The sequence below is a fragment of the Malania oleifera genome, chromosome 8 (assembly GCF_029873635.1).
Source record: "Malania oleifera isolate guangnan ecotype guangnan chromosome 8, ASM2987363v1, whole genome shotgun sequence".
NCBI lineage: Eukaryota > Viridiplantae > Streptophyta > Magnoliopsida > Santalales > Ximeniaceae > Malania > Malania oleifera.
The window spans coordinates 9362095-9434183 of NC_080424.1; the positions used below are offsets into that span (position 1 = coordinate 9362095).

Here is a 72089-nt window from a genome sequence, read left to right on the forward strand (position 1 = left end):
CTTTTTATCGTGGTTAAGGATGGTTAAACAGGTTGGTATCTTCATAAACGTTTGTAAAAAACAATTTTAATAATGCCTAAATTATCCCCAATGGTTATAAAATTGTGCAAGTCCTATAAATATGGTCATTTGCTCTGATTAGGAGGGATTAGCACATTGTTGCAAAAAACACTCTGAAATTTCCTTAAACCCTATTTTCTCATTCAAACCCTATACCTCATACATTAACCATGTCTTTTGAGAAATCAAGCTTTGTGAGTGTTATTCATTGTGTGCTATTGCTTGAAAACCTTCATATGTTCATGTACTAGTTGATTTTTGGATTGAGGGTTTGAGCTTAGGTTTTTCCCCTCAAATTATTCGATAAATCTTTTCTTTCTGTGGGAAAACTTAGAACTGTGTGTGTCTTAACATCAAATTGCAAGACACCTTAGCTCATTTTTTTATGTGTGCAAAATTCTTTTTATAAACCACATTTTATATCTCATTGTGGCTTGATATTGAGAACAATATTTTTTGCAATATTTCAACTACTCTTTGGGAAAATCTTTGAAACCCTAACCTGTGATTGATATTTTTATTTATACATAGTTTCAAAGATTACCCCCTTATTAATAACACTCTTGTGTTAAATTGAGATAGTCATTACTGCTTTGAGTGTTGATTGCACACATTACACGCATTGAGCTTGTAGTTTCTATACTGTGTGCTTGATCAGTTCTGGTTGCAAATATTTGATTAAAAAAAAGCATAATATTGTACAACAACTATCTTTGATTATCTGTTGTAGTCTCCTAGCACAGACCTCTAATAAGGAACTTGCCTTGTAAAAAGTCCTAGATCGGTTTTTGATCTGATTAGGAAAGATTAATTGCCTCATCCTGTAAGGTGTTGATTAGGTGCCCACTCCACCCAGTTAATTGAGCTTTATTTGAATCCTTTTCTTGTGATCGTTGAGGCGGGGATGTAGGCAGTATTGGCCCGAACCCCGATACCATATCGTGCGTGTACTTTCATTTCCACCATTTACTTTCTTCAACTTTTCTCTTTCATCACAAGCACAATGTATGGTTGTATACCTGATTCATTATATACCTTCAACATGTGTTTTTGATTGGTTTTTACGAGTATTGAGACGACCTAGGTTGTGGTTATACTGCTTGTGGGAATTTTAGTTTTGACCTAAGATAAATTAATTAAATACCAATTTCCACTCCCCCTCTTGGGAATTACACCTTCCAACAATTGGTATCATCAAAGCCTTGTGACATTGGATTAAACTTTTTGTTAAAGATTGAGCGGACTCACTTTTGTGGTGTCCCCTCTCGGAGAGGGACAGTCGCCTCTAGGCCTACTGTATTTTTTTGCTTCGATTACAAACCACTTGTAAAAATAGATGAGCGTATTATAAAATCAATAATGGGTGTCCTAGAAGGTAATGTGTTAATGGGAATTTGTATGCCCCGGATGAAAATGACATTAAGTTTAATTTTAATGCCTCCCATCATATGCATTGACTGTTAATCTTAGTCATTAGATTCTCATATTTTTGTAGTTTTGTGACATGGTCTAGTGCAAGGAATCTGGATGAAACTCTCAAGAAAGAGGAGATACCCAGAAGAATGAGTGGCCAACCCAATAAAAATGGATTTTGAATAATTAAGAGGGGAGAGAATAGAAACAAAAATAGAAGTAGGCCGTATACTTTGTTGACGACCTTGCATTTGGGGGATCAAAAATTTTAAAGAGATTCCTGGCTCGTGATGATACAGGGGTCCAACGAGTGTAAAAAAATTCATCAACAAACACGGGGATTCGTCGACGAGAAAATATCCGGAAGTATTCTGGGGCAAAGCCGACTTTGGGTTCGAGCCATACAGGGAGGCCATCGATTTATTGTAGGGATTCATCGACGAAGTGGACGTGTCTCGTCAACGAATCTGGTAGTATAATAGGGGAAATCGGGATATTTTGTATTTCATGCCTCTCTCCTCCCTTCCTCTCCTCGCCGTCTCCCTCCTCCTCCCCTTCTCTCTCTCTCTCGTCTCCCTCTTTAGCAACTCGCCCACCTAGTCCCATCTCTCTCTCGTCCTCTCCTCATCGACTTAGTCGAATCAAAAATCTCCATCTCTCGGTTCTCTCCCTTAGAGCTAAAGCAATCTTCTCAATCTCCCTTACGTTCGACTCTCTCCTTCACTTCTCGCTTCGATCTGGCCTCTCCAGTCGCAGTCGAAGATTTGAGGTTACACACACGGCGCCAGCCTGCTGGGGCTAAGTTCTCTACGAGTTTTTCCTTCCGGCAGGATCGTTGGGGAAACAAAGTTTGGATTCATCCTGAGTTGAGGTAGCGCTTTCTAAACCAAATTTTGGTCTTTGCGATAGTTATAGAAATGATTACGGCATGAAAATACTGAAGTTTTTATGGGCGTCTCTCATTAGCAGGTAAAGGGAATAAACTAAAGGCATTTATTTTCCATGCCAATTATTATTAATTATGAGTAATTTTTCCGCAGAAAATCAGATAGTTATATTTTTTTATTATGAATGAAATGTAACATTGGGAAACTGGTAGAGATTAAATGTATATGTATGATATATAGATGCCAAAAAATCATGATTTTAGAATATGAGGTATGACTTTTAACAGCACATATGTGGCATGAATATTATTTTATGTGAAATGTATTATGATATGAAAGATTTTACGAGCAAAGCATGTTTTCAGGTATTATGAAAAGATGAGTTATGTTGTGATGAATTTGATGAATATATGATAAATGATTTATTTTCAGAATGTATATACCTGAAACAATTCTGGCGCAAGGCCGTATTTATGTTATCGGCATGAGGCCGTATTTATGATAACGGCACGAGGCCGTATCTATGTATGATTTTGGCACGAGGCCGTACTTATGAAATTATGAAAGATGCTATATTACCATGTACTATATGTTATCAGAATCCGGATGTTAGTTTAGTTCAGTTCAGGAACTTGGTACCGTAGCTATATATAGATCAGATATCTACGTTCAGATTAGTGCTAATCATCCCACGAGGGGATGAGAGATGGATAGTCGATGTGGCTTTCAGTAGAGTGTGGACGTCCACCTAGCAGTTTGGACCAGGGTGTGGCGGGCTCATCGTACTTACAGACATATTTGACTCGGCAGTGGTCAGCCAGCCATTGTCGGGTCCAGCCTTCGGGCTGCACAACCCTTCATGGGGGGTAATACATGACACCAGCTAGTTATTCATCCTGGGTATATTTTCAGTATTACAGTTTTAATAGATGTTTTATGTATGTTATGATTTATTAACAAATATGAAATTATATGATTATCCAGTATGATATGATGAATGTTTACAGAGTTATGAAATGTACTGTATACGTATAAGTGCCTTAAATATTCATATTGCCACACAACTGCATTTAGTTTATTTTCCCTTACTGAGAAGTGTCCACCCCCGAATATTAAATGATTTTCAGGAAACCCAGAGGGACCGGCGGGTCAGGGCTGCCGTTAAGTGGGTTTAGCTTCTCTACTAGAAGGGTAAGCATTGAACTAGGATCAGGAAATTTTTATTGTACGATCCTAGTGTTATTTTGACTTTTGGAAAATTGTCAATAAATACAGTATTTTAGGAATGTAAATAACTCTGGTATTATGTTTCATGGTTGAATGATTGAGATTTTATTTTACTCCTGCTTAGTTTTACGCTGTGATTGACAGGTTCGGGTTGACTTTTCCATTTATTATGTTATATTTCTTATTTAGAAAATTGAGGTCGCTACGAAGAGACCACCACTCCTGAAGTATCAAGTTTTGATGTTCTGGATGTGGTGAATGGTAGGGTAATTGCATTAACAGAAAAGGAGGTATATGATTCTCACTTTAGCACAATTGATGATTCTTATGTCAAATGATGTATTGTATCTTATGCTAAATCATCTATCGAATATTGTGATAGTTCTGTTCATGATGCACTTGATGATTCTCATGTTGAATAGTTCTGTTCTGGATGCACTTGATGATTCTCATGTTGAATACTGGAATATATCATGCAATGAATCATTCGATTGCTCTAGTGACAAATGTGCTTTTAGCTCATGCAATAATTCATGTGATGCATGTGGTGATGACTCTTGTGCTAAATCCTGTGATATATTGTATGATAAGTCATCTATTGGTTCTGATGATAATACTGCATGCATTGATTCATATGAGTGTTATAGTGATAAATTTTGTGATGAATCATGTATTGAATCTTACAATAAAAACATGCCCTCACATACAACACTAGAAAATGAATCATTTAAGATGCATAAGATTCTAGCTAGGATGTCTAAGAAGAAAACCTTTTGAAAAATGAAAGTAATAGGTTGGTAAAGCAATTAAAAAAATTAAAAGAATATCATGCCATCCTTGAAAAAAAAAAAGGTTAAGAAGATATTGAAAATTATTTGCCTAAAGGAAGAAATAGAAGATGATAAACCCTTAGGAGTTAAAAGAAATAAATCTTTTAAAAATGGTTCATACTATAGGTCTCACTGTCATTGTCTTGCCTCATCAAGTAAAAAGAGTTTAAATAAGCATGATTCTTTGCATATATACAAAACGAGCTTACTTTGTAAAAGGAACCGACACATCCAATCCAAATGTAAAGCTAGAAGTGCCAGAGGCTTAGATAAAGAAATGGAGTGGGTTATCATGAAAGCAAACCCCTTAGGACCTAAGGAAAAATGGATTAAATTAATATTACCAAATTAGTTAATTCTTCCTTAGACCTTAAGACTAGATTTAAGGGTTGGTAAAGACCGATGACTTGGAAAGTGGTTAAGCTTAGAAATCCTACAAATAGACTCCACCCTAATTGTAAAGTCATTTGTTATTCCCTTAAAGCCAGAATTAGGTCAAAATCAGGTAAAAATTGAAGTGTTGATTGAGTTCGGTCGACCATCCTTAAATGACCTAAAACATTCGGTCGACCGTGTGGTTGACTTTGACCCTTCGGTCGACCAACCACTTTTGAACTAATGAACTTCGGTCGAACGAATACCCTTTGGACTACCACTTGGTCAACTGAACTCGAAACCAAATGCTCTTCGGTCGATCAACCATTTTAGAACAAAATCCTTTTAGTCGACCAATCCTCGGAAATCGAAATGTCACTTTGGGTTTTGGTCGACCACCATTTGCTCCAGTCGATCGAACATACATGGATTGTGAAGAATTTGAAGCGTTGGTCGACCGAAGTTGCCCCTGGTCGACCGAACCTCACGGGTCTATATATTAGCCACGTGAAAAAGCTCATTTTCACCTCAAAGTTGAGCTTTTCCTTTGTTTCCTCAGTCCTTCCCTTAGATCCTCACTCTAGCAACAAAAATCCTTCCACCATCCTCCATGGCTAGGCCATATGAGCGTGTTGATGCCCAGGAGGTAGCCTATGCTCAAGATAGTTGGTTTATTTTGGAGTAGGCTAGGATCAGATACATGAGGGAGTTTCACCCCAAAGAAGTCATACTTGGTAAGGTCCTCGATCTTCTATTTATGCAACACAATTTCAGCAATATCATGGATATGTTTAAATTTCAGCGGTGGGAGTCATTCATTTCATATCAGCCCAGTGGGCACTACCCCACTTTTGTTAGATTATTTTATGCCAATCTAGGAAATGATGAGGACAAATATTATTCCCGAGTTTTGGAGATCGACATCAGATTTGATGCTAAGTATTTGTCTAATGTTCTTGACATTGGACAGGGAGACTTTGAGTGCCTTGATTTTGGTGACCTCTTGGGTAAATGAACAAGAGTTTTCTATTGGGACGTTTGCTAATTTAGTTATGACTGACCCACTTGCAAACCCCAATCACCCCCAAACTATAGGTCCTTCACTTTAGAGGCCAAGGTTTTCCACCATCTGATAACGTACAATATTCTGCCTAAGGCAGGATATCGGGTGCATGTTTCCTTTTTAGACTACTTTATCATGTGTTGTCTATTCGCTAGAAAGAAATTTGACCTGCCCAGTTTGATGATAAGATGGATGATGGCCAAGACTATTGGGTGCAGGATCATCATGCCCTATGGGGGGATCTTGAATAGGCTATTCCTGAGGATGGAAGTAACCCGATCGAATCTTGCAATGCTAAAGAGAAGGAAAAGCGTAAACATGTTCTCATCAGTTACATTGAGGTTGATGGGGTATGAGTTGGCTACATGTGGTTGCCCTTAGGTGCTAGGAGACCGGGAGATCAGGAGGAGATCCCACAGGAGATGCCACCACAGCCTGCTCAGCCATCAAATGTTGAATTGATAGCAGCCATCACAAGATTTACTGACTCCTTTAGTCAGTTTAGAGATTCTTAGTTTCATATTACTCAGTCCATATAGGCAGATATTAGGGGGCTGAGGGATATGGCCTCGTCATTTCACGCACAGTACGCTGCTCTTCGTGATGAGTTCAGAGAGTTCTCGATCTCCTCATAGCACAAGTACAGAGAGATGGAGAGGGTCATGGCGGTAAATTTCAATGAGCTGAATGGCCACATCGATGAGCTACATGTTGATAGAGATGGGGAGCAAATGGATTTTGCCCCAGATGGAGGAGACGACTTTGATGGTGGAGATGGCGCATAGATACTGAGAAAGCTTCTTACAAAAACTGAGATTATTATTGTTATTATTATTATCTAGTCTGTATCTATAAACAACTTACATTGTTCTTGCTTTTCTTTCACTAACTACACTACAGTCTCACCCACTATCCATTTTGTTTTCTGCTAATGGTTGGGTTATTTGCAGTTATTTACATTTATCGGTAGTTATTACCTGAGGGGGAGCATTAGTTCTTCATGCCTGGTGTATAAAATGCCCCCATGATCATGTTATACATACATATATATATATATATATATATATATTTGGTTGCTATTCTCTGATCTTTTCATATATATTCATTGATGAATGGAATATTTATATGGATTATTGACTGCTACCTTGTGGCATGCTTAGTTTATATAGTAAAGCCTACAGAGTATATAACAAAAGAACATTGAATGTCGTTGTAACGACTTGCTTAACTTATCACATAAAAAACATAAACAATAATAACATTAACCCGAACCCATGGGTAGCGGGGACAGCCTAACATAAATAGCGGAAACCTAAGCAGCAGTAAAAATAAATTACATCCATCAAACCATTAATTACATAATACCAGAGTCTACTACATCACCAAAATATTGTATTTATATACAACCTCCAAAACATCAAAATAACCCTAGGATCATACAAAAAAATAATCCTGATCCTAGTACAAAATCTTACCCTCCTAGTGGGGTAGCTCAATAAGCTCAACGACGGCCACGACCTGCCAGTCTCTCAAGGTCTCCTGAAAAATTAATTAGGTTCGGGCGTGAGACACTTCTCAGTAAGACAAAATAAACTAAATACAGCTGTGTGACAACATGAATATTTATTGCAGTTATACATACTCAGCACATTTCATATATCTAAAAATATACATCATAACATGGTGGAATAATCATATACTTTCATATTTTCTAATAATTCATACTGATCATGAAATGTCTATTATAACTAATAATACTGAAAACATACCTAGGATGAATAGTTAGCTGATGTCATGTATTAGCCCCCATGACGGGTTGTGCAACCCGAAGGCGGGACCCGACAATGGCTGGCCGACCATTGTCGAGTCAAAAATGTCTGTAAGTACGATGGGCCCGCCACACCCTGGTCCAGACTACCAGGTGGACGTCCACACCATAATGAAAGCCACATCGACTATCCATCTCCCACCCCCTCGTGGGGTGGTTAGCACCAATCTGATCATAAATATCTGATCTATAAGTTACGGTATCGTGCTCCTGAACTGAACTAAACTAGCATCTGGGTTTTGATAACATATAATACATGATAATATAGCATCTTTCATCATTTCATAAAAACGACCTCACGCCGAACATTTCATAAATAGGGTCTCGTGCCGATCGTTTCATAAATACGGTCTCGCACCAAAATCATACATAAATACGGCCTCGCGCCAAAATCATTCATAAATACGACCTCGCGCCAAAATCATACATTGAAATCATACATAAAGACGGCCTCGCGCCGAAATCATACATATATATATATATATATATCATTCTGAAAATAATAAATTTATCATGTATTTTCAACATCATTTGTACTGTAACGTTTCATAATTTCTCAAAACATATTTCGTTCATATCATTGTCATATCATGATATTTCTCCACGTAAAATAATATTCATGCCACACATTTGCTGTATAGAACCATACATTGTATTCTAAAAATCATAATTTCTGGAATCTCATACATATATATACATTTCAACATAATAGCAGTATTTTCTCAAATGTGCATTTCCTTCGTAATATACAGATATAATACATGCTTTCCTGAAAATAACTTTTCTCATAAATAATAATAATTTGCATGAAAATAACAGTTTTAGTTCATTCCCTTACCTGACAACTAAAAAGCCCCTATGTATTCCTAGACTCACACCCGTAGGATTTCCTAATCAATACCCTGAAAATGAAAACTCTCAGTACTAAACTTCAACATTTTCACTTGTATATCATTTCCTATAACTACCGTAAGACCAAATTTGGCTTAAAAAGCCTTACCTCAATTCCGGGGTGATTTTCAACGGAATTCCACCAACAATCCGCTCTGGCAGATATGCAGAGAACTTTCCCAGGAGCGTCATGGTAGCTTCAGATCGTCGATTCGGCGAGCGACGGAGTCGGAATCGAAGAGAAAAGGGAGAGAAATCGAATGGAGAGAGAGAGAGAGAGAGAGAGAGAGAGAGAGAGAGAGAGAGAGAGAGAGAGAGAGAGAGAGAGAGTGAGTGAGTTTTCTTTTTTGAAAATTTTGACATTTAAATCCGAATTTTTGATATTTATAGGACTGGAGCCACGTCATCTCGTTGACGAGTCCTTCAATAATTTTGTTGACGAAACCCACTCCTTATTGACGAAATTCATACTGCTCAAAACTTCTCTCGGTATTTCCTCGCCGACGAATCCTGTCTTCGTCGATGAGGTCCTCTTATACCGTCGTCAATGATCCCCTGTGTTCGTCAACGAGGCCCTGATAATTTCCCCTTCCTCTTTATTTAAATTACATTATTATTATTCGAGTCGTCACATTCTCCCCTCATAAAATTTCGTCCTCAAAATTTACTATTCATATAATTCATCATCTCTTGGTAGGCAAAATGGTCTACTTATTTTATTACTTACCCTCACTTATGGCGGAGGAATACCGTGGTTACATTTCAAATCCTGGGAGATTACATATACCAAAATAAAATTTCTAGCAAAACTAAAATACCTCTTACTACTAGAATATTACATGTACCTGCAAAAGAAGCATTACATATTTACTCACATTCCTTAATCACATATGGACTTTTTGGAATAATTGCAGGTATTTCTGTCTGATCTTTTCCTCGAGCTCCCAAGAAGCCTCTTCTACTGCGTGATTCCTCCATAGAACCTTTACGAGAGGAATTTTCTTATCACATAGTTCCTGTTCCTTTCTGTCCAGAATCTGCATTGGTACCTCCTCATAGACTAGTGAATCACTAAGCTCTAACTTGCCATGGCTGATAATATGAGAAGGATTTGGGTCGTATTTCCTTAACATAGATACATGGAATACGCCATGTATCCTTGATAGTGTAGGTGGCAAGGCTAGCCTGTAGGCCACCGGATCCACTTTCTCTAAAATCTCAAAAGGACCGATCAACCTAGAGCCAAGTTTACCCTTCTTTTCGAATCTCATAACTCCTTTCAATGGAGCTATCTTCAGAAACACATGATCACCAGAGTCGAATTCCAAATTCCTGCGGCGATTATCGACATAACTTTTCTGTCAGCTCTAAGCTGCACTAATTCTTTCCCTGATAAGCCGAACCTTGTCATATGCCTATTGCACCATCTCTAGACTCACAACTCGCCGCTCACCCATCTCGTCCCAATACAAAGGAGATCGGCATCTTCTGCCATATAAAGCCTTAAACGGCACCATGCCAATACTGGTCTAATAACTGTTATTATACGCGAACTCCACTAGTGGCATGAACTAAGTCCAACTACCCCTAAAATCTAATAAACATGCACGAAGCATATCTTCTAGTATCCGTATCGTCCTCTCAGTCTGCCCGTCTGACTGAGGATGGAATGTCGTGCTGAAAGATAGTTGAGACCCTAAAGCTTCTTGTAAGCTTCTCTAGAACCGTGACGTGAAACGCGGGTCTCGATCTGACACTATAGATATTGGCACCCCATGAAAACGAACTATCTCTTGGACGTAAATCTCTACTAAATGACTGAGGGGATAGTTGATCTTGATAGGGAGAAAATGGGTAGACTTAGTCAACCGGTCTACTATTACCCAAATCACATTCTAGCCATGGGATGTCGACGGTAGCCCTGAGACCAAATCCATGGATATATGATCCCACTTCCATTATGGGATAAATAGCGGCTGCAATTGGCCCGCTGGCCTCTGGTGCTTAGCTTTTACCTGCTAGCATGTCAAACACTGGACTACATACTCGACAATCTCTCTCTTCATACCACTCCACCAATAAAATTCTCGTAGATCCCTATACATTTTCGTACTGCCGGGGTGAACCGTATACAAGGATCTTTGAGCCTCCTCTAAAATAGTCCTCCTAATGTCAGCATCAGTAGGAACACACAGTTTGGAACGGAACCGCAAAGCTCCATCATTTGAAATGCAGAATTCCTCTCCTTGACCACTCTGCACTCTGTCCATTACCTCTACCAATTCTGGATCTTTTTTCTTGGCGGCTTTAATTCTTTCTTGTAGCGTAGGCTGCACCACTAAACTGATGATACATACTGGAGTATTACTCTCAATCAATTCAATATCGAGTCTCTCTAGATCCATCACGATCGGATGCTGGATCTCCATAGTTGCCAACACTGGTTCACTAGATTTCCTGCTTAGTGCATCAACTATCACGTTTTCTTTCCCTGATTGGTAATTGATAGTACAGTCAAAATCCTTAATCAACTCTAACCACCTTTTTTAGCTCATATTCAATTCCTTCTAGGTGAAGAAATACTTTAAGCTCTTATAGTTGGAGAAAATCTCGCACTGCTCGCCGTACTGGTAATGCCTCCAAATTTTCAATGCGTGTATCACTGCAGCCAATTCAAGATTATGGGTAGGGTAGTTCTTGTCATATTCTTTCAACTGTCTGTACGCATAAGCCACCACCCTACCATGCCGCATCAGCACACAACCAAATCCCTTTAAGGACGCATCACTGTAAATAATATAGCCCTCACCCCCTGACGGGATGACTAATACTGGCACTGTGACTAGCCTCTGCTTCAATTCCTTAAAACTTTGCTCACAGCTGTCATCCCATTCAAAGCTGTCATTCTTCCTAGTCAGTCGTGTTAGAGGTCCTGATAAAGTTGAGAACCTCTCAATGAAACGACGGTAATAACCAACTAACCCCAAGAAACTCCTAATGTCCTGGACGTTCCTTGGTCTAGCCCAATTCACTACAACCTCAATCTTATTGGGATCTACAGAAATTCCGTCTCCTAAAATAACATGCCCTAAAAACAAAACTTTCTCGAGCCAGAAGTCACATTTGTTGAACTTGGCATACATCTTCTTTTCCCTGAACATTAACAAAACCTGCCTCAAATGTATCTCGTGCTCCTCATGGCTCTTCGAATAGACCAGTACATCATCAATAAAAACAACCACAAATTGATCTAAATATGGATGAAAAATCCTATTCATCAAATCCATAAATATCGCAAGAGCATTCGTCAGACCAAATGACATAACAAGAAACTCATAATGCCCATATCCGGTCCTGAAAATTCGTCTTTGATACATCTTCTGCTCTCACCTTTACCTAATGGTAGCCTGACCTGAGATCGATCTTGGAATACACGCGTGTACCTTGGAGTTGGTCAAACAAATCATCGATACAGGGTAGAGGATACTTGTTCTTGATTGTCACTTTATTAATCTCTCTGTAATCTATGCACATCCTCATAGACGACCTATCCTTCTTCTTCACAAATAGTACTGAAGCTCCCACGGAGATACACTAGGTCATATGAAGCCCTTATCAAGCAAATCTTGCAACTGATCTTTTAGTTCTTCCAACTCTGCTGGCACCATTCGGTACGGTGCTTTAGAGATCGGCGCTGTACCTGGAAGTAGATCAATAGGAAAATCTACCTCACGATCAGGTGGTAGACCTGGTAATTCATCTGGGAACACATCCGTAAATTCTTTCACCACAGGCGTATTGATAAGCTTCAATTCATTTTCTGACATTTCCTTCACAAAAGCCACGAATCCCAGATAGCCACTCTGGAGTAGTCTCCTCGCCTGAACAGTTGAGACCATCTGAGGTAAGGATTGCACTCGTGACCTTGTAAATCTGAATTCTGGTTTCCCTAGAGGTCTGAATATCACTTCCCTTGCACGACAGTCTATAATAGCAGAATTAGTTGCTAGCCAATCCATGCCGAAGATGATATCAAACCCGTGCATATCCAGCACCACCAACTCAGCAGATAGAATCTTCCCCTGAACATCAACTGGGCAACCACGGAGTACCCTACTACATCTCACCGCTGACCCGGTCGGTGTAGCCACTAATAACCTAATGTCTAGTGATTGTGTTTCAATCCCACACAATTTAACACATCCCGAGGACACAAATGAATGTGTGGCACCAGAATAAAAAAGTGCAATAACTTTAAATGAAAACATATTAACCGTACCTGCTCGATGAACCTCGTCGCGTACTGCTGCACTCACTGCTGTCCCTACTTCAGATTCAGGAACTCCTCAATCTTAACTTCCCTAGACGAGGCTGGAAAATACCTGTCGAAGAATATCTCTTTAAATTGCTTCGACGTCATCTCCATAGGTATAGTCCTCTACTGTTCTAATAATCTCACCGCCGACCACCATCTCTCGGCCTCTCTAGTCAGTTTATATATGGCAAATAGTACCCTTTGCTCCTCCAAACATTGCAGTACTGCAAACACTTTCTCTATCTCTTGCACCCAGTTTTTAGAGACTGCAGGATCTGTCCCTCCTGAGAAAGCCGAAGGATTCATCTTTATGAACTTCTCTATCGAACTACCGTGGCCTACTGATGGACCACCCTGTTCCTTTGAACTCCTGACAATTTCTGTCATAACCTGCTGTGCCATGCTGCGTAAGACGACATCTGAATCACTACCCGTAGCGCCTGAGGGTCCAGCACCCTCACTCCCACTAGCGTGGGCACTACTGCCACCAGGGTCCATCCTGAAAAACAAGTAACTTAAATCAGAACCCCCTTCCCTATACATATTATCCAACTCATATAATATTTTTTCATAATTAATTCATCTCTCCTGATCTTAATTCAAGGCTCAATCCTGCAACCTAGATACCCAACCCGACGATAGTTTACCATGACTTTCCTGGAATCGTCACCCCAGAAAAATCACACAAACCACCATGGAAGTCCTGCATCTAGACTGTAAAACCAGACCTCAAAATCCCTTATCCTATACTCTAGTATTATTACCGCTGCACTCTAGAGTCAACAGAACCTAGTATCTTAGGCTCTGATACAAAAATGTAACGACCTGCTTAACTTATCGCATAATAAACATAAACAATAATAACATCAACCCGAACTTGTGGGTAGCGGGGATAGCCTAACATAGACAGTGGAAACCTAAGCAGCAATAAAAATAAATTACATCCATCAAACCATTAATTACATAATACCAGAGTCCACTACATCACCAAAATATTGTATTTATATACAACCTCCAAAACATCAAAATAACCCTAGGATCATACAACAAAATAATCCTGATCCTATTACAAAATCTTACCCTCCTAGTGGGGTAAATCAATAAACTCAACGGCGGCCACGACCTGCAGGTCTCTCAGGGTCTCCTGAAAAATTAATTAGGTTCGGGGGTGAGACACTTCTCAATAAGGGAAAATAAACTAAATACAGCTGTGTGGCAACATGAATATTTATTGCAGTTATACATACTTAGTACATTTCATATATCTAAAAATATACATGATAACATGGTGGAATAATCATATACTTTCATATTTTCTAATAATTCATTCTGATCATGAAATGTCTGTTATAGCTAATAATACTGAAAACATACCTAGGATGAATAGTTAGCTGATGTCATGTATTAGCCCCCATGATGGGTTGTGCAGCTCGAAGGCGGGACCCGACAATGGTTGGCCGATCACTGCCGAGTCAAAAATGTTTGTAAGTACGATGGGCCCGCCACACCCTGGTTCAGACTTCCAGGTGGACGTCCACACTCTACTAAAAGCCACATCGACTATCCATCTCTCACCCCCTCGTGGGGTGGTTAGCACCAATCTGATCACAAATATCTGATATATAAGCTATGGTACCGTGCTTCTGAACTGAACTAAACTAGCATTTGGGTTCTGATAACATATAATACATGATAATATAGCATCTTTCATCATTTCATAAATACGGCCTCGTACCGATCGTTTCATAAATACGGCCACGCACCAAAATCATACATAAATACGGCCTCGTGCCGAAATCATTCATAAATACGGCCTCGCGCCGAAATCATACATAAATACGACCTCACACCGAAATCATACATATATGTATATCATTCTGAAAATAATCAATTTATCACATGTTTTCAACATCATTTGTATTGTAACGTTTCATAATTTCTCAAAACATATTTCATTCATATCATTGTCATATCATGATAATTCTCCACGTAAAATAATATTCATGCCACACATTTTCTGTATAGAACCATACATTGTATTCTAAAAATCATAATTTCTGGTATCTCATACATATATATACATTTCAACGTAATAGCAGTATTTTTCCAAACGTGCATTTCCTTCGTAATATATAGATATAATATATGCTTTCCTGAAAATAACTTTTCTCATAAATAATAATAATTTACATGAAAATAACTGCTTTAGTTTATTCCCTTACACGACAATTAAAATGCCCCTATGTATTCCTGGACTCACACCCGTAGGATTTCCTGATCAATACCCTGAAAATGAAAACTTCCAGTACTAAACTTCAATATTTTCACGTGTATATCATTTCCTATAACTACCGTAAGACCAAATTTAGCTTAAAAAGTCTTACCTCAATTTAGGGATGATTTTCAATGGAATTCCACCAACGATCCGCTCCGATAGATATGCAGAGAACTTTCCCAGGAGCGTCGTGGTGGCTTCAGATCATTGATCCGGCCAGCGACAAAGCCGGAATAGAAGAGAGAAGAGAGAGAAACCGAATGGAGAGAGAGAGAGAGAGTGAGTTTTTTTTTTTTTTTTTTTTAAATTTTGACATTTAAATCCGGGTTTTTGATATTTATAGGACTGGATTCGTCGACGAGCTACTTCATCTCGTCGACGAGTCCTTCAATAATTTCATCGACGAAACCCACTCCTCGTCGAGGAAATTTAGGCTACTCAAAACCTCTCTCGGTATTTCCTCATCGATGAATCCTATCTTCGTCGACAAGGTCCTCTTATACCCTTGTTAACGAATCCCTTGTATTCGTCGACGAGGCCCTGATAATTTCCCCTTCCTCTTTATTTAAATTAAATTATTATTATTCGAGTCGTCACAGTTGTAGAATCCATTCATGTAGTATTCGATGAGTCTAATGATGAAGATGATTTGGAGATAAGTAAGGGACTAGAAAAACTATCTATTGAAAATAATCCAGATAAGAACACAGAAGTTAAGGAAATACTTTTTGAAGAAAATGAAGTTGAAAGAAAGGAACTTGAACTACCTAGAGAATGGAAGTACATAAGGAATCACCCCATAGATCAGATTATAGGTGAACCATCACGTGGAGTAGTTACATGATCATCCCTTAAAAACATGATTAGCCACTTTGCATTCTTATCACATGAGGAATCTATGAATGTGAGTGACGCAATTAAGGATGAGCCTTGAATGATGTCTATGCAAGAAGAGTTAAACCAATTTAAGAGAAATAAAGTCTGGAATCTAGTTCCTAGACTTGATGATCACACTATTATTGGAACCAAATGGGTCTTTAGGAACAAGAAATATGAGAAAGGAATAGTGGTTTGAAACAAAGTCAGACTAGTAGCTCAAGGATATAACCAAAAGGAAGGTATAGATTTTGAGGAAACCTTCACACCTGTAGCTATATTGGAAGCCATTCGAATGCTATTAGAATATGCTGCTTTTAAGGACTTCAAACTATATGAAATGGATGTTAAAAGCGCATTCTTAAATGGCTACATAAGTGAAGAAGTATATGTAGAACAACCCCTAGGGTTCGAAAACCATAAATATCCAAATCATGTCTATAGACTAACTAAAGCCTTGTATGGTTTAAAGAAAGCTCCTAGAGCTTGGTATGAAAGGTTATGCGGTTTTCTACTGGATAATAGATTTATTAGAGGGAAGATAGACACAACACTTATCATTACTCAACAAGTATGTTAAGTTTCACTTGTTTGTTAGTATCAAAACAAGACGTTAAGCCTTCTAAGGCCAACAGTAAGTATAAGGGGTTTTTTAAGTCTTAACGGGGCCTTTAACAAGGTGAGCTACTATCTCCATATTTATTTATTTTGATAGAAGAAATTCTTTCTGCTAGATAATTAAAAAAAATTTGAGGAAGGTAGGATTGGAAATTTTAATCTTCCGAGGGGAGCTCCTTCAATCTCTTATTTATTATATGCGGATGAATTTCTTGTTTTGGCTAACAGTGAAAGGAGATCCTTGAAGATGCTTTTGAAGACATTGGATTTGTATGAAAGTTAGTCTAGCTAACTAATCAACAAGGAGAAATCAGTTCTTAACAAGATCAACATTTCTAGAAGAAGGGGGCTATTACGATTTATGGGTTTTGCGAAAGGAAAGTTTCCAACAGGTTACCTTGGGGCACCTTTGATTTCTAGTCGCCTTGCTACTAGAATGCTTGAACCGTTGGTCTCAAAAATTCGAAATAAGGTGATGAGTTAAAAGATTAGGTTGCTGTCTCAGGGAGGTCATCTCATCTTTATTCGGCATGTTTTGTCATGCATGAAGACACATACGCTAGCTATTCTCTCAGTTCCTTTGGTAGTGATTAGAAATATTAATTCCATTCTCTCTTCTTTTCTTTGGGGGGAAAGTAATGGTAGGGCGAAACTGAAATGGTGTGCTTGGTCAAAAGTTTGTAAACCCTTAGATGAAGGGGGTGTTGGCATAAGAGACCTTAATGACGTTCAAAGATCTTTTTACATGAAGTTTTCTTGGAGACTGATGATGTTAGATAATCTTTGGACCCATTTTTTAAGGCTAAATACGTTAATTCAGGTCACATGACTTCAACCAATTATACTCCTGCGAGCTCTCAGTTTTGGAAGACAATCTTAACGGTCTTCCTAGAGGTTCATAAGAATGTTTATGTGAAGGTTAAATAAGGAAAATCTTCGTTTTGGTTTGATAAGTGGTTGAGTAGTGGTCCCTTTGCTAAGTGTTCTTATACGGTCTAGCATCTTGAGTTTAAGATTCAAGACTGTTGGGAGTCTGAGAATTGGGATACTGATATGCTAAAAGAATTGGTAGGGGTCCCCAAAACAGATGAGATTTTGTTTTCGTCCATGTAGCAAAGCATTCCATAAATGGAAAATTTTCAACCGCCTCGGCTTAGAAGGTGATAAAAATTAATGGGGAGCAGTACCCATGAATAGAGTGGGTTTGGCATAAACTACTCCCTAAGAAAGTATCGATGTGCATGTGGAAAGCCATGTTCCAATGTCTTCTTGTAGATGAGCGAGTGCGGAAACTGAAAGTTGTTATGGTCTCATGTTGTAATTGTTGTGTGGATCAAAAAAAAAAAGGAGTCTCTCAATCATGTTCTGAGTACGAGATCCATCGTAAGTATGGTATGGAAGAGAGTAGTGTCTATCTTGGGAATTCTAAATTTTGATGATGAACCATGGAGGGCGAAAATTTGTAGATGGTTCATAAGTGCCAAAAAATCAACCCAAAAAGGTAAGATCATTGATTTATTACCTGCTATAATTTTTTGGAGACTATGGCTCAGATTGTAAAGCCCGCATAGAAGATAAGTTTGAGTCGAGGAATGGAGTTTTGATATCTATGAGGTTTTGGCTTGCAAAAATTGCAGAAGACGTGAAGGGTTCTTTGCCTTTTATAGATAAGAATTTATTGGAAGAGTTCTAAGTGAAAATGATAACATCAAAGGTTGTACTCCTCGAAAAGTAGTCTGAGAAAAGCCTTATGTAGGTTGGTTGAAGGTAAATATAGATGACTCTTATAGAGGAAATTCAGGTTCTTGTGGTGGTGGTGATATCATCTGCGACTCATCGGGTAATATTAAGACTACTTTCTCTGAAAAATTTGAGTCAGGTACTAATAATGGAGCGGAGTTGTAGGCTCTTACTAGTGGTGTTTGGGTTTGTAAAGAGTTGTGATATCAGAATATTTGTATTGAAAGCGACTCGAAATTGGTGGTGGGATGACTCACATATGGACTTGCTCCTCTTGGTACTAATGAGACTTTTGGGAATTGTTAGAGGAGAAGTTACAAGGTCTTCAGTTCTCTATAAAACACCAATTTAGAGAAGGTAATCAGGTGACAGATTACTTGACTTGTCAAGGTAAGAGAAGTAACACGAGAAGATATTTTGTAGGTGGTGTGCTGCTGAGTAAAATGAGAGGTCTTATTCGTATAGATAAGATGAGTATTCCAAACATTCGTCTTTAATTGTCATTATTTGGTTCTCCTCTGTTTTCCTCTCGCTTTTGTTTGCATGCAAGTGCCATCAGTTTGCAAGTAATTTGTATATGTTTGTGTTAGTTTGTTTTGATTACATATTGACATTTTTAGATTGTTTTAGGTGGATTATGGTACAAGTTTTGATAGGCTTGTATTGGTTTTGATGCTTGAGATAGTTTTGATAGTTTAGTAGTAAATCCCATGTAATATGTTTGTAACCACAGTATTATTCCGTCATAAATGAGAGTTATCAATAAATTTGAGATTTTCATAAATAAAAAAAATCATTTTCCCAATACGCTATAATTACTGTTGGTCCTCATGAATGTAAAGTTAAGTGTCATTCAAAACTGAAGAATAAGATAAAATTAATATCTCCTCTTTAAATGTATAGGAAAAATAAAGAAAGTTGGAAGAAAATGACATGTGGGTGGCTAGTAAGGATTGCGATGCAAAGGAAGCCACCTAGGTGGGCTCGCTCCAGGGGCGGCTCTGCCTTTAGGCAATTGAGGCACCCGCCTAGGGCCCCCAAATTTTTGGGGCTCCTTAATTTTTTCTTAATATAATAATATAATTTTTGAGTCCCAAATTTTTTTTTAATTAAATAATATTAATATTATTTATTATGCTCTATTCCCATAATTGACTTCCCAACTAACAAATAAATTAAATTATATTTTAAAATATAAAATAAATAAAATTTAATTCTTTTTTTTTCAAGTCTTATACTTCCCAACTAACACCTTTATTATATTTCAAATTATCTATTACTCCCATCTCTCCCTCTTAGTCTCTCTAAATTTTTTTTTTCATCTCTCACACTCTCTCACTCTCATCTCTTGGTCTTTCTATGATTTTTACTCAAACTATTGTGTTCATCATCTTCGGGCCCCCGATTCTCTGTAATTTTCATTAACTCTAATTTTGATTTCAATGTTTGTATATTATTTTTCTATTATTTTCACTCTGAATTTTTTTTTTTTCTATTTTTTCTTAGATTTTGGAAGCTTTGAGGTTAAAGCATTGTATCCAACAAGAATCTGATATCTCTAAAGTCTTGCTCGCCAATCGATTTGCAATAAAAATAATAATCAGGTTATATTGTTTCAATCTACTATTTCTATAGATTTATTAAATTTATTTTCATTTGTTTACCTAATTTGTCAATTTATAGTATTAATTTTGAAATTTAATCATGTCAACGAGAAAATATGAATCCGGATATGAAAAACGAATAAAGAAAAAAAAAAAAAGAATTAGGGTCATCTCAAAAGGGAGCTCTTTATAAATTTTTTTTTAATTCTAAGCAAAATATTAAGGGTCATCGATTAAATCATTCGCCTAAGGCCCCATATTGTGAAGAGCCGCCTGGCTCGCTCACGCCGCTACTCTCTATAAATAGAAAATGAAGATCCAACCTGCAGCGGTACTCACTACTGTACATGCTTCCTCATCTTGAGAGAGAAAGAGAGAGAGAGATGGGAAGCTGGCAGCAGCAGCAGCAAGTATATGATGATGATGATGATCATCATGATCAGAATGAGCTTAATTTGCTTAATCTGCCACCGTGGGGAGGAGGCAGCAACCGCATAGCTGCCGTCGACAAGGACGGAGGCAACCCTCTCTCCACCGTCATTACAGGTACCGGAACTCATCATCACAGCCGCGATCAACATATAAAACACCAGGTTAATTAGCTATAATCAATTTATTTGTTATTAATTTGTTATCATTCCCCTATTTATGCGTGCGTGTGTGTGTGTGTGTGTGTATATATATATATATATATATATATATATATATAGTTATGATCTATTATTAATCATAAAACAATATCAATTAATTTAAATCCAGGACATCCTTAATCCGCTAATTAATTTATTCCTAAAATGATTTGAATTGTAGCATAACATATATGTTGATGGATGAAAACAGAAACCCGGATGGAGAAAGTTCTTATCATATGTTGGACCTGGCTTTCTCGTCTCCATGGCTTATCTCGACCCCGGCAACTGTATGTGTTTGCAATCTCTCTCTCTCTCTCTCTCTCTCTCTCTCTCTCTCTCTCTCTCTCTCTCTCTCTCTCTCTCTCTCTCTCTCTCAGCTCTTAATTTCATCGTACCATTTGATTGTTTACAGTGGAAACCGATCTGCAAGCTGGAGCTAATCACAGATATGAGGTTTATTTATTTTTGAATGTAAATATAATAAAAAAATGGAGTATTTGGGTGAGAAGAAAACTAAATCAATAAAATAAAAAACAATTAATGGGTTTAGCATGTAATTTTTCTTATGCGTGTGTATGTGTGTATATATATAAATTTTTCTTATGCGTGCGTGTATATATCAGCTACTGTGGGTGGTGCTAATAGGATTGATCTTTGCTCTAATAATCCAATCTCTTGCTGCAAATCTCGGGGTATGCACTGGTGAGTTTTGAACTGATCAGACCATTAATAAAATATTTTTAATTTAAAAACTAAAAAAATTATAAATATAAATGCAGGGAAGCACCTGTCGGAGTTATGCAAATCGGAGTATCCAAAATCAGTGAAGTATTGCCTGTGGTTGCTGGCGGAAATTGCAGTCATAGCTGCTGATATTCCTGAAGGTGGATGGATTAAATTCATAATTATATTTATCACTTTTTTTTTTTTTCTTCTAACTTCTTAATTTCTCTTTTTAAAATAATAATAATAATAATGATGATGATGTGTGATGGTTATATATATAATTAAATTTGAATTGAAATTGAAAAATAAAAAATGGGCGGTGCAGTGATAGGCACGGCTTTCGCATTGAACATACTGTTCCATATTCCGGTGTGGGCTGGAGTTCTCCTCACCGGCTGCAGCACCCTCCTCCTCCTCGGCCTCCAGAGATTCGGGGTATGTTCGTAATTTCCTATTTACCCATATCTGATTTATCCATGCCTCTTCTTTCTCTCTCTTTGGGACACGTGTCCAGCGACTCTCTATTATGCTCTTTTGTTGCGTATTTGCATGTTTTCGTCCTAATTACGATTCTTCTCCCTTTTTCCTATTTTTAATTTTGCGTTTTATAATAATATTTCTTTTATAAAAAAAATTTAATGATGTTTTAGACTCTTTAAATATTAATTTGACTAATTTTCAGAGCAACGGATCTCTACATATATCATTCTCAATTCAAATAAAAGTGTTACTAACCTATCACGATCTTTCTCCACTTAAATACGAAAGTATTATCTAAAATGGAAAGTCATAATCCCTAAGTCTCTAAGATTCAAACTTTGATCATTCAAATACTTAACCTCTAAAATCGTAGAACATACTTTCTTTTCTTATTTTTTTTTAAATTATTTTTGGTTTATAATTTTTATTTGATAATTTGAGAATTATTAAACGCATATTCAATCATTTCAAATTATTTTAGGTCTACTCCTATTTCATCTATCACAACTTTCAGTACCTAATTCACTCTTCCTCATTAGTGCACTATATCTAGCCTACATTGCCAAACTATTAAATTTGTGACTCACCACTCCCTCGTACTATTGTATTTTCTACAAGTAAATATGTTTCTTAGTTTCCCAAGATTGTATCATAATGAAACTTATAAACATCTATAATATTGAAAGCATAATGTTCAAATTTTGAAAAGAGTGAAAAGGAGTGTAAGATGGGAGATGGATTATCTCATATTATATAGCGAAACCCAATTGGGCAGGCCCATACACAAAAATACATACACCAGCATTATAACATGAATAAAGAAAAGTCAAGGAATTACAAGTTGCATGTTATATTTGATTCATATGTAAAATGAATTGTTATAATAAAGAAAAGTCAAGGAATTGCAAGTCGCATATTATATTTGATTAAAATCAAGATGATGCATGATAAGAAATATATATATCTAATGTCAAGCCGTCCATGTCATGTTGATTGTGCACCACACCATGTATGCCATGACTAAATGGTCATTGCATATGTGTCATGACACATGGCATATATATATATATATATATATATATATATATATAATATTGAAGATGTAAGATTTGATGGTTTCCTCACATTAGTACATAGTAAAATTTATATATATCTATATATTTAAGTAAGGTAAAGTCAATGTTATATTTGATATATATATATATATATATATATATATATATATATATATAAATATATATATATCATCATCATCATCAAAGATCCAATGGACTTGAACTAAGATAGTTTGCTAAATCCCATTGTATAACCCTTTTAGTCAAATCCATTGTCATGTATAAAACTTTGATACCTTCAACATAAAGATTTCGAATTTATTTAGTTTAGTTATTGAAAAGTGAGCAATCGATTAATATAACAATATGTGTCTATTGTTGATCAATACTTTTTTAGAAGAAAATGTTTAGGTATTATTTGAAAGAATGGATTTAGATTTATATACATTTGAAAGAAATTAGTTCAGTTTAATTTTAAATTACATTTTGTCTAAATTTATATAAATCCAAATCAAAAGTCTAAAATCCAAACTCTCAAAAGCGATAAAAGGAATAGAATGAAAAATATGAAATAAATTTATTTTATTTTCTTTCCATATTAAATACTATAAAAAATAAAGGTTTATTTTAAAATAATTAAAATTTTTTAAAAAATAAATATTAATGAAGTGCAAAAAAGCATTCATTTACTATGTATTTTCTTTTTCTTTTCTTCAATACTTTCCTTGATAAAAAAAGGGAAAAATGATCGAATTCATTTGAATTTTTCCCTTCTCTTTTCCTAACGCTTTCTAAGTCCTCGTTTTATTCTTTGAATCATGCATAAAGGCAACCATGCATGCTGTTGAATTTAATTTACCTTCCATTTTATACTTCAATATATTGAGTTATTTACTTGTTATTTATTTATTTGTTTATGAATGTATTGTGGTAATTAATTAAATTGGATGATATATATATATATATATGTTCATCAGGTGAGGAAATTGGAAATGTTAATAGCAATGCTGGTGTTCGTAATGGCGGGATGTTTCTTCGGAGAAATGAGTCGTGTGAAGCCTCCAGCGTCGGACGTGGTTCAGGGAATGTTCATCCCCAAGCTCACCGGCCACAGCGCCACCGGCGACGCCATCGCCCTTTTGGGTGCCCTCATCATGCCGTACCTTCACTCTTTATCCCTTCACAAACCCTTTTTACAATTAATATTTAACCCTCGAAAATTAACTCATCCATTATCTTTCATTAGAATTTTTAAAAAAATACCATTTAATCAGTTTGGATTGTCAGACAAAATGCGATAAGACTGAAATTTTGAATAGAAAATATGAGAAAAAGAAAAACTAAAGCCATGTCCACTTGTGGAAAAATATTGTATTTTCCATTTCCATTTTTCACATAATTCTAAAAAATGTTTTTTTTTTTTTTAAATTTCCAAAGTTTGTATAAAAAATTCAGTGAACATCATTTTATGATTTTCAATGTTTCTTATATAAATCTTGGAAGTGAAAAAAAAAGGGTGACATTTTTGTAAGAGTTTGGAAATCTGAAAATGAAAATTTGAGGGTATTTTTCACAACTAAACAAACCCTAATTGATATATTATAATTCATTTCATGCTATTTCACCATTTCAATTACCAAATGCATGTGCAATAAAATTTAGTAATTGATAAAATTTTTGCACACTATTATCTAAAATTATTTAAAGTTATGCAATTTCAAATATAATATTAAATCCTTTCAAATTTCTTTGTTATCAACAGGCACAATCTCTTCCTCCACTCTGCCCTTGTACTGTCTAGGAAGACTCCCGACTCTGTTCGAGGCATCAATGTACGAAATTCAACTAGTTAGACACCCATTACCCCCTCTTCAAAATTAAGTAATGCATGCATGCACTTACTTGCACATATATTTAAAAATAATATGTGGCTTTGGCCCATTTCATTTTAGTATGTAGTTTAAAATTTTATACTTAATCTACTCGCAACTTACATTGTTGCATTGTTATTTGTATTTGCTCACTTGTGCAATTCACACTATTTTGGTCACTACATTGGGACATCTGAAAATGAATAGAGGGATAAAAGGAAAATAGAGCAGTTATTGAAACATCTTCACTTATAATTAAGAAAAAAGTACATAGACAAAATCGTGCACACCGTTTTAGTATGGTGACCATGATACATGTATCATGCAAGTCTTAATTCGAAACACAAAACCCTTTTTGGATCCATCTCCATGACCAAATAGTAGCATAGTCATATTCATCACAACTCACATCAATACATACCAAATACTCATACTTTTTTTCTTCTCTAATTCTAACTTTTGTCCTTTTTAATGAGAGACAAATGATCTTTGAGAGATATACCAAAAAAAGTTTGAACGAGGGATTAGGAACAACTCTATCACTAGCAATCAAGGAGGGTGCCCATAATTAATCGAAGATAGTGTTTAAGAAGATGTATTATGAAGTTTTTGGATTCCAATTTGGGAGATTTGGACAAAACTTAACATTGTTTTGTATGATTATTTTTTTTTCAATCTATCTAAATCTAAATCCAAATTCTAAAATTCATGCTAGGAACCACAGCAAAAATGTTTTGTCGACATTATTCAAGCCTCATCTCCAAACTTTTCCAAATTCTTCACATTACTCAAATATGTTGAATAGAACAAGTGGTTCATGATGTATAACAATGCAAGACAGTGCAAACTGCCTGTTGGTTATATGGAAAAAAAATTAAACCACATAATACATATGGATAAAGTGATGCATACTCAAAGCGCAGTACTGATCAACCATGAGATTCAATTACTGCAGGATGCTTGTAGATACTTCTTGGTAGAGAGTGGGTTGGCTTTGCTAATAGCATTATTAATCAACGTGGCGGTGATCGTAGTATCAGGCACCATCTGCTACGCCGCCAACCTATCCAGCGAAAACTCCAACCGGTGCAATGACCTCACCCTCGACTCTGCTTCTTTCCTAGTCAAGGTCCAATTCTTATACGATTTACGTGCATTCAAATTTTTAGCAGAAATTATTCAACGCGGCTTAAAATTTTTCAAAATCAATTAATGTTGCAGAATGTGGTGGGACGATCGAGCTCTACCGTTTATGCAATTGCTCTTCTTGCCTCAGGCCAAAGTTCTGCCATTACAGGAACTTATGCTGGACAATACATCATGCAGGTTTTTAGATTTCTTTAATTCCCTGTTTGGCAAAGGTATCTAATTAAGGGGTTGGGCTTGTTCTGTTTATTTACTGCAAATTAAACAAATGAGTGGTGTAATTATGTTAGGGTTTCTTGGACCTCAAGATGAGGAAATGGCTGAGGAACTTGATCACTAGGTGCGTTGCCATTACGCCAAGCCTCATCGTCTCCATCATCGGTGGTTCTCAAGGGGCGGGCCGGCTCATTATCATCGCTTCGGTTTGTATATATCCATTTGCATGATTTCATGACGGATTGCACCTAAATAATAATGATAATTACTATAATTCAAACAAAGATCAACATGTTGTTTCAATGGGTTTTAATTGCAGATGTTATTGTCATTTGAGCTTCCCTTTTCCCTAATCCCACTCCTTAAATTTAGCAGCAGTAGCACCAAGATGGGACCTCACAAGAACTCAATCTATGTAAGTCTCCATTAACCTTCATATTTCAGCTGCTACCTATGCCACAGTGCCAATTTTCGAGGGATTTGTGGCCCATGGGACTATGTGGCATCCAATGATAGGTTGCCAGGTCATTAGGACTAATCATCATATATTCTCAAATTTTGTCAAAAATGGAAAAAAAAAAGGAAAAAGCTGCCACGGGATATCATGTCCCCTCCATTAAAATTGTATCACGTTTGCTTATGAAGAGTCAAATTGGTTATGCGACACAATTTTAATGGAAAGGGCACATTACTCCTCTCGCATGTAAGCCTTTTTCCGTCACAGTTATCCCAAATAATAATGTTACGAGTAAAACAATGACTAATAGTGACTTTTTCAGGTTATCGTGATATCATGGATACTAGGGCTAGGAATCATCGGCATCAATGTATATTACCTAAGTACTGGATTCGTTAGGTGGCTATTTCACAACAATCTCCCCAAAGTTGGGAATATATTTGTGGGGATCGTGGTGTTTCCCCTTATGGCCATTTATGTACTTGTAGTGATCTACTTGACCTTTCGAAAAGACACTGTTGAGACATTCATCGATCCAACTAACCAAACTCGCATGGGTATGAGTTTCGATAGGGAGTTCGAGTTGGAGAATGTACCCTAAAAGGAGGTGTTTCCAATCAAGATCCGATTGCCAAAATAGGAGCTTTTTGAAGTGGCATGAAGAAGAAAATTATGCTCCATAGTAGTTTATAGTTTCTCTTAATGTTGTGCAATCAGGTTTCCTACACAGCCATATATTAACTTCTATGAAAAAGATATCGAGAAGAATAAACTTAATCTTGCAAAACTCCTTTCTAGATGTAATGATGCTCTCTACACCTACAACTTATACAGATGTTCAGGTTCAAATATAATAAAGTAATTGATGTACAATTAATTACACTAAATAAATAGTTGAAATTGGAAAGAAAAATTAGAAAAGCATAAAATATTGGTTGAAAGAAGATTCACTCTCTCTCTATCTCTTTCTCACATCAAGATCCCTTATTCTTTTTTTTTTTTTAATATTCTAATTGAGTAAGTTCCATCACTGCCAATGATGGAACTGGAAGCACCACAAGCATGGGAGTGGATGGCTGTGGAGACTAGAGTCACAAGCGTACCTCTTGACCCTTTACATATATCACCATTGCTAACAGCCTCACTATGGAAATCTTTGCAAGTACTATACTTAGCAATGAAAACATGATCAGGATTACCAACCACCAAAGGGAAAAAATTCAGTCGAGCATTGTACTTTCAATGAGAAGCAACATAATGGCTTACTATATCAATAGAGTAATTGATTTATTACAAACCTATTAGGACTTGGGCAATCCATTGGTGGACTTGATATACATAGGGCACCAACTTGACCCAAAAGTTTAAGTCTATTGAGTTTTTGGTTAATCATGTATATAAACACCCATTATGTACTTAGTTTTTCTAATATGGGATAAACTTATAAGTGAAATTTTCAACAATCTGCCCCTCATTTGTGACTTCTGACTACTCCCCAACTGTGAAGGATTTTATATAACAAGGAAGGTGATATAAAGGGAGAAAAAATTAAACCTCCCTTTTGAGTGCATAATGCTTGTTGAAATTTATCCATTTAGAATCTAAATCATGTTTGTACCAGCTTCAACATGAATGAATAATTCAATAAATTATTGCAATGATGAGAAAAAGCTACAAGGCTTGCCAATGCACTGTAATAATCGAATACGCCTGATGGTTCCTGTTGGCCTTACAAGACCTAACATCCTATTTTGATGCTAAAAAACAAGTGAAACTTAACATATTTAGTTAAGTCATGATATTTCAGGACTGACAAGGATCAAATATGAAAATACAAGCTTATACTTCAAAGAAGGATGATCATATGAAACTTAAATGACATGGATTCAAAGAATAAAGTTTGAAGATCATGAGAGCATGGATATTAAAGACAAGTAGCATACCAAAGCATGAAGACTTAAGTGTTTAAGAATGACAAATGACTTAGAAGTCTTTATGTAAGTGCTTTAATATTTAAATATCTTTTGAAATATCGTTGAAGCTCTTTAGGGGATATTTATGGACTTAGAGATCTATTTTAACAATTCGAAAAATGTTTTATGAAAGATCAAAGAAAGAGAGCAAAACTAATTTTGAAAAACTAAAAATGAAAAACTAGAAAAATGACTGGTCAACTGACTGAACAGATTATGCTGGGTTTACTCAGTCGACTGACAGGAAAACATCAGAATGAATAATTGCCCAACAGACTGATAATTTGCATTGAGATTAGTCAGCCAACTGACACACCCAGCCGACTGACCATTTTTGAACTATGTCCAGCCAACCGACTAACATTTATTTGGGTTAAATTCTGAACAAACAGAAAGGTGTCAGCTGCCTTTCTAACTGACTGACCCTATAAAAAACACTACGCAGTTGCCTGTCCAGCCGTTTGACTCTACAGGAATTTGAATTTTTAAACCTCAACGGGAAAAATTCTAAAAATCAGTTTTTCAAATATGAACGTTATAAAAACTTGGTGGACACTCCAAGTAACTTGGGGAATAAGGAAACTAATCCTAAAAGTTCTATAAATACTATCTTAATCCTGGAATTTAATAACCAAACAATTACACAGCAAACTTGCATTCAAATTCTCAATCACTCTCAAAGTTTTCTATTGCTCATACTCTTGCTGGGGGAAATTCTTTTGAATTGCTACTAAAACATCAACCTACGGTTCTCATATTGAGTTTTCTCAATCACAAAAGAACCTTTGGTGATCTCTGCCCTTGAGTTTCAATTCTATTTCTTATTGATATATAAATTGTTGAAGTACCTAGTGCTGAATTTGTACTAATCTACTTTGTTTTGGGAGTGTTATTGTACTCAGTGTTTACTTCATATTTTTTGTAGTTCTTAGACGATTCGAGGTGTTTGGATCATTGGCTAAGTGAGGGGATACCACTCACAGAGGCGGACTCTAGCCTTTTGAAGGAGTGACCGAGTGAGGGGATATCGCTTGGAGAGGCGGGCTCTAGCCTACTAAAGGAGTGTGTAAACGGTGTTGTTCCGCTCGGAAAAGGAACTAGTTTTATTGAATCCTTTAGTGATTTGCCAAAGGTGAGGACGTAGGCTGAGGATAAGCCAAATCTCGTAAAATTCCGGTGTCTCTCTCTTTGCATCACTCTCTTTACTTTCAGCATATATTAACTGCGTGGATGTTCTAAATTTTCTAATCATATACACTACGTGGATTAGATATTAAATAAAATTAAGCTTAATTTACTTTTGGGATTGCGGAAACCGAAAGAGAGTATGTTGGTTGATCCATACTTTGCGAAAACCGTAAGGAAGTACGTTGATTAGTGAAACACCCAAAGACTCTTCAACTGAAAGTTTATTTGATGTAGAAGCTTTTGGAAAGAGTATCGGAGTTTATATTGCACTTCATTTTGAAAGAAAATTCATTAACCACAGCGCTTGAATCAAATCTTCATATATACAAGGCTGCAAACAAACAAAAGCTAAAACTTAAATCTTAGTTTGAATATTGTGCTTGATTGAAAAATTGATCTCTTATGTACTTGTGTTGGTTACTTTGGTTGTGGATTGGATATTGTTTTTAAGTATTTATTGTGTATTTGATAAATTAACAAGAAGACAAGAGTTGATTAAAAAGAGTTAAAAGAAAATTTTAAAACCAATTCACCCCCCTCCTGGGACTATACTTTAGTTTTCAGTTGGTATCAGAGCGGGGTTATAACAAATCCTAACAAGTAGTTATATAAAGATCTTAATGACACACATAGGCGTAGCTCCCTTTGAAGAAGGCCAATCCTCAACTAGGCCACCCATCTTTTGTGGTTTAAATTATATATTTTGGAAACAAAGGATGATAATATATCTTCAAACTATGAATTGGAAAGCTTGGGAGGTTGTCATGGATGGTGACCTAATTCCCCTCAAACTAGTAGATGGAAAACAAGTTCCTAAGGAGAAAACGGATATGACTGATCTAGACCTCAATATGCTGCAAGTTAGTTCTAGTGTAATGAATGATTTATATTGTGCTCTAAACATGAATGAATTCAATAGGGTCATGGCTTGCAAATCAGTCAAAGAGATTTGGGATAAATTAGAAGTTACCTATGAAGGTACTATTAATATAAAGGACAATTGAATTGATATGCTCACCAGTGAGTACGAAGCCTTTAAGATGAAAATGGATGAATCAATCTCTAATAACTGAAAGACATACACAACCTATGAGATGATTTGAAAAATTCTTAGAGGGCTTCCACCTATATGGGAATCTAAAGTCACTACAATAACCAAAGGAAGAAATTCGAAAAATAAGACCTCAGATGAACTTATAGGTTCTCTCATCACATATAAAATGTCAATAAATGAAAGGAATGGAAAAACTAAAGCCCAAGAATCTATAGCCTTCAAAGCTTCAAAAGAAAACTCTAGTAGTGAAGAAGAGATGGATGAAGATGAACTAGCCTTCATATCTAAGAAACTTGCAAAGATGCTAAGAAGGAAGAATAAATTAATCCAAAAGAAGAAATACACGAAAATTAAAATCTGAATCAGAAGAAGAAGAAGAAGAAGAAATGAGCAAGAAGAAATCAAAAAATAAAATTCCTACATGTTATAATTGCAACAAAGCTGGACATATAAAATCGAAATGTCCACTACTTAAGAAGAATTCCAAAAAGAAAAAGGCAATGAAAGCCACTACTTGGGATAGTACAAGTAGTTCGGAATGTGAATCAAGTGACCAAGAGGTTGCTTATACTTGCTTCATGGCTTGAGACGATGAGGAAAGCTCTTCATCCAAATCCTTAAATAATTCTTGTAGTGATGAATCCAATGATGAGTGTATGCCATCTTATGAAGAGTTACAAAATGATTTATTCAAAGTACATAAGATATGAGTTAAAGTAACTAAACAATACACATCATTGAAAAACAAGAATGAAGGGGTGATAAAAGAGCTAGAATCAATTAAGCTTGCTGAAAATGATAAAGATTAAAAAAATCAAGAAACTAGAGAATAAGTATGAAGCTATGATGAATGAATTAGAGTCTAAAAATCTTGCTGAAAAAGAAAAAGAATTGAAAATCAAGAAATTAGAGAGCAAAAATGAAAAATTGATGAAGAAAGTAGAAAATTTGAGAACCCAATCCTCTATGGAAAATGAGAAAGACTTATATATTTCTGAATTAGAGGATAAAATTACTAAGATGTCTAAAAACCAAGAAAAGGGTAAAAATGTAGAAAACTCTAAAATTTATTATCTTAAAAAGGAAATTGAGGATCAAGACAAAATCGTTTACAATTTCACCAAAGGAAAAGAAAATTTTGACAAAATGATTGGCTCATAAAGAATATCTTTAAATAAAGAAGACATTAGATTCAATGGAGTTGAAAATAAAAGGAAAAAGAATCTTTATATGGGACATTTTACTAAAGCCTCCAAAGATTATGCTAACACCTCCTTAAATACCTACACACATACCACATGTTTTCTATGTAAGAAAAATGGGCATGTTAAGTTCGAATGTCTATTAAAGAGGAAAGGTGTAAAAACAAAACAAATTTGGAGAATTAAAGAAACATCTCTTGTTAAATCATTCGGACCCAAGAAAATATGGGTACCAAGATGAAATACTAAATCATTCAACTTCAATTGATATTGAATCTATGGAAAATCATACAAAGATATTAAACAAATTAAAATAGAGAATAAGGATAAAAACTATTCAAGCTTATCTTTTTGAAACTCATGAAAATTGTTGGCCTCAAATCAATGAATGATTCATACAAGCCTTAAATTAAAAAAAAACATTAAGATACATGAAGTTTGGATGTTCATATGAAAAGAAAAGAAAATCTGAAGCAAATAGAGCTTATTGATAAAGAAGAGAGTTTGACAGAAAAATTGTTAGCCGACTGACCATAAGATCAGCCGATTGACTGAACAACTATGTGTAAAGAAGGTTATAGTTAGCCGACTGACCCTACACTCTGTTGACTAACTGAAGGTAATACTGTTAAACAAGTTTTGAAATGAAATATTTAAGCAACATAAGAACAAACTGAGCAAAAGTGTAGAACAATGCACATGCAAATGATATACTCCACGCTTATGTGATATGTAATAAGCTACATGTGTATATCTTGAAATTGGTGTCTTGAAATCTCTAAAGACAATGAAAATGATTTAAATGACTCACTATGTATTGAAAATTTGAGCATGAAACTATTAAGCGTAATTTTTGAAGCATAATTTTTGATATTGATATATGAAAATGAAATTAATGCTTATAATGGATCAACATGGATAAATGGAAGAATTTGCATCTAAATAATTTAGTATTCATGAGCTATGCATAATATGACATTAGCATTGGTATCTATAAAGTGTATTAGTATCCATGAATATATAAATTGGTACAGAGTGATGAATGTATAGTTGTATTTTAGATTATAGGATAAGATAGTATTTTGGTTTTGGGAGAATTTTCTTTTATGAGTATATTTGTAATCTCTCAGAAGTGCTTATGTAACCATGGTATTCCTTCGCCATAAGTGAGGATAATTAATAAAATAAGTAGCATATTTTCCTTAATGGATAGTGTTCAATACAGATAGCAAAATTTGAGGACAAAATTTTATAAGGAGGGGAGCATGTAGTAGTCCAGATAATTATAGAAATTAAATAATAAATAAAGGAGAGGAAAAAAAAAAGAATTTTCAAATGGGGTCTCGGTAGAGTCTCGTCGATGAACGCATAATATACCGAGAGGGGCGGTTTCAGGGCCTGAAATTCATTGACAAAAGTTATGAATTCGTTGATGAACTCCCTTCTTGGCCTCATCGACGAGGTGACGTGACTCGTTGACGAAGCCACATGGTCAGCTATCTATAAAAGCACAAAAATAAGATTTTTGATGCGAATATCAACTTCTCTCTTCTTTCTCTCTCTAGAATTCGATTTTTCTCACTTCTTTCTAGATTTTCGGCTCTATTTCTCCCTGTTTCGACAATCAGAAGTTACCACGATGATCCTGGGAGATTCTTTGCAACTTAACTGAAGCATAAGTTCGATCTGAGAAGTCTGGGAACCATCCCAAAATCAGGGTACGTAGATTATTTTGGTATTTCCAGTATTATGAGATTTATCTAAGCCCAGATTTGTGTTGTATGAGAATATACTGGTGTTTTGTGAAGTAAAATTTGGGTGTTATGATTTCATGGTTGGGGTGTTTTTGGGACCCTGCAGGCATGAGTTGAGGACCTCAGCGGTTGATTTTTTTTTTTTTTCTAGAAATCTAGGTAAATTATAGTTTAGGAAATTACAAATAGGCAAATTCAGGAAATTTGAGTATGATGAGTTTCTGGGAAATTCAGTATTTTACTAGGGAATTTGTGTATATATGTAATTAGATGATTTTGAGGTTGGTACGTCAAGGGCGTGAGGGTTAAATTGGAGGCAAGCCTTCCAGTCAGATAGGTAAGAGAAATATGCTATGTTAGGAATCTTGGAATGTTTATCAATAAATTATATGTTTTTTCATATTATTATTGAGTACCCAAATTATTTGTATATTAGAAGATATAGTTTTCAGAATATGGAGTATATATATATATATATATATATATATATATATATATATATATATATATATATATATTTATTTAGTTGTGTAGCAGGAGACATTATCATATCAGTACAGAAATCTAATAGTTTTTAGATTACTATGATTTATAGTATTTATGCAAAAATATGTTTTACCAGATTTTACATAATTATGAATTACAAAGCATATACAGTCAGATATATTTTACAAACAAATATTATACAGACAAATATATTTTACAGACAGATATTGTACAGACAAATATTTTATAGCATTTACAGATTACCATGATTCCTAGAATTTTAAAGCCATAGCACTATGATATTACAGGTTATACAATTTAGATATTACAGATCAGTTATTACAACTATTACAGTTCAGATATTATAGTATTTTCAGAACAGTTTATCGTGTTATGGTTATTTTGGAATCATGATGAAATAGTAAGATGTATTTATAGAAAATAGTATTATATGGTGTCGGACCCTGATGAATTAGTTTAGATATTAGCAGAGCACGGTACCATTGCTAGTACAGATCAGAGTGCGCGCAACAACACATCTCTGATAGAGTGTGGAGGATTCCGTCAACCATGCCTGGAGAGCTTGCAGGCTCCCCAAAGACTGGGTTGAGGTGGTCGGTCTGACGAGGTGGATACCAGTACTGTGCCTTAGAGTGATTGTAGATGGTTAGGCTGAGGATTGGTAGAGTTACAGTTGACTTATCCTGGTAGGCCAACCAGAGTTAAGTCCTGCCTACAGGCCGCACAACCCTGTCATGAGGGATTAAATCATGACGTACAGTTTTCAAGGTAAATATCACAATTATGTATATGTATATAGATTTACAGTATATCAACAGATATATTATTATACTAGAAGTATGAAAAGTAGAAAACTCAGATATTATAGTTGTATTTTGGACTACAATAGATGCAAGTTGTACTATATATTGTTTTACCAGCTTTTGTCATTTTTAGATATTTATCAGTATAATATTTGTGGAACTCAGTCACCACACACTAGTATTAACATATTTCCTCTTACTCAGCGGAGTCTCATCCTAGTGATTTAACATTTTTTCAGGTGATCCAGTTAGATGAGCAGATCAGGCTCACCGGTAAAGGGATTGTTGTACTGCCTTGGTTATGGGGTAAGTGTTTTCAAGGAGATGTGTTTTGGGTAGTTATCTAGGATTTTGGTGGATGTTACTGAGAGATGTGTTTTTGTGTATGTATATTTTGGGGAATTATTGAATTATGGTATTGTAAATATGGATGTACAGTTTTTATGTTTTCCCGCTGCATAGTTATGAAAAATGAACAGGGTTTTCTTAGTGCTCTTTTGGGGTCTGAGATATTATAGTAGATTATCCAAGGGTATCAGAATAAATTAAGTTTCAGTATATAGTAAAGTTTAATTAATTGAAAAAAAATGGTATAGATTTTCAGGTCGTTACAACTAGGGTAGAGGTGACGTGGATGTTCCCTTACAAGTTCAGGGAGATGCTGAGACTGATGAGCAGTTGACAGTGCCAGATGTTGGCCTAATAAGGCTTACAATTCTTATTTTGATGATAACAAATCAAATGATATATTTAATATGTTTCAAGTAAAAGTGTTCAGGAAAATAACAGAGCTCAAGTGTTTAAGAAAGTTCATGGATTACAAAAAGCATGAAGAATGAAGTCATATGGTGAAAAGCTCAAAGGAAAGAATGCAACTACAAAGATGGTGGAAGAACAAGTTTTGAAGACTAGATTATACTTTTAAGGATATTCTCAAATGTAAGTACTTCAAAGTAAATCTTAAGTATAAAGAAATTTGAAGCTCATAAAAATTCAAAAATATGTTTTTATATATATATACTCAAAAGAATATTTCTTAAATCCATAAAAAGAAAGGGTTTAAGAAAAGAAATTTTTTTTGAAATAATGAAGTTTTTAAACATATTTATTTCAAAATATTTGGAAAATAAAAAATATTTTTTTAAAACATATATACTCTAAAAGGTATTTTTTTTATAAATAAAAAGGGCTTAAAAAGAGAAGATTTTTTAAACCATGCTTTTAAACATATTTATTTCAAAATATTTGGAAATGAATTTTAGAAATCCTTGGGAGTAATGGATGATTTCAAAAAAACTCTATAAATAGTTCTAATCTCAAACATTTTAAATTAGAGAAAAGAAAGTACAAAGAAAGAGAGAAAGAACTTTGATGAAATATTCAAAAGAATTTTGAAATTGAGAAATCCTCTAAAGTTTCCAGATCAAGTGCTTTTCAACAACTTTTCTGATCCAGAGATATTCAAAACTTTTAGATCAAAGTAAGTTTTTTTTAAAGGTTTTAGATCAACTAATCTTCAAGTATTCAAAATTTTATTTTCAAAGGATCTGAAATTCTTTTAAGATAAACTCTCTGATCTGAAATCGATTTACATTCTGAAATTAAGTTTTCCAACGATCAAAATTTTTATCTTCTTTGGAAAATTATTTGATAATCCATACCAAGTAATTGAGCTTGAAATTTCTTATATTTAAATTACTTTGAGGTATAAAGTGAGCTGATTGGTGTATTAATTCACTCTACTGTGAGAGTTTTCTTTTGTACACATATTCTTCGTTATCTTTCTTAAACGATTCTGAGTTGTTGAATCGTTGAACCAAATAAGGGGTTGTTATTTGGAGAGGCGGGTTCTAGCCTAATTGAAGGAGTGCATTGTAAGTTGGTATTGTTCCACCAGGTAAAGGAACTGAGATAGTGAAATCCTTTGGTGTTTTTGCCAAAGGCGAGGACGTAGGCTGTGTTGAAGCCGAACCTCGTAAAAACTCTTGTCTACTTCTCCCTACTTTAATTTACGTACTTTATTCGCTTTTGTTATAAAATTTGTGAGTGCAGGTTGCAGGATTTAAATTAAGTTCTTGATCAATAGAAAGTACGTTTTGATTAATCTTTTGCGGAAACCCAAAAGGGGAGTACGTTGATTAATTTGCGGAAATCTTTAATCAAGTAAAGTGAATAATAAAAGGTTACAGGGAAAGCGATGGAAGCCTAAATGTTATTGATTGATTGATTACGTTGATTGAATTATTATTTTAAATTCCAGTTTTCTTAAGTGTTGTTATATATTGTATTTTGTTGGGTTATTAAAATTAGAAAACTTAAAAATCAAATAAAATTAAAAGATTTCCAATTCACCCCCCCTCTTGGGAAGCTATTCTTCATTTCACCAGATATTCCACTAGAGATTCCATCTAGGAGGTCTGCTAGGGACAAACATCCTTCCACTCGGTATTTAGCAGAACCGTATGTGTTATTGACTGACGGGGGGAGAGCCCAGTGTTTTGCCGAAGCCATGGAGGATGAACACAAGACAGAGTGGTATCAAAGCCGACGGTTCATAAGTCTAGATGAGTAACATCGTAAAAGTTGAGACGTGAAACTAATTCTCCTGTCGTGCTAATAATTGGAGGACCAAGTTTGTAACCGAGACCAATAAGGATCATCTAGGCTGGGGATGGATTCGAATAGGGTCAAGACATGAGAGGTAGGTTTGGTTCAGAGGCATGTGGAATGCAATCCGAGACACATAAGGCGCTAGAGGTAAGGCTCACTTATACAACTGTTGGGGAATTGAACTTACTCTTATAAGGAAGATGATTTCCATTTAAGGGGGAGCAATTGGAACTCACAAGTGAGGGGGAGATTGTTGAGAATTCCACTTTTGAGTTTGTTCCACATTGAAAACTTTGAGTGGATGATAGGTGCTTATATACATGATTGGACCCAAGACCCAATAGACTTAAGTTTTGGGTCAAGTTGGTGTTCACCTATGCGTATCAAGCCCACCCATGAATTCCTCCAGTCCTAACAACGGGCTCATATGACAGCTACAAAGAGAAGAAAGGAGAAGGGCATGTGATCCATGTGTTGTTTTATTTTTTACTGTCTATAATAAATAGAATGATTGATAAAATCTTACCCTACAAACTCGAAACCGAGGGTGCTTTTGAATATGTGCAACAACTCAATAATTTTCTAAACTAATACATCCTCATTTTTCGTTAGTTTTTTGGGTCAAATTGCAGTGCATTTTCTAGTGTGGATGACGAGGAGTGTTAGGCAATACTCTTGGATGGACATAAAATATCAACTACTTTTTTTTTAAGGTAATAAGAATTTATTAAAGAAAAAATTGACAAACCAGAGGCTTGAGATTTAAAACAGCATAATGGTAGAGTGCAGAACAGCCATCAGATCGTCAGAAAAACAAGTGAAGGACGAGAGCCGCTAAAAACAACTATGGAAAGCAGCAAACAAAAAGAAAATTCTTCCAAACCATTTGCATCAACCTCTATTTTGCTCTCTATTTTGCTTTTGCTGTTGCTGTTGCATTGCTCATCCAGCTACTCCCTTCCACTGCTACTGATAACACATTCAGCTGCTGCTCGCTGATGCTTCTTCCAGGATGACTTTTGAATCACATAAGCCAGGGGATGCTGAATTCTCTCCAGCAAATTAACCACTCCATAAGGAAATCACGTCAGCATGCTATGACAACGTTGTGCTACTGCTTAACCAACAGCAGAACCAAGCAAAGGCAGTGATCCAAAGCAGCAGAAACAACAAACAGGAGAAACATCTTCCAAACTCAGCCATGGTTTGCTGTCGTTGATGCATTGCTCAGCCAGCAACTTACCCCACTGTAACTATTGAAGTTGTGAACTCTCACCAAGCTTTTGTCTTGGTAGATTGAAGGGCTGACCGTTGCTAAAATTATTTTTTTGGCAAACGGTATAGTTCTGTCTGCTCCCTGGGTATTCTCTCAGAACGAAAAACCCGCTGAGGTATCACTGCCGGTTCAAGGTGGCTAAAGTCAGCCTCACAGCCACCATATCCAGGAATAAGTGCTCCGCCCGATGTGTGAGAATGATCATCGTTGTTAAACTTTTTCAATTTTCCTTCACTTAAAAGCTTCAGGAGGCATTGAAGTCTGCACTGGTTCCGGATGCCTTTTATTATTTTTAAAAGGAAACAAAGTACCATGACTGCTTCCTAGTTATTATTAATGATTTTTCAGCACCTTCATTGTTGAAGTATGAAAAAAATAATGAATTCTCGTTTATTTACCCTTTTTTAAAGAAGGGAAATAAAAAAAGAAGAAGAACGGAAATGGATGTCAACAGGGTTGACATTCATAATCCATATGAACATCTGACTTCTGAATTATCTTTTTTTATTAAGAATCATCAGATGGTTTACGCATGACAAAGGAATAAACTTTAAAAATTTGTTAAATGACAATTGCCAGCTATATATGTACATCTGACTTCTGAATTATTATTTTTATTAAGATTCATCAGATGATTTACACATGACAAAGGAATAAACTTTAAAAATTTGTTACATGGAAAATTTGAGAATGCAAATAGTACTCTATAAACAATACATCCAATTAATTTATGCTTTTCATTACCTTAATCTATCCATAACTAATCTATTATTTTTAGGTAACCTTTAGTCAATAAAGTGAAGTGAATGACAGTGGAATGAAGTAAAAATTTGAATAAATAATGCTTCAAAATTAAAGTTACATTTGATTTCATTTTGTCCGCCAAACATAACACAAACTTTTTTTTTTTTCTTTTTGAAATAGTGAAAGCATTTAAAAAAAAAAAAAATTAACTTGTAAGATGTGAAATTGGATGTTTTTGTATGGATTAATGTGAACTATTAATAAATATAATAAGTGAAAGAGTGGACTTGCAACATAGAGAAGGCAGATCACTATAATAAAGGAAAATTGCATCTCTTTCTCATCCAAAATCAGTATTCATTATTGGAGACCTTGCCTCTATTGAAAGAAATGAGAGTGCAAGTGGTTCGAAATAATGGAACCTTAAGATGATTGGTGGCTTGGCGCCTTAAGTGAGCATATGTGCACTTGGAGAAAGCCAAATGAATATAAAAGAGTTTGAATTTATCTCATTTATGAAAAAATTGTTAGAGATCTATTTAGTTTTTATTGAAAGGAAAAAGAGTGCAGTTGATTTGTAGATAGTAGAATCTTATGGTGGCTGGTAGTTTGGTGACTTGAGAGAGTGGACACATGCCTAAAAATAGTTGAACCATCTTTTTCTCTCTTCCTAACCTACTTCACCCTCTCTTGGGTTGCCACGAAATAAAAATTGTTATCATTTAAATGCTTCTTTCTCAAGGACTTATTAAAATTCTAAAAGTGATCCACAACAAGCAATTAACAAAGTTTCCAAGAGAGACATGCATGAGAATTTGATTTAAATCACTTGATTTTCAAATATGGGAGTCATATAAAACAATTATAATCTACTTACGATTGACACCATATTTCATATGTTCATTGATGCAGTGAGAGAGCACTTTGAAAAATGATGGAAAAGAAAGCAAAGTAGTTTTTGTGGAAATAAATTGAAAAGAAAAATAAAAAAAAAAGTTCTTAATTGAAAGAAGGGAAATTTTTTTAAAAAAAAAAATTTAAATTAGAAAATGGTTATGAGGATTATAGTGTTAGAAGTCCTTACAATATCCATTCGAAGAACATTTACCATTATTAATTGTCTTTAAGAAAGTTGAACCATCTCTTTCTCTCTCAATAACTTACTTCACCCTCTCTTCGGTTGCCACAAAATAAAAATTGGTACCATCAAAATGCTTCTTTCTCAAGGACTTATTAAAATTCTAAAAGTGATTCATGACAATCAATTAACAAAGTTTTAAGGAGACACATGCATAAGAATTTATTTCAAATCACTTGATTTTCAAATATTGAATTCATCTAAGACAATTATAATATACCTACTATTGACACCGAATTTCATATGTTCATCGATGCAATGAGACAACCCTTTGAAAAATGATGGAAAAGAAAGCAAAGTAGTTTTTAAGGAAATGAATTGAAAAGCAAAATAAAAATAAATTATCATTATTATTTGAAAGGAGTGAAAAATGGTTATGAAGATTTGATTATGCACAAATAAAGTTTAAGAAGCCCTCACAATAAACATTCAAAGAGCATTTGCTATTACTAATTGTGTGTGTAGACATCCCAATTTTAACCAGGCCTTTCCGAGAAGACCTCATGTCAAACCCTCCCCCATGCCGCTTATGGAGCCTACACATCTTTGTAGGTCCCACGCTACTTGTGGACCCCACACATATTTCTAGGTCCCGCACTACTTGTGGACCCCACACATTTCTATAGGTCCCACGCTACTTGTGGACCCCACAAAGATGTGTGGGGCCCATGATGCCTGTGAACCCCAAACATTCTTGTGGGCCCCACAATGCTTGTGGACCCCACATATCTTCATTGGGACCCACATGGTTTGTGGGCCCCACATATCCTAATACGCTAGTTCGGATTCCTATATCCGATGCACGTCACCCCTTTTGGTATGCTAATTCGGATTCCTACATCCAGTGCATGTTACCCCCTTTGGTACGCTAGTTCAGATTCTTACATCCGGTGCACATTACCTCCTTTGGTACACTAGCTCGGATTCCTACATCCAGTGCACGTTACCTCCTTTAATACTCTAGCTCGAATTCTTACATCCTGTGCACGATAACTCGGACTCCTATAACCCTCATACAGCTTGTAGGCCCCACTTATTTAGTACACTAGCTTGGATTCCGACATCCGGTGCACGTTACCTCCTTTAGTACGCTAGCTCAGATCCCTATATCCGATGCATGCTAGCTTGGATTCCTATGACCCTCACACGGCTTGTGGGCCCCACACATGTCTATTGGGCTCCACACGACTTCTTGGACCCTCGTATTATTATTATTATTATTATTATTATTATTATTATTATTATTATTATTATTATTATTATTATTATTATTATTATTATTTATCTAAGTCAAATGCAAACATGCTTTGTTCCCTCCATCATCACTCACCCCATGCCTTGTTCCCCTTTTTATCATTCATTCCATGCTATATTCCTTTCATTATCACTCACCCCATGCTTTGTTCTCCTCTTTATCATTCATCTCATGCTATATTCCCTTCATCATTCTTCACCCCATGCTTTGTTACCCCCATCATCACTCACCCCATGCCTTGTTCCCCTCTTTATCATTCATTCCATGCTATATTCCCTTCATCATCACTCATCCCATGCTTTGTTCCCCTCTTTATCATTTATCCCATGCTATATTCCCTCCATCATTTTTCACCCCATGTTTTGTTTCCCCTATAATTACTCCCTTATGTCTTATTTCCCATGCTTGCCCCAAGTTAAGTCCATAAGTAGCCTTCTCATTCTAAGCACAAGTAGAGGAGTTTTTCTTTGTGATAAGGAGAAGATTTCGAATATTGAAATCTTCTACTGTAAGTCTTTGAAGCTTGTCTCTATCTTTGTGGGTAAGGAGTGAGGTTACGTTCCATTCTCTTAGAAGATCAAGTGGTCGACCAATCCCGCTTCCTACCGGTGCCGGGTCACCCCATCTGAAGAAGGCACTCCGTAGTGCCTTGAGTTAGAGCTCAAGAACCACCATCGGGAAGATGTTGTATACTGACCCCTGTAGAAGCGCCGATAGGAAAAGAAGACCGGAGTAGAGAAAGACGAAAGGTAAAACTAATGGACTTTCTCTTTCTAGGTTACATTTTGAAGTGTAATAAACGAAGTATGAAGTTGTGAATTAGGGACTCAAACCCAAAATTAGGTTCAACCTTGAACCTAAACCCCATTTATCTCTTTGCGAATTGTTTGCACCCTTTAGTTGGTATGGAACCGGTTTACTGTTTTATTTTGTATGTGATTTTTTTTCTTTCCTTTAAACTTCTAATAATTCAAAAAACCCATAAAAAAAATCATAAAATGCCAAAAAAAAATCACAAAAGTTTTTAGGAAAAATTTCAAAAATATTTTCAAACTTTGACTTCTATGAGTTTGGTTTTAATTTTATTTGTGTTATTTTAAAGTTCGGGAAAAATATTGAAAAACCATAAAAATCACAAAAAAGTTTTCACACTTAAAAAATCACAAAAACATTTTCAAGGTCCGGGAAATCATTTTTACCCCGAATGAGCCCAAAACCTCCCAAGGTTTCAAAAATGTCAATTTTCGTTACTTAGAAAAATCTTATAAACTTCAAAAATACTTGGGAGTTATTTTTTGTAAAAACCTATTTTCTCGATTTTTCGATCCCGATGATTGCAAAGAAGGGCATTGAAGCATGATATGCCCCGATTCTGAGAGAATACCTATATGTAATTTTTATTCGGGTATTTGTTTTAAAATTTTGAAAAAAAGAATAATTTTAAAGGCTTATTAAATTAATTTTGGAATAAGTTTCATCTAATTTGGTACCGTTCGTAAGAACAGGCACGTAGGGGGTGCGAATACCTTCACCCCGCGTAACTGTACTCCCGAACCCGTCTCTGGTAACACAGACCGATTTTACCCTTAATTGGGTAGTAATCAAGTATTCTAACCACACTAAAAGGTTAGTGGCGACTCTATTACACCATTTTTCATGAAAATTTAAATTCACTTTTCATTCGCTTCGTTTCGCCTAGGAACGTCGCGACAGCTTGGTGACTCCGCTGGAGAATTGATTGAGAGTTAAGCTAGTAATTAATCATTGATTATCTCAATTTCATATATAATGAACCTTTTGAATACCCCCTTTTATTTTTGTGCAAATTGATAAAACTGATGGTGCATAGGTTAGTAATTGTGCATATTAATAACCATAAGTTTTTGACCTACCTTTTAGGTTCGAATAAAGGTAATTGATACTTGTGACTATTTGCCATATTGAGCATATGATTGGTTGGTAAGTATGTGATTAGTTGTACAAATTTCTAACATGTGATGTGTTGTATGTATTCGATTGTGAATAACAAATGGATGAATGTGGGGTAGAGTGTGTAGGATAAAATGGACGAACTCACACACCTTCATAGCTCTATACTTGGGCTTTCCTTTTTAGGATTAGATAAGGGTGTAATAGCGTTTGTCCCTATGTAGCTTAAGCTTGATGGGACCCGTGAAGCACTCCGTTCAGTGCAACCTATGTCCAGACCTTTTCGAGGGAGGATGAAGTTTCAATCTAGGAACCTTTTGTCTATAGGGATTAGAGCTTAACCACACATGCTTATCCAAAATCCCCTACCTAGGATAGAGTCTCGAAGAACCTTGTATATATCCACCCGGGGTTTAAGGTAGGAACTCCATCCTTCTCCAAGAGATCTTATGGCTATACATATTTTCATTGAATTGCATGGTAGTATTACTAACATATTGCATACATATAGCCATCCCACCCACTTTACCAAGGTTCCGAGAAAAATCAGGGCCATTCATGGAGGACGTAATAATTTACCAGGAAACCGGGTTTGTGGTACAGTTATATTCTCAAGATCAACAGAGATAGTGGAGAGACAGCCTGAACAGAGAGTCAGTGGTGAAGCTACCAGCCAAAGTCTACATATATACCCGGTCAAAACCACTAGATGAACTAAAGGCTATTTGGAAAGGGTGGACACCGCAGTGCCGTTTGGAGTTCTCGCAGTTATACGACCACATCAATTTTTGTTGCACATATCAGTGAACCTTCAGATGGTGAAGGCATTAGTTGATTTCTAGAATCCCCCATACACATGCTTCACATTCAATGGGATAGACATGGTTCCAACAATTGAAGAGTACACGTCACTCCTACATTTGATGAAACAATGGTCACCTTTTCAGATTTATATGCTTGATTCTTGAGCTTCCCTTGCAAGAGAATTGCATAATGTTGCTGGAATCAAGATTCAATGAGTCGCAGGGGAAGACGAGAAAATCACTTGGAAGTGCTTGAAGGCATTGTTGGAAGACAAAGAAGGTAAAGAGACTCAGATGTATCTGCTAGCCCTGACCATATATGGTCTGGTTATATTCCCCAAAGAATTAGGGACCATTGACCGAACTACCATTTCTTTTGTGGCACAAGTGAAGAATAGAGTTAGTCCGGTCCTAGGTATTTGGGCGGAAACTTTTTGATCCCTAAAAGAATGCAGGGATAAGGGTCAAGGACGATTGAAGTGTTGTGTTCCTTTATGCTATGTTTGGTTCGCTAGTCACCTACCAAGCAACCGAGGGGGGTATTGTGACACCTTTTCAGCACTTAGAATTCCCTCAGCAGAATTTGAAGGGGCTCAACCAAATCGTCCAATGGAGCAAGACCATATGGAATGAAAAATTACACAAATTGGGAGATTCGGGACTAATCTGGCAAGCGCCATGGATGATGTGTTCCGGCATGATATACTAGTGTGGAAACCTCCTATGGGTCTCGTTACTAGGTCCATGGGGAGGAGTGGAATATGCTCCTCTGATGGCCAGGAGGCAAATGGGGGCATCTCAATTTGTGCCACTAACCCATGGGTTGGCAAAATCAGACTTTTCTTATATAGCGGCGGATGCCTAGAATCAGATCAAGAAGTTCACAGTGGCCTAGAAACATGTGCACTTGGTAGACCTAGGTGAGGAAGTAATTGCAATTTAAGAGAGCCACAAGGTATGGCTGGTCAACTGGGTGAACCCCAAATTCGAAGGAACTTTCGGAGCCCTTGCTACTCATGGCCAATCATCAAAGGATCCATAGTTACAGATAAAGCCACACTCAAAGAAAGAAACGATATCATAAAGTCAACAGACGGAGCAGGGGAAGGAAGAGATGGTTGCCTTTTACCTTAAGAAAGTCAAAAGGCAGAGCTTACGTTGTCAGAAAGAGAAGTAGTGGACTTGAGAAAAGAGAGATGGATGCTTCGAGCTGTGCCCGATCAAAAATCCAAGACGTTGGAAGGCGCAAAGGCTAAAATTGAAAAGAGAACCCTCTACATTCAAGAATTAGACAACCAATGGAATAAACAGAGAAGAACCTTTAGCCAAGCACTAGATAAGGCCGAACCATTCATAGAACAGGCCAGGTACGAGGAGAACAAATACCGAGCGCTAAAAGTGGAGAGTGGATAGATCGGCACCTAGAGGGTCAGAGCCAGCCCAAGAAGGCTAGCACCACGTCAATAAGAGCAAACGGGACAATAAGAGTCCCCCATCCGTGTAGTACATTCGAAAGATCCATGTATTTCATGAAAAGTTGTAATGAAATGATGATGATTTTTTTTTTCAGAACCTTGGTCAAAGCACCTAGACTGCATAATTGTATTTTCTCATTCATGCACTAAATACATATTTGCATAAACATTCATGACATATCATACATTTGTCTTGAAAGGCGTGGATTTCATGTTCAGGGAGGAAAGAGGCATGATCGAGAATAGGCAAAATTGAGACGACTACACACCCCTACAACACTCGTAGAAAAGCAAAAGCTATGGAGAAATAGTAGGAAAATCGCGTCCCAAGCATTGAGCAAGGACAAGAGGAGTTAAGCAATCAAATGAAAAGACTACTAGACTTGCTATTGAGTAAGGGAAAGACGGTTCAAGAACAGGACCATGAAGCTGACACAGATCCTATTCATCCTCCTAGCTTCACACCTATCCATGGGCAATCATCTGGACCGCTGCTGGTCATCTTAGAAGGACTGCCACCAAGTACCACTACCTTCATCCCAATGGCGCAGATCCCAAGAATTAGGATGCCTCCAGTACTGGCAACCATTGGTGGGGCATGCAAGACAGCAACTGAATACTGCCACGACGAGCTTGAAGAGCATTTGAGAGCCATTGAATGGACCCGAACATCCAATTTTGTCAATCCTACAGATCTATGCTTGGTGCCCAAGGTTTCGTTCCCACCAAAGTTTAAGGTGCCTAAATTCGAGAAGTTTGATAGAATTCAATGCCCTCAATCCCACCTACGGTTGTACTGTCAGGCGATGGTCGCATACTTCGATGATGAAAAGCTAATGATACACTATTTCTAGAATAGTTTGACAGGGACAATGGCCGAGTGGTATATCCACTAAGACAAAACATGGGTTCGAACCTGAGGAGACCTGGCTACCGCCTTTGTAGCCCAGTATCAACATGTGATGGAAATGGCTCCGGACCAGATGGCCCTGCTTGAAATGGAGAAGAAGCCTGTCGAGACATTCCAATATTACACCGACAGATGGTGAGACCTAGCAGTCCAAGTCGACCCCCCAGTGGGTGACCGAGAAGCAATTTCCCTTTTTGTTAACACCTTGAAGGAACCCTACCGAGGACATTTGAGGGGGGCAACTCCCTATGACTTTATGGACATAGTGGCCGTTGGGGGGAGGATTGAGGTTGATATTAAAGTAGGTTGTGTCAAAGAAAGTAGCATGGAAAGTGGTCCGAGTAGGAAGTAGACTAGCAAGAAGAAGGACGAAGAGACTTAGATGGTTCAAGGAACATCTAATAGAAAAAATCCAAGGGACCGTAGTCAATGGTCCAACAGAGCTTTGTAGTAGAACATGCAGTAAACCAAGCAGCATATGCAGGCACAAGACCCCAGTTTGTGGCCCCCACATCTGCGCCATACCAATCCGCTCGAACTAGCAGATACACGTGAGGAATACACCTAGGAATTTTTGTAGGGTGGACCTGTTTCCCATGCCGTACGCCGATTTATTCCCTCAATTATTAGAAAAAAGAATGTTGAAATTACGAATAGCTTCCCAAGAGGGGGGGGTCAATTGGATTCTAAAAATTTCTTTAAATTCCTTTTAAGATACCTTAAACTTCTTTTATTTCTTTTAACCAATTCTTGACTTATTTGTTTAATTCTTTAATTAATTAAGAACTTAGTTTCTTTATTTAATCCTTAACCATACAAACATCCAATTATTCAACCAAACCAATCAACAATAATTAGAAAGCAAACAACCAAACCAATACACAACACTTATGTAATATAAAAACTCAAGATGGTTGTTTGTTTATATTAGCCAAATTTGAACCAAGTCTTGTATAAATGAATTTGCTTCTTCAATATGATGTGCAATATAAAATCTAATCACTCTTTCCAAATATTTAGAATTCAGATAAACTCTTAGTTAATTTCTCTTTGGGATGTTTAACCAAGTAACGTACTCTCGTATGGTTTCCGTAAGATATGGTTTAACCAACGTACTCCCTTTCGGTTTCTGAAACCCAAATCAAAATAAAACTTTAAGTTTACTTGATTCTAAAATATACGTAGTATATATGATTTTCAATTTAAACCATCCATGCAATTTAAATATGTATTGAAAATAAAGAGTAGGGAAAGAAAGAGTGAGACGGAGATTTTTATGAGTTTCGGCTTATACCCAGCCTACGTCCTTGCCTTTGGCAAACCACCAAAGGATTCACTAAACATGTTCCTTTAACGGGCGGAACAAACCTTTAAAGCACTCCTTGGTTAAGGCTAGAGCCCGCCTTCTCCAATCGATATCCCCTCGTCCGGTCACTCCTTACATAGGCTAGAGCCCGCCTCTTTAAGCAATATCCCCTTGCTTAGCCAACGATCCAAACAACCCTTGGAATCGTCAATCTACAAGATAAAAATAAAATATTTGTGTACAAAAACTTGCTCACACAAAGAGCTGATTAGTACAACAATTTAGAAACTAATATACTTCAAAGTAAATAACAATATGAAATTTAACTTGAAACTCAAGGAAGTGTATCACCAATTTAATTCTTTCAATGGATGAAAGATTTCATAATTGTAGCACAAACTTGGTGAGTAAAATCAACAAGAACTCAGTAAGCTTCGTGCAAGTTGAGAGCAAGAGAGAGCCTTGAGAATTTGAGAGCAATTTGAGAGAGATTTTGAATTCTTGCTGAATTTGAATTCTTGGTATGTGGTTCAATAATCTTTGAGGCTTATTTACAGAATTTAAAAGGTAAGTAACTTGGTCCCCAAGTGTATTGAAATATCCCCCAAGTTTCCATAAATTTTGAGCCACAAACAACCCCCTTTAAAAATTTGACTGTTATAGGAAAAATCAAAACAGCCACGTGACAGTCGCCTGCCCCAATCCGCTAGTCGCCTGCCATGTTTATTTTTAAAGGAGCAGCAAGGGCAGTAGCCTAGCAGTCACCTGCCATAACTAAGCTAGTCGCCTGCCACGACCACCCAGGCGCTTGTTTTGATTCAGGCAGTCTACTGGTTGCACACATGCTGCTGTCAGCTTCGAGCCTGTTTTTCGGTAATAACTTTTTCTGTATAACTCCAAATTTGATGATATTGGTGTCAAATGAAAGCTAAGAGAGAATTATACAACTTTCATGTTGAACAAATTTTAAAATAAAGAGTTTTTAATAAAAAAAAAATACACCTCAATGCAGATGTAGAAAAATTAACAGCATTTTGAAAATCCTCTTTTTGGTGCTTTTCATTCCAAAAATGATTCTAACCTTTTTGAAACAGTTTTTGACCTAATAAAAATAATTTCCAAGTATGTTCAAAGGTATCTAGGTCCAAGACATTAACCTAAGAGCTTCATGTATCCATATTGAAATTATTTGAAGTACTTACATGAAATTTCTTAGACTCTTTCAAATTTTCAATCCTTGAATTCCTTGAGGTCTTTATGCTTGCTTCATCTTTCTTTGAGCTTTCATAAAGTTCTTTTAATCCTCATGCTCTCATGATCTTCAAGCATTATCTTTAAATCCATTTTTGAATCCATGCTTCAAGCTTCATATTGAATTCATTCTTTGAAGTACAAGCTTTCATCAATTCTTTAACGCTCTATCCTTGAGTCCTGAAAATATATCACTTAAACAAAACATATTAAGTTCTACTTGTTTGTTAGCATCAAAATAGGATATTAAGTCTTGTAAGGCCAAAAAATGGTATCTACCATTCTTGGGATTCCTCTCACCAACCCTCCCCTGCACTGGTATAATCTCGAGACCCGATGTGCATACCATGCTAATTCCCTAGGGTACGCTATTGACCAGTGCTGGCCCTTTAAACACAAAGTGCAAGATCTGAGGGATACTGGTTGGTTGTCATTAGACGGCAAGAAAGTAGGGATTCAAGAGAACCCCCTGCTTGATCACGGAAGGGACAATGTTAGAATGACCAAAGAAGAAACAGAGGAAAAATCAGAAAGAGAGTGGAAACGGATGACGCTAGACTGGGTGTACGGTGAACTGACAGCAGCGGGCCTAGCAGGATCAAAGGTTATTTGCCCTAAAGGCACCCCATGTGTGTGCCAAAGTACAGTAAATGGATCCGTACAACAATGTAGGACTTTCCAAACTTTCCTGAGTAGTGTGATTGATAGAAAAAAGGTGGAAGTCGGCAGTATTCAAATGACAAATGAAGTTTCAGCTATTGGGGAATCTGACCATCCCCATTTCACAAATAGACCATTTATCCCCACCATGCGAAGAGCTCCACAAGTCCCAAAGGCACCGGTTCAAGTAAAGATCTCAGCCCTTTGCCCTTTTGTATACCACAGTAACCAGGCGGTACCGTGGAGGTACAATTATGAAGCACACACCGAAGGAGAAACAAGCAGTGCTGCTGAAGCAAGAGGGATAACCAGAAGTGGAAGGGTTTATATGCCAGAGGTCTTAGAGAAAGTGCAATCTAACCAGGAACAGAACAGGAACCTGAAGAAAGCTGGTTCAGCCTCAAGAAGGTGAGGAAATCCTGAATGTAATTAAACACAATGAATACAACATCGTTGATCAGTTGAAAAAACGCGTGCCCATATTTCTACTTTGTCAGCTGTTGCTGAGCTCAAAAGCCCACTAGGAAGCTTTATTAAACACCCTCACTAGGCCTACGTTCCCCAAGACATCAGTATCAATACATTTAACGATGTGATTGGTGGTTTTACAACTACCAACTACATCACCTTTGCTGATGAAGAGATACTAGTAGAAGGACAGGGGCATAATCAGGCGTTCCACTTGTTAGCTAAATGCCAAGATCATATGATTGCTCGAGTGTTGATTGATAATGTGTTGTTGACCTCATTGGTCACGCCCGATTTGATTATGACAAATACTCATTGTATCTAATGAGTGTTTGAGGTTTTGTGCAGGAACTAAGATTGTTAAGATCAAGATGGGCACGAAGCAAGTAAAACCTAAAGACCAATTTCTATTCAGCATTGTAATATGTTTCATTTAATTGGTCTGTAATAGTAACTAGGGCTCTGGTTTGTAATAAGCTCACACACATCACATGCATGATAATACGTGAGCTTAAACAAACCGTGAGTGAGAAATGACCTTAGGGTTTACCCTTCGGTCGACCAACACCGAACTTTTTTGGTGTCTTAATTTTGAACATAAACCCTATGACACACACATTTGCACATATGTTTGTTAGGCACTTCATTAGGATTTGTGTGTATTAAAAAGGAACCGAAATGCACACTTTGTGCACTTTCGGTCAACCGAACTAGACAGTTCATTCTTCTCCGGTTGACCGAACCAGGCCTGGGTCAATAGTTGACCAAGGCCCTGGTCGACTAAACCAGGTAGTTCAAAAAGCCCTGGTCGATCGAAACCCCCTAGGGTCAAATATTTGACTATCTGGTTGATCAAGACAAAAATAAACTCCCACTACCTAGTCGACCGAAGGTCCTTGGGAAAAATTCCAATGGTCTGGTCGACCGAACCAGCTAGTTCAAAATGGTCTGATCGACTGAACCTCGAAAAATTGAGAAATCGCCCTCTCCTGGTCGATCGAGCCCTTAATTCAAAATTACCCTGGTCGACTGAACCATATAAGACTTGGTCGATCGAAACATTTCTAGTCGACCGGACCTCTCGGGTTGCCCTGATTTTTACCACAGTTAAATATTTTTTAAATAGGGTTAAAATGCTTTAAACATCATTAAACTTCCCTAATAATACCCAATAGGTCCCCAACGGTCATATTTTCTCCTATGCCTATATATATGAGATCATTAGTGCAAATGAGTATCAATTAGCCACTTTGATTAGGGGAGAATTCTCTAAAAACTCAAAAGCCTATACTACTCATTTTTTAGCCTCATTCACTCATGCTTATCGTTTATTAGTGCCTACATCATTTGTAAGTGGATTGAGTGTTTTTTTTCATAGGTTTGCTCTCCTTACCTTGTTTGATTGATCTGATTTTATTGAGAGCTAAACCTTAGTATTCTTAGGGGACTTTGTTATAAGTCTCCTAAGAGGGCTTTTATAAAACTTCTGAGTATTGCACACTCATTGCAAATATCTCGAAAAGTTTGTATTTGTTTTGGATTGCAAAAACTTTTCAAACATTTTCAAATATCTATTGTGCTTTTATCTTGAAAAACATTTGAAGAGATATTTGCTTGTGTGATAAAATCTTTGTTGCAATATTCATCAACTCACATATCCTTTGCTGAATACAAACATTGAATATATTTTGCAAACTGAACATATATATTACTGGAGCATCATATGATTGAGAAAACTCGCTCATTGAAATATACATTTATATATATATATGTATATATATTGTCTTGCTAGTATCTTTGTGTGAACTATTAGATTGAAAATATCTTGTGATACAAAGATTGTTTGTTTGACACTCTCACGTAAGTATTACATTGATAGAAAACATCTTTTGAGAGTTGAACTATCTAGACCACACTGAGCTTACATTTGAATCATATTGTGGTGTATGTTATTGCGCGTATTTGGGTACACATCTGCTTTACTTGAAAGCATACTCATTGTACCATTTGGTTGTATCTTAAATACACACTTGTTGTATTTTCAGGCACGGGCCTGAAGAGGGAGACTAGCCCTGGAATAGTCGCGGATTAGCTTAGACCCGATTAGGAAAGTTAGGTGCGCCATCCTATTAAGGCGTGTAGGTTGAGGTCAGCCCCGCTAATTGACCTGGTTAAGGTTGAGGTCAGCCCTGTGTTAATTTGACTTGGTTGTAAACGGTACCGCTCTACCCTCAAGTGAGTTATTAGAGGAATCCTCAGGCTTGCAAGCCAGAGGCGGGGACATAGGCATAGTTGGCCGAACCCCGATAACATATCGTGTGTTTGTTTATATTTATGCATTTTATATTTACCGCACATGTATGTTATGGGTGAATGATGGGTATGACTTAATTTCCACATTATATTTATCTAAGCATTTAGAAATTCGATAGACTGACCCTAGGTTGTGTATACACTGTTGTTGGATAGATTAACTTAGGTGAAAAATTTTTAAATTCCAATTCACCCCCCCCCCCCTCTTGGGAATACACCAATTCTAATAGGTTGGGATAGGAGTTTCATCCTTCTGCACAAAATCTAGTCCAGTCTTTCGTATATATTTTAAATTGCTATGTGTAGTTTCTAGCATTCTACATCCATTTTAGACATGCTTACTGCTTGGTTAAAATTATAGAAAGCCCAAATAACCATATGAACAACCTAGTAATGGTATTCAATGAAGAAGAAATAAAGATTTAGCAATGCTTTGAAGTCCATATAGAATCATCAAAAGTAGTCGAATTGAAGAAATTGAAATGATTGAGGGGAAATCTGGTCAAGTTGATGTGTTAAGTGAAATTAGGAATAGCTTCCCAAGAGGGGGGTAAATTGGATTTTTTTTAAAAAAAATAGTCCCATTAGGATTAGTTCTTTTAAGTTGTAAATCTTAGAAATAATCACAATCAACACAGCAAAATCAAACACTCAATTTATGTAACAATATATGTGAAAATTTGCTGCACTCAGTATAAGCTCTGTATCACAATTATTCTTCTTCCCAATGTTTAGTTTTTAAATAAACTTTTAGATTAATAGGTCAAGGATAATCAACCAACGTAGTCCCTTTCAGTTTCCGCAATCAATGTTGATTTATCCAAAACGAATTACCTTTCAGTCTATTTAACAACCAAACATTCAGAAATAAAATTTAAAGCAACCACGCAGATTATATCCTTAAAAAATAAAGAGTAAAGTAGAGAAAAAAGAACACAAGGATTTTTACAAGGTTCGGCTTCAACACAGCCTTCGTCCTTGACTTAGCAAAACTGCCAGAGGATTCACTATTATCATTCCTTTATCAGCTGGAACAAAACCAGTTACAAGCACTCCTTGGGTAAGGCTAGAGCCCGCCTTCTCCAAACAATCCTTGTTTGGTCCAACGATTCAATACTCAAATCGTCAACAAATCTTGTTACAAGATAGAAAACAAGACGTACAAGAACTTGCTCCTCAAAGAGCTGATTAGTACAACTTTGAAACATTTATGCACTTCAGTAAATTCAGAATATGAATTTCAGAATGAAGCTTTTAGAAATTTATCACCGTAGGTATCTTTCAATGAAAGAATCAGCAACTTAATGATCAAACACAGTGAGAGATTCAGCAAAAACTTCTCTTAATTTCGAGCAAGGATGAGAGCAATTTGAAGTACTTTTAGAAATTCAGAATGAGAAAGAGTATGACTGTAGAATATGATTTCTTAATGATCCTGGTGTAGAAATCAATGTGTCTTAGGGGTATTTATAGATGTAGAAAACCTTCTTGCTTATTCCCCAAGAATTCTCGGACTTGTTTCCTTATATTAAACTTATTTGAGTTTCCAAATATTTGAATTTCAAAAATTATATTCGTTGGAAAACTAAAAAAATCGGCGAGGCAGATGACTGTGAAGTCCTGGCAGTCGTCTGTCCATTTAATATAACTATAAAAACATAGGCAGAAAGGTGGCAGTCGTCTGTCCCTTGAGTGGCAATCATCTGTCACAAGAATATGAGGTGACTGTCATCTTTCCATATAGTGACAGTCGTCAGTCCATGTGCAATTTTAAGCCTTTCAGTAACATAGAAGGTGGACAATCGTCTGGTGAAACCTACACAGTCTTCTCACTTTTCACCGGCAATCATCTGTCAGAGCCTTGACAGTCGTCTTTCCAGCTTTTGTGTTTCAATTTTAAGCTTTGTTAATTTAGCCAGTCGTCTGTCTATTAACAGATAGTCGTCTGTCCACTTACTATTTTTCTTTTCTAGTCAATTTTTGATTTCTCTCTCATTGTTGCTTGGAATATAGATTTGTTTTAATTTTAAAAACATGTTCCAAGTTTTTATCTTAAGGTCTCTAAGTCTCTTTGCCTAATGAGCTTCAAAATGAAAACTTTATACTTGAATAAACTTAAAGTACTTACAAAGACTTGTCCTAAAAAATTCTTCTTTGCTCTGAACTTTCTTTGTTGCTAGTCTTTGATCTTTCATAATTCTCTAAGCTTTCATCTATTTAAATCCTTTTGATATTTCGTCATTGACTCATACTTTGAGCTCTCATGTTGATCTTCTTTAATCATCATGCTCTTATGGTCTTCAGACTTTGATCCATACTGTCAAACTTTGATCAATGCTACATGAGTACTTTCAACATTGATTCCTGAGAAATACAACACTCAACCGAAGCATGTTAAGTCCTACTTATATGTTAGCATCAAAATAAAGTATTAAGCCTTGTAAGGCCAACATTAAGCAAATTAATCCTCCCCCAAAATTCCAACCATTGTATCTTCAATAAGTTCCCACTCTTCAGATGGAATTTGTCACCAAAATAGGAATGGAATGGTTGTAGGAAAGAATCCCTAGCCGAGCAAGGACATGTCAGGAGCTGAATTGAATGCTTAGTCGATAAGGTCAACTTTTAGGGGTCATCAGAGGAAACTAAATATGTCTAAAGTTCTTAAATTGAAAGGGTTTTATATCAAAAGCTTGGTTGGTTTGGGAGTTTTCACTAGGTGACGAGGTTTCTCCAGAAATCCTAGCAAAGTATTTGTTTCAGGTTACATTGCATTCATACATTTCATGTATAATCCTGCATACATAGTCATAGCCAATGGGTCCTTGCTCATGTTCTAGTTGCCTACAAAAGCAATGTGCCAAGGTGGTATGAACCAAATGCTCGATGTGTGTATCATGCTGGGGCAATAGGCTACTCAATTGAAAAATGTGGTCTTTTCAAACATAAAGTACAAGCTTTAAGAGATGTAGGGTGGTTGTCTTTTGATGAGCACAATCAATACACATGGTAATCCATTGCCTAACCATGGTGGCTCACTGTGAAAGGAAAGCAACAAAGATATGAAGAAAAGATACACATGCTAGGTTGGTAGATTGACTAATTGTCAACTTTGTCAACAGAACAGAGGGTAAAAATTTGGATTAAATAAATGACATGTGTACCTAGTGGTTGATGAAATCCATAAAAAGATAACATCCCATAAAGTCTTTTTGTTCAAACTATTTTTAGTTTCAATGAATAAAATGCATTTTAGTCTCATTACATCACCTTGTGCCAAATTTTATCTATTTTTGCTTGTGTTTTGTGCAGTGAGATAAGAAATGATTTTGCCAATATGGAAGATCGAGAACTGATAATTGGCTTTGAGAATCCATTTAAAAAAAAAAATGAGGGGGGGGGGGGGGTGGGGGGACTTTGAATGACCTTATTTTTTGAAGAAGTCCTTCTCAGGAGGAGCATTATTGTTGGCTAATATGGACGTGAATATAATCTACTACACCCGATCAATTTTGGCGCTGTAAAAAGAGATTTTGTTCTGAAATTGCAGATAATGTCTTATGGAAGTTTCAATCATATTCTAATCAAATGATGGGTGGCCTTCTTTGGCCGATCATTGTATCAAAAAATAACCCAATAATAAATTACAACTTGTTAACCCATTTGGGCATGAATTTAAACTAGCTCTTTCTTCAAGTCACTTTTCCCAAAAGTTTTATCTAGGTTTTGAGGCCTTTAGTGTTTGATAATTCATTTGAGGCAACAATTATTGGCCAAAAGAGTGGCAAACCATTTTTCTACTACCCAAAAATAAAATCAAAGAAGAAATCCCCACATTGGGGCAATGATAGAAATATTAAAGCCCTAATAAAATTCAAAAAGATGAATGAACCAAGCCCCCTCGCAAGAAAGAAAGCATAAGATGCAGTAAAAAAAGAGTAAGCACAAAAGAAAAAGGAAAATAATAAGGAGCATTTTTCGTAGGTGATCTTTGTCCAAATATTACTTTCAACAAAATTGATGAATTTGGGCCTTATTAAATCTTTTTCTTATTTAGCCAATGCTGTCAGCTTACATTATGGTCCAATTAAAACTCTTGACTAGATTAACACATCTTGTTGTCTCAAATGAATTGTTAGCCTCTCAGCAAGGATGCTTTCCAAGAAGATGAGTCATTTGTCAATGCATCAACTTAATCTGATTTCAATGTTACTGAGAAAGAAGTTGATCCTATACAATTGAATAGGGTGGGTGCCACAGAAGAACACGTAGGGACTGCTGACATTGGAATTGACCCTTCTCTACATGTTGAATTCATCAACAATGATGAAACACTGATGGGGAAGATGAAACTATAGTCGTGTACTGTAGTGAGGAGAAAGACATACTAGAAAGTGATGATGATACCGTATTGAGGATGTATAGGGGTAAATATGTTATGTTGTCACCATGCATTTGATCTCTGTAAATAACTGAAAATATATTTACTATGCATCTATTTAATATGCAATATTTTACTTGTGCATAATATTACAGATATGCCATTAGGAGGTCTTCGATCCGTTCAGCGTAGGTTGTCTAGTATGGCCACCCAGGAGCATGCAACACGCGCGATAGAGCCGGAGCACGTCGATTCTAATGCACCACCATTTATACCCTCGAGAACCCATCCCGACATGCATCCATCAGCTGGGGAGACCCAGGGTGAGTTGCCCACCCATATGAGCAGTGTCAGTAAGATTATGATTCTTTAATTTTTAAAATAAATTTATTCTCTTACACACGTGTATATACATATCTATAATGAATCCTTGTACTCTTTTTTTTAGTATCGACCTCATCATTATAGACAATGAGATCAGGTCATGGTGTAGCCAGGAGCACCATGCTTTGCAGGCACCTACAGACGATGCAGCAGCATATCAAGATCAAGATTCCTCCAAGCTACATGACACCTTCAAGCGATTGGTGCACAGCCTAGACATGTGAGGTCAGCATTATATGCCGAAAATTTGCTTTAGTCACCTGCTTCACCTAGCCATAGGTGATTGAGGAGTAGATATTTGTTCTCTACAAGTGCATATTGGTACGTTTTCCAACCAGTTCTATTACTTTTAATATACAACATTATTTACTGTCTAAGATTCTATATGTATTTCATATGTAGGATTCATTTGATATTGACATTCTCACCGACCCTAATGTCAAAAGGGCGGTGAACAAGAACTTGTGTGCTCAGCTTAAGATGTATCACCACAAAATGCACGGACATTTTAAGGCGATGGGAGATGAAGCTGAACGACAACCATTCGATAAGATCTCCCACGAAGATTAGGAACTAGTATGTCTTCATTTCTATGAACCCCACTACCAGGTGATGTGCTTAAATTAGAACTAATTTTTGATATTGGTGTGGATTATTATCTCATTAAATATTTTCTGTAGGATATTTGCTAAATAAATGTTGAGAATGGTAGCAAATTAGATATGACACATTGTCGTGGGTTGAAGTTATTTGTGCATCATTGAGCGGTAATTGAAAAAAAAACTAGCTTAGTATTACATTACAAATGTTATATATGTTTACACTTACAAAGTTGTTAATATGATGTTTTATATGATAATGTAGCGTGATCCCGTCATTGGACAACCGGGGTCGAGCTCTTCCCTTTATCAGAGAACGCATCAACGGCCATCAAGGGAGTGGTGCCAGGGTGCTCAAAGCAAATTAAACATGTTAGTCAATTATAGTATTTATTCAAAACTCCATTATTGCATTGTTATTTAATCATTTTCTACATTTTTATGACTGAAAATAGGAGAGGATTGTCTAGATGAGGGATGCAGACGTTCCTAATGGCAGTGAACTACCCACAAATGATAAGATCTGCGATCAGATGCTTGGGCATCGACTGGGGTGTTATATTGAAAGGTCTTGGGAATGGATACGTAACTCCAACATCATCTTCTAGTGTAAATGCAACTTCTCGTGCTAAGATGGAGCAATCATGTCGAGCCGTCAAGTCTTGGGCGGACGTTCTAGCTGTAAGGCTTGACACGCTTACTTCTCAGACCCAGGAGTTAACCGCATAGGTGCGAGCAATGATAGGCCAAAGAGCAGAGCTACAAGACATAAAAAACCAGAAAGCGGTGATGGAAGAAATCTTGCGCCAAAATCATGGAGAGCCTGCGAGTGGCACCTTGTTTTGAATCTGAACCAAAAGTAAGTAGGGTGGTTTTAATCTTATCAATTGTTATATTTAGGAAATAATTTAATGTTGGATGAGTTTGTGCAGAATATTGGAGTGTGCAAATGTTTGAATACTAGTAGTTGTCAAAGTCCCAACTTTTGGACCATGTAAAATTCATCCTATTTCCGTAGGACCCTACCGTTGTTTTGTACTATGTCATTACCATTTACATGCATTCTTCTTCTTTTTGATGATCACACGAGCATATTAAGTATGTGCTCTTTTAACATGGTGTTTTCCTAATCAAATGTTGTGCATAATCAATGCCTTCTTCATTTTTCTTACTATGTTGTGGTGAACTTTGCGTTTCTATGTTATATATTAGTGAACAACACATTATTAATGAATATTTCGATAAATTAAGTACTTTATTTTTTTTTATTAATTTTACTTAATTTTGAGTTAAGACAAGACCTTGGATATGTTTGAGAATGCACATAATGAATATTTTATGAGTTTATAATAAGGAATAGATAGGGAATGTTTATTTATAAATTTCATCATGGAGGTCCAAACCGAGTGGGGTCAGTCCCAACACGTCCGTCACATTAAGCTAGATGTGCCTGAGGTAAAAGTGCCCCAAAACTCCTCCCTAATTGAACGAACTTAGTAAACTCACTTGATTTTAAGCACTCAAGTGTCCAAGTCAAACATATAAGGTCCAAACTGAGTGGGGTCAGTCCTAACACATCTGCCACATTGAGCTAGATGTGTTGAAGCTGACAGTGCCCAAAAACTCCTCCCGAAAGCTTTTTGCACAGTTAGAAGCAAAGTTAGAATACAAAAAAACTTAGCAAACTTAGTGGATTTTAGCATTTAGGTATTCAAGTCGAGCATATGAGGTTCAAACCGAGTGCAGTCAATCCCAACACATCCGTGACATTAAACTGGATGTGTTGGAGCTGACGGTGCCCAAAAAGTCCTCCCTAATTGAAAATTATGCGCTTAGAGGTGAACTTAGTAAACTTAGTTTATTTTAAGAACTCTGGCGTCATATTCGGGCATACGAGGTCCAAACCAAGTGGGGTTAGTCACAACATGTCCATCACATTAAAATCGACGTGTCAGAGCTGATTGTACCCAAAAACTCCTCATTGGGAGCTTTTTGCATACTTAGAAGTAAAGTTAGAATACAAACAAACTTAGCAAACTTAGTGGATTTTAGAACTTAGGTGTCCAAGTCGGGCATATGAGGTCCCAATCAAATGAAGTCAATCTCGACACATACGTCACATTGAGCTGGACATGTCGGAGCAAACGGTGTCCCAAAACTCTTCCGTATGAGCTTTTTGCGCATTTAGAAGCAAAGTTAGAATACACACAAACTTAGAAAACTTAGTGGATTTTAGCACTTATGTGTCCAAGTCAAGCATACGAGGTCCAAATAGAGTGGGGCTAGTCCCAACACATCTGTCACATTGAGCTCGATGTGCCGGAGCTAACGGTGCCCAAAAACTCCTCCCTATGAGCTTTTTGTGCACTTAGAAGTAAAGTTAGACTACAAGCAAACCTAGCAAATTTAGTGGATTTTAGCACTCAAGTGTTCAATTCGAGCATACAAGGTCTAAACCAAGTGGGGTTAGTCCCAACACATCTGTCAACTTGAGCTGGATGTGTTAGAGATGACAGTACATAAAAACTTCTCCCAGAGAGCTTTTTGCGCACTTATAATCAAAGTTAAAATACGAACAAACTTAGCAAATATGGTGGATTTTAACCCTCTGGTCTCCAATTCAAACATAAAAGGTCCAAACCAAGTGGAGTCAGTCCCAAGACGTGTGTCACATTGATCTAGATGTGCTAGAGCTAACGGTGCCCAAAAATTCCTCCCCGATTGAAAATTATGCGCTTAAAGGCGAACTTAGTAAACTTAGTTGATTTTAAGCACGCAGGTGTCCAAGTTGGGAATACGAAGTCCAAACCGAGTAGGGTTGATCCCAACATGTCCATCACATTAAGATCGATGTGCTGAAGCTGATGGTGCCCAAAAACTCTTCCCCAATTGAAAATTATGTTCTTGGAGACGAGCGTGGTAAAGTTAGTAGATTTTAAGCACTGAGGTGTCCAATTTAGGCATAAGACATCCAATATGAGTAAGGTCAGTTTTAACATGTCCGTTACATTGAGCTAGACTACCGGAGCTAGCAGTGCCCAAAAACTCTTCCCTAGGAGCTTTTTGCACACTTAGAAGTAAAGTTAAAATACAAACAAACTTAGCAAACTAAGTAGATTTTAGCACTCAGGTGTCCAAGTAGGCATACAATATCTAAAACTAGTGGGGTCACTTTTGACACGTCTGTCACATTTAACTGGACATGCCAAAGCTGACGATGCCAAAAAACTCCTCCTTGATTGAAAATTATGCGCTTAGAGGCGAACTTAGTAAATTTAGTTGATTTTAAGCGCTCAAGTGCCCAACTTGGGCACATGAAGTCCAAACCAAGTAGGGTCAGTCCTGACACATCCATCACATTGAGCTAGATGTGTCGGAACTAATGGTGACAAAAAATCCTCCCCGAGAACTTGTTATGCACTTAGAAGTAAAGTTAGAATACAAACAAAGTTAACAAACTTAGTGAATTTTAGCACTCGGGTGTCTAAATCGGCCATACGAGGTCCAAACTGAATGGGGTCAATAATGACATGTCCATAACATTGAGCTTGACATGCTGAAGCTAACGATGGCCAAAAAATCTTACTCGAGAGCTTTTCGCGCACTTAAAAGCAAAGTTAGAATACAAACAAACTTAGCAAACTTAGTGGATTTTAGCACTCATGTATTCAAGTCAGACATACAAACTCCAAACCGAGTATGGTCAAGCCTAACACGTCTGTCACATTGAGTTCGACGGGCCGGAGTTGATGGTTCCCAAAAACTCCTCCTTGTGAGCTTTTTGCGTACTAAGAAGTACAGTTAGAACACAAACAAGCTTACCAAACTTAGTGGATTTTAGCACTTATGTGTTTAAGTTGGGCATACGAGGTCCAAACTGAGTGGGGTTAGTACCAACACATTAGTTACATTGAGCTCGATGTGCAGGAGTTGACGGTGCTCAAAAACTTTTTCTCGACAGTTTTTTGCTCACTTAGAAGTAAAGTTAGAATACAAACAAACTTTGCAAATCTAGTGTATTTTAGCACTCAGGTACCCAAGTTGGGCATACGAGGTCCAACTTGAGTGGAGTCGGTCTCGACACGTCTATCACATTGAGCTCAACGTGTCGGAGCTAACGATGCCTCAAAACTTCTCCCCGTGAGCTTTTTACGCATTTAGAAGTAAAATTAGAATACAAACTTAACAAACTTAGTGGATTTTAGCACTCAGGTGTTCAAGTCAGGGATACGAGGTCCAAACTGAGTGGGGTCAGTCCTGACACATTCATCAAATTGAGTTGGACGTGCCAGAGCTGATGGTGTCCAAAAATTCCTCTTAAGAGCTTTTTGCACACTTAAAAGTAAAGTTAGAATACAAACAAACTTAATAAAAAAGAAGAAAATAATTATTCCTGTTGTACGGTAAACATAGATCTAGGGCTTAAATAAGTCATCTTCCTCCAACAAATAGAAAAAGAAAGAAGAAAACATGAAGGAGAGGAGGAGAAACTCAAATATTTGTATCAAAGATTGAAATTAATTAATATACTTAAAAAATAAGTGGAGCATTACAATAGTCCTAATTATAATAACAATTGTGCGCGTTGACTTTTTTTTTTTTTTCCTTTTTCCTAAAGTCTAGAATATTTAGAATTTTCAATGGAGAAATTATAAGTTGGATTGCCTAAGTCACATTTTATACCACCAATCAAATCTTTGGATTTTGGATAATTTTAATCTCACATCATGAGTTTAAAATTTTATATAATCTTCTGAAATGCGTAAAACTCAAAAAATTAGACCCAACATTGTGAGACAGGCAATTCCCAATTTAGTTGTAGGCAATTCCCAATTTAGTTGTAGTTGCTAAAATTAGTAATTTTTAATAAGACATTCTCAACATGCAACGAGAAATGTTCTAGGTGGTAGTATAGATAGTGAAACAAGAGCAAGAGCATGATATCATATAAAATCAAGGACTAATTTTTTTCACTATTTCCCATTTGAAACAAAGTGGCATAACTATTGTTTTGTGCAAAAGCAATAGAGATTTAATTTTTGTGTGTGTATAATAATAATAATAATAATAATAATAATAATATTAATAATATAGATCACTACATATATATATATATATATATATATATATGCACATTGTCATATTTTATTATTATTTATTATTGTCACATTGACTTATGTCTTGATATACAATTCATTTACGCTATGTTTGGAAGTATGAATTTTAGATCTTAAATTTGGACAAATTTTAATATATTTTATATTACATCTTATCCAAATCTAATATAAATTCAAGTCTAAAATCTCTTCAAATATGGGATTAATTTAATTTTCAAATAAGTTAAATAATGTCACAACCATACAATAATAGAATGTAATACTTTGTTTGATACACTAGAGATTCATGGAGCCTCAATTAATCAACTATATAACATAAGCTAGTTCAATTTCTATCTCATACCCCTTTCATTCTCCTTCAATATTAGATTGAACTTAAAACTCCCAACATAAAATTGCTGAGCTGACAGGTAGAGCAACATCAATGGCAATATTTAGAATAAAATAAATAAATAAAACGTTTAAGTTCCATTTGACACATAGAAAACTTAAATTAGAAAAAAAAAAAAAAAGTAAAATATGAAAATTTATCTTTGTCGTGATCATGCTTTTTTATCAATGAAGATGACAAAGAAATTTAAACATATAGTAACATGTCATTAACCTTTATTTTCTTTAATTTCTTACAATATTTGGGAAAGTAATTATCATTCTTCATAGCATTTGCTGATATAGAGAAAAAAAATACCAAGGGTGAATTCCTTAATTTCTTACTTTTTTTTTTTCTCTTAATTCATACAAAGTACCCTAACCCCGTATTTAGATAAGATGTAATATAAATTTTTTTTTTTTTTAAACCTTTGCCATGTGTCACCACACGGGGTTGACACGTGGACCCAGACTCACTAAACCAAACCAGACCAATTGACTCAGTTTAGATCTGAACCGTATATATATATATATATATATATTGATTTTATTTATTTACTATTTTAGTTAGATTGTTAATTAGTTGTTATTTTTTAAAAAATAGGGAAAAATAGTATAAAATCATAAAAAAATTAAGAACAATAGATAAAAATTTGGAAAATTATTTTTGAAGTCTAGAATAAAATTTTGAGTTATTCTGACTCATTAAAAAATGAAAATGAGGAAAACATCTTTCAAAAATCCAAGAAATATTTGGGGAAAAAAAAGGTATTAAAATGGCTAGAAAAATTTCTACAAAATTTTGAAAAAAAAACTAGGAATATTTTTAAAGTTATTTTTTTCTTGATTTTTGTGAGGGGGTGTCCCTATGATTTTAAAAAGGACAATGGGGTATTTTTAGACCTCGCTTGTATCGGCTCTAAGGAGGTTTTTCTAACAAGATCCTCTTTATTAGAGGTCTTATTAGACATTCCTAAGTCAGACCCAGAATTTTTTTAATCTCTTGTTAATTTTGTTTATTTATTTATTTATTTTTTTTTAATTTTAAAAGGAGTTGATTAAAATGTTATTAAATTCAATTGTAGGGATAACTCTTAATTAATTAGGTACTGTCCATAGAACAGGTGTGTAGGGGGTGCAAATACCTTTCCTTTGCATAACTGAACTCCTGATCCCAATTCTAGTATAAGCAGACCGAGACTACAGCTTCCTTGACCTAAGTTTAGTCTAGTGACCAATTAAATAAGTAATAATTAGGGGTTCTAACTGCACCAAGGAAAATAGGTTAGTGGTGACTCCAAATTCAACCGCCTCCCCAAGACCCGAGCACTCGGGACATCACGATAGTGCTTTGTTATCAATGATGATGATAGAGAAATTAAAATATATAGTAAATCAATCAGTTTTACATGTTATTAACCTTTATTTTCTTTAATTTCTTACAATATTTGGGAAAGTAATTATCATTCTTTATAGCATTTGATTATATAGAGAGAACAAAAACAGCAAGAACATTCCTTAATTTCCTACTTTTTTTCTCTCAATTCATCCAAAGCACCCTAACCTTGTATTTGGAGAGACCTTGGATTTGAAATTGTACTGGATTTGGATAAGATCCAATATAAAATTGTATTAAAAATTATCCAAATCTAAATTCAAGATCCGAAACTCATGCTCCCAAGCATTACATTAAAAAGATGGTTGAACTAGGTAGATGGAATCCAATAGTTATATATAAGTAAACTCTTGTGAAAGTTTTCAAGAATCAATAATTCTAGAACCCAATTGAATTTAAGATTTGAAAAGTCGATTTACTTATGGAAGAAGCGCATGTATATGTGACATTCGATATTAAATATTCATATTTAATTCGCCCTACCATTGTGAATTTATATGAGGATTTAAATAGGAGTCCTTCTTTCATGAATTAAAGGAATAAACGAGAAAATTAAGAAAAATATAGAAGAAGTCAAAGAATGGTTCGGAAAAAAGAAATGTAAGGGTATGAATTAACAAAAACTTCATGCCAAAAAAAAATATTTTTTTAAAGAAAAGTAATTTCATTGAAGATAAAAAAATACAAGCAAGCAATTTGAATTCTTAATGAGGGCCAAACATACAAAGGATAGAGTTGTGAGTAAAATCACCCTCCCATATCAAAAATAATACAAGAAAACTCTTCTCAGTCTAAGGATGCTAGAGAGGTGTTGGACCTAATCCACTGAAGCAAATTTGATAAGCATCGGTCAAACACCATTGCGACTATAGAATATTTCTCCTTGAAAAGTCTTCCATTCCTCTCTTTCCAGATTTCCCAATTATTTCACCTAACTTTACCACAATTTACTATTGCACAGGTAAATAGAGAGTGAATGATTGTACAAAATTACACCAGGTAAATTCCCAGGGAAGTGGGGGGTCACAACGGACCGCTTAAGTCCCACTTTCCTAGATAGAATTTTCCTTATACATGTAATTAGCACAATATATTACTACAACTATACCCGACAAAAGATAACTATTGAATAGATGAAAGGAATAACACCAGAATTTAACGAGGTTCGGCTAATTGTGCCTACGTCCTCAGACACTATCAATCAATATTCCTCTATTGCAGAATTATTACAAAATGAGAGAGAGAGAGAGAGAGAGAGAGAGAGAGAGAGAGAGAGAGAGAGAGAGAGAGAGAGAAGAGAGAATGTGCCTAAAAGAGAAGTAGACAAATTTGGGGATGGGATTACAAATGGAAGTGATGGATGTATATAGGTTAGAAAATAACACTATTACAACAACTTATCACCTACCATTGAAAAACTTGCCCACCATTGAACACTTCAATGGTGAGCTTCTAGAAATGAGTCATATTTCAACAAATCTCCACCTTGGCAAAATTCCATTTCTTAACATCTCTCATGGATTCCATAATGTCTTCAAACGCGTTTGTAGCCCCAATCTTTCAATTTTCAACAATGTTGATCAAGTTCAAGCAATGTTGAAACTTGACCACAATCACCACTTTTGTCATCATATCAATAGGATTCTCAATGGTTCGAATCTTCTAGATTACTACTTCACCTTCTTCCAGAATTTCTCAAACAAAGTGATATTGAACGTCAATGTGCTTTGTCCTTGAATGGTAGACTTGGTTCTTTACTAGATAGATAGCACTTTGGCTATCATAATGCACCTTGATGTGCTTATGTTCAATTCCCAAATCTTTTATCAATTCTTGAAGCCAAATTGCCTCCTTCACAGCCTCTGTAACTGTCATATACTCTGCCTCTATAGTGGACAAAGCAACTGTTGACTGCAAGGTAGACCTCCAACTAACCGGTGCTTTTACAAGAGTTAATACATAGTCAGAAGTTGACCGACGCTTATCCAAATCACCAGCGTAGTCGGAATCACAGTATCCAATAATATTATGATCATCTTACTTATCCTGCTCAAATATTAGTCCAACATCTACCATATACAAAATGTATTATAGAATCCATTTGACAGCTTGCCAATGTTCCTTTCCAGGATCATGCATATATACTTACTCACAACTCCAATAGCTTGTGAAGTATCGGGCCTTGTACACACCATAGCATACATCAAGCTACCAACAGCACTTGAATATGGTACTTTTGACATGTATTCTCGTTCTACTTCAGTTTTTGGAGACATAGATGCATTCAGCTTGAAATGAGGAGCAAGCGGAGTACTAATAGGTTTTGACTTCTCATTCATACCACAACGCTTCAGTACTTTCCTCAAATATTGTTTTTGAGTCAAACAAAGCCTCCCCAATTTCCTATCTCTACTTATCTCCATACTGAGAATCTTCTTTGCTGCGCCTACATCCTTCATCTCAAACTCCCTATTCAACCGAGCCTTTAGTTTGTCAATTTCTATCTGACTCTTGGAAGCTATCAATATATCATCAACATAAAGAAGAAGATATATGTAAGATCTATCTTGTAGCTTGCAAAAATACACACAGTGATCATATTTACTTCTTCTGTACTTTTGCCCCATCATAAACTTGTCAAATCATTTATACCACTGCCTTGGGGATTGCTTTAATCCATACAACGATTTTTCAAGTTTGCACACCATATTTTCTTTTCCAGCAACTTTGAAACCTCCTGACTGAGTCATGTAGATTTCTTCTTCCAAGTCTCCATGTAAAAATGTAGTTTTTACATCCAACTGAACTAGTTCCATATCACATTTCGCTACCAAAGCCAACAAGATTCTAATGAAGGAATGTTTTACTACTGGAGAAAATACCTCATTGTAATCAATTCCCTCCTTTTGTGCATAGCCTTTAGCCACCAACCTTGCTTTGTCGCAAACACTATTCTTGTCAGGAAATCCATCTTTCTTTGTATATACTTATTTACACCCAATTGCCTTCTTTCCCTTCGGAAGACTAACAAGCTTCCATGTTTGATTCTTATGAAGGGACTGCATTTCTTCATTCATGGCTCCCCTCCACTTTTCTTCTTTCAAACTTTGGATTGCTTCATTGTAAGTGACAGGAGTATCATCGTTTGCAATTAGAGATGTGTAAGCCACCATGTCAACAAAGCGAGCAGGCTTTCTAATTTTTATCTTTGGCTTACTCAATGCAATATATTCATGTTGTTGTGGAGGTTCTTGGGTTGAAACCTCTTCTTCAGGCAACTCTTCTTCTATCATAGGAGAGTCTTCATTTTCTGGGAAAACAATTCTTCTGTCAAAGTCCACATGTTTTGGAGCACCATCTTTTTGCTCAACACTTTCTGTTGTCACCTTTTTAAAGAAAGTAGATTCATTAAAGGTAACATCCCTGCTGAAGATTATCTTCTTTGTTTCTGGACACCAAAGACAATATCCCTTTACTCCAGAGGTGATTCCCATAAAGATTGCTTTCTTAGCCCTCGGATTCAGCTTTGATTCCTTGACATGATAGTAGGCAGTGGAACCGAATACATGTTGTCGCGACGTCCCGGGAGCGCGTGTGCCCCGGGCGGCGAAATTAAAAATCATTTTAATATTTTTAAGGAAAAATAGGGAAATGTCGGAGTCGCCACTAACCTTTAGTGCGGTTAGAACACATAATTACTACCCCGTTAGGGGTAGAACGGGTCTATGTTACCAGAGTTGGGGTCGGGAGTTCGGTTACGCGAGGGGAAGCTACGAGCACCCCCTACGCGCCCGTTCTTACGAACGGTACCTAATTAATTTAAAATTATCCCTAAATTAATCTAATAAATCTTTAGATTACTCCTTTTTATGAATTTATAAATACATGTTAAAAATAAATAAATAAAATAATAAATAAATGAAGATAATATATACATATATATATATATATATATATATTCCCTCAGAGCTTAAGGTACGTGAAGCCCGAAGGCTCATACCCCCGCAATAAAATCATAGGGATAATAATTAAGAAAATACACTCCCAAAATTTTGAAATTATATATAAAATTTTTATAGGAAAATACTAACATGGGAGGTTTTTAATATATGGTAATAGAGTAATAAGCCTCACATACCTACTAACATATTATGAATGTCAAAATAAGTAACTAAATACTATATATATTAATATATTAAGGATACTTAATACTAAATATAGTAAGATTCTAATAATGATTAATACTGAACATATTTATATACTAAAAATAGCTGATACTAAAAATACTAGGATACTAATAATTAATACTAACTATATTAATATACTAAAAATAATTGATGCTAAACATGTGATTAAAATGCTAATTTACTAAACATATAATATCCATTAAACCCTAAATCACTAAATATATAATATTAAAAAGAAAATACAAAAATGCTAAATAAGTAATATTTACCAATATGCTAATATGTGATATACATATAATTAAAATTATTAATTTACATATAATGTCAATGAAACACCAAGCTATGAAATATGTAATACCACATTATCACAATAATAAATTTACAATATTATAAAAATGCTAATTAATATAATAAATATATAATATCAATAAAAATTTTACCACACTAACATTAATCATTATATATACAATAAATACCACAAAAATCTAACCCTACAGTATGAACATTAACATTAATAACAAAATTCAAACTTTGAGTGTTAAAACGACAAAAAATTCTACAATAATAACAATAATCGTTCAACCATGAATATCAACATCTAAACAAATCTTACAACGTTGTAAACCCTACACCATGAATATCAATTAATGTACAACAACAAGACAAATAGAGCGTATATATTAAACATTAAAGCCATCATTACAATCCTAAAACCTTACCATAACAACCATAGAGTGTATATAAACATTATCATAAAAAGACTTTGAAACTACCCCAACAAATAATAATCTCAAACCCTAGATAAATATAAACAAGAAATAATGTGACTAGTTCAACACCGATAAAAAAAAAAAAGTTTAACTTAAATAATAAAAATAAATCAAGCATACTAAACATATAAATAATAAAACATACTAAAAAAAAACTCAAAATATTATCTTATCAATACTTGACCCTAAATAATACAATACCAATTCAATGTATATATACATATACACACACACATGATACAACAACAATTATACAATAATATTAAATATTTAATACGTACAACGAATACAAATATATGACCTTTAAACACAAACTCTGACGATTAATATTTCATAACAGTAATAAATTTATTAATAATAAATACAACAAGAAACAATATAAACATGAGTATCAGCTAAAAGATCTCACCACAATATTATATATGTAACAAATATGATAAAAAATTTAAACTTTAAATATTAGAACAAGTTCTTACAACAAAAATTCTATAAATACAACAATTATAATATAAATATATAGTAACCATATAAAATAACTAGTATTAATCATATAATATACATGTACAATTTAAAAACTTAAAATTTTAAATGTTAAAACCCAAACAGTGTGCGTGTGTGCGTGACCATGAAAGAGCAGGAGAGCTTACCGGAGGTGGATCAGAGTTGCCAGAGCGGCTGTTGCTGCTTTCAGGTGTCAGTGGCTGATGGTCTGCTTGTGCTGGCCGAGAGTTGCCGAAGTTGCAGAGGATTTGGAGTGGTGGTTCAGGGCAGAGGAAGAGTTGCAGAGACAGCACGGCGGCTGGAACTGGAGCTTCTATGGAGGATTCTCAGCAGGTTGTAGCAGGTCCAGCTGTGTGGTTGCTGAAGGCGGAGCAGAGCAGGAACTCTGATGCGGCCTTGCTGGTGCGTGGCTGGAGGCAGAGACAGAGACGACGGCGAACAGTGTTGGCGATGACCACGGCTAGGGACAGGTGGCCACGGCGGCGACGACGTCTTGCTGGTTCGTCAGGTGAGTGGAGAAGGAGAGTGATGGAGAGGGAGAGTGATAGAGGGAGGTTGATGGAGAGTTGCTTATCTCTGATGAATAACGAGAGAGAGAGAGAGAGAGATCAAGGAGGCAGAGAGCAATTCGGGGTGGAGCAGAAGATGAAAAAAAATTCCGGTCTGCGCTGCGCTGTGCCCCCCGGCTGTCCTTGAAGAGAGGAAAAAAAGTCCCTTATATAAAAATTTTAGAAACCCTAACCCATCCCTTTTCCTTTTTTGGTTTTTTGTATTTTATGGTATTTTTTCTTTTTGGAAACAATATATATGAGTATAACTACTTATTATGGTAATAAGGAAATAATAATAATAATAATAATAATAATAAGGTAAAAATAATGATAATAGCAAAATAATAATAATAGTAATAACAAAAATAAATAAATAATAATAATAATAAAAATAATAATAGTAAAATAATAATAATAATAATAAATAAAATAATAATAATAATAGTAATAATAAGGATAAAAATACTAATAATAATGATAATAATAATTAAAAATAATATTAATAATAATGAAAATAATAAATAATAATAATAATAAACAATATAAATAGAAGTAAAAAATAAAAATAAAGGTAATAATAATAATACTAATGAAAAATAATAATAATAATAATAATAATAAATAAAATAA

At 35.8% G+C, this 72089-nt stretch overlaps 1 protein-coding gene across 1 annotated transcript; it reads left to right on the top strand.

The window, feature by feature from the left end:
* Nucleotides 1–18435: 18435 nt before the first annotated feature.
* On the top strand, nt 18436–27186 carry LOC131162575 (metal transporter Nramp7.2-like). The gene is made up of 14 exons (XM_058119190.1): nt 18436–18537; nt 20446–20595; nt 20843–20921; nt 21047–21087; nt 21258–21336; nt 21414–21518; nt 21686–21795; nt 23873–24054; nt 24658–24727; nt 25722–25895; nt 25988–26092; nt 26203–26334; nt 26448–26543; nt 26908–27186. The coding sequence occupies exons 1-14, from the start codon at nt 18436–18438 to the stop codon at nt 27184–27186; spliced, it is 1704 nt and encodes a 567-aa protein (XP_057975173.1).
* The last annotated feature ends 44903 nt before the right edge of the window (nt 27187–72089 follow it).

Bases quoted from the DNA above. Each gene is read 5' to 3' on its own strand.
- LOC131162575 (XM_058119190.1), top strand. From the start codon at position 18,436: ATGACTCTTATAGAGGAAATTCAGGTTCTTGTGGTGGTGGTGATATCA. The intron at 21,088-21,257 runs GTTTATTTATTT...TGTATATATCAG, and splicing joins GAGCTAATCACAGATATGAG to CTACTGTGGGTGGTGCTAAT. The intron at 26,093-26,202 runs GTTTTTAGATTT...TAATTATGTTAG, and splicing joins CTGGACAATACATCATGCAG to GGTTTCTTGGACCTCAAGAT.